The sequence below is a fragment of the Limanda limanda genome, chromosome 12 (assembly GCF_963576545.1).
Source record: "Limanda limanda chromosome 12, fLimLim1.1, whole genome shotgun sequence".
Classification (NCBI taxonomy): Eukaryota; Metazoa; Chordata; class Actinopteri; order Pleuronectiformes; family Pleuronectidae; genus Limanda; species Limanda limanda.
Genome location: NC_083647.1, coordinates 26,099,565 through 26,171,653, shown reverse-complemented (window position 1 = coordinate 26,171,653; position 72,089 = coordinate 26,099,565). Strand labels below are relative to the sequence as shown.

The 72,089-nt window shown below is 42.5% G+C and overlaps 4 protein-coding genes across 6 annotated transcripts in view; all 4 read left to right on the top strand.

Annotated features, from left to right (window-relative positions):
* Positions 1–16, top strand: part of LOC133015128 (gastrula zinc finger protein XlCGF57.1-like) — an 8,954-nt gene extending 8,938 nt beyond the window's left edge. For all 3 annotated transcript variants that reach the window (XM_061082264.1, XM_061082263.1, XM_061082266.1), the window contains exon 2: positions 1–16. This exon is cut by the window's left edge. The gene's annotated coding sequence lies outside the window, so the exon portion shown is untranslated.
* Positions 17–23,025: 23,009 nt separating this feature from the next.
* On the top strand, positions 23,026–25,658 carry LOC133015131 (oocyte zinc finger protein XlCOF19-like). Its single transcript, XM_061082268.1, has one exon. It carries the CDS (start codon positions 23,051–23,053, stop codon positions 23,957–23,959), a length of 909 nt encoding a protein of 302 aa, XP_060938251.1. The 5' UTR covers positions 23,026–23,050; the 3' UTR covers positions 23,960–25,658.
* An 18,840-nt stretch (positions 25,659–44,498) lies between these two features.
* Positions 44,499–46,464, top strand: LOC133015136 (gastrula zinc finger protein XlCGF17.1-like). The gene has a single exon (XM_061082275.1). It carries the CDS (start codon positions 44,671–44,673, stop codon positions 45,511–45,513), a length of 843 nt encoding a protein of 280 aa, XP_060938258.1. The 5' UTR covers positions 44,499–44,670; the 3' UTR covers positions 45,514–46,464.
* A 15,890-nt stretch (positions 46,465–62,354) lies between these two features.
* LOC133015139 (gastrula zinc finger protein XlCGF49.1-like) lies at positions 62,355–63,670 on the top strand. Its single transcript, XM_061082277.1, has one exon. It carries the CDS (start codon positions 62,649–62,651, stop codon positions 63,405–63,407), a length of 759 nt encoding a protein of 252 aa, XP_060938260.1. The 5' UTR covers positions 62,355–62,648; the 3' UTR covers positions 63,408–63,670.
* Positions 63,671–72,089: the final 8,419 nt, after the last annotated feature.

Sequence of the window (72,089 nt, the reverse complement as noted above, 5' to 3'; positions counted from 1 at the left end):
CTTAGAGACACTCACACACACACACACACACACACACACACACACACATAAGGACGCAGACACACACACACACACACATAGATATACAATCAGTATTACACGTGTGTTCTAAATTGTGATAAGTGCTGCTACTGCTACTGTTGTTATCTGTGAAATAGTAAAGTTTTGTTAAATTAAGAATCATTGAATAACATTAACTTTATTTCCCCTTTTTTAATAAATCCTTTTGTAATTAAAGTATCTGTATCTTGTGATTATTTGTGCATATGTATGTGAATACAGCTGGATTATGATAGCCTGTGCTTGAACTTAAAACCCTTCATTGTTGATTATATAATCATTAATATAAAATATTGAGATTATTAATTTAACTTTTATAAACTGAGACTGATCCTTACAGATTGAATGTTGGTCCCTGTAGCCAGGGTGGTGGCCCGTCTATATTATTCTTAATTTATCATTTTATTGTTTTCATTAATGATTTAACTATTCTTAATTGATAACCCTATCATTTCTAATTGATTCTTTTATTATTCTTAATTTAAAGATTTATCATTTTTTAAATATTTTTAATACATATTTTTAATTATTTATAATAATCATATTTCATGATTATTAATAATTAGCCAACGTCAAGTCTACTACTATTGAACAAACGTTATTAACTACTTTATATGATTTAATGTTTGTTTTAAAACAATGGTTTCTTGTTACGTGAGATTCAATGACAGTGTGTGTTCTCCTTTATGTATTGAATGTGTTTCCAGGAATAAAAGTCTAATAAAAAGATATTGGCGTCGCCCTCCTCCTCTTTGTTTCTGTATGAACGGAGGCTGCACTGGCTACAGTTGAATTGTCTCATCAAGAGACAAATTAATCAGCTTCTCACAGTCAGACATGTTTGTTTACGTTTGACGTGAAGTCGGAACTGGGCAATTTCAGGTCAGAATATCTGACAAACGAGTCGTCTGGAACGCAGCAATTTTAGTTGTATAGCCCATATTCACAAATCACAATTTGTCTCATAGGGCTTTAACATGGTGTAACATCCTCTGTCCTTAACCCTCAGCAAGAGTCAGGAAAAACTACTAAAAACCCTTTTAATAGGTTAAAATACGTAGAAACCTCAGAGAGACACATGTGAGGATCCGTCTCCCAGGACGGACAGAAGTGCAGTAGATGTCAAGTGTAGGAAAGCATCAAGATAAAGGTTTTAGCAGCATTGATGAGGGTAAACATTTTGAAGGATAACTTCAATCCTTAAAAATGCATCTTAATAGGTGAAATAAGTAACTGAATGAATGAATGAATCACTCTCCCTTTTTGCTATTTGCTATTCAACCTGCTGAGTCATTTAGCTTCTCCATTCCACCTCTCCATTCCGTGACACTGGGCCTTGTTTAATATAGTTTCACACTAATTAAACAAACTCACTCAACCAGTCCAATTAAAATCCAATTGGATTTCATATCAAAATACATTTCAGCTCTTTAATTATCAGTGTGACACTCAAACCTGCTTCATGTGGGTTTTTATAAACTTTTTTAATATCGCTGCAGGTGAATAAAAACTTTATTTAAGCTTCAAGATTTTCAGGAGAAAAACTCATTCCACTTTTCTCTCATCAAGCTGCTGTTTCTGCAAATTCATATTAAAGAACTAATGAATAATGTGTGTTTGGTTAAGTGTGTGTGTGTGTGATTGGTTAAGTGTGTGTGTGTGTGTGTGTGTGTGTGTGTGTGCAACCGGCACCTGAAGCAGGAAAACACGTTGAAAACATACTTTCATGTTTATTTGTTTGTTTACGTAACACTCGTACAGATACATTACTGAGCATCGCTAACAAATTACTTCTTCAAAATCCAGAAAATATGATTTGATTATTGGTATTGATTCTGATATCTGTCAAGGCAACAAGATCCATAGAATCACTTCCTGTTTGCACAATGTCCCTTTTGTTGTTGCTTAATTTGAGGAAGTGACAGTTAAATCAAACTGAAAAGGATAATTTCTCAGGACTGTATATTTTGGAAACTTCGTGGATACTTTATTATGTAAGTTGATGTTGAAGTTTATTCTGGTCAGCCAAGATGTCAATGTTGTTGTAGAAGTTGATGATGAAGGAAAGGAACGCGGACCCAGTACTTACAAGTATAATAATGTTTATTTCACAGGTCAGGACGAGCTCTAGAACTCAGAGAAATCACCCAGGCCAAATAGTGAAATCTGACCAGCCGTGGTCTCACACACATTATATAGAGAGGTTAGTTCCGCCCACGACTTCGGGTAACATGTCATCCCACCTAGGGCCTTCTGCCTAATAAGGACGTTTGTACACGAAGATGAAAACACAGCGGTCAAGGATCTTCCCTTTACCCCCATCCATTTGCTGGTCAGAGGTCATTCCCTAGGTCAAAGGTCCTTCCAAAGAGGGAGAGACCTCCTTGAATAAACACCTGAAGGACTCTCTGGGAATGTCCGAGAGTCACGAAAATAAGCATCATAAATATAAACCTGTCATTATAGTTAAACACATGCTAAAATCATTAACTCTAGTGAATAGATGACAACGTCTTCCTGTCAAGTTCAAAGAACAGAGAGAGAGACAACAAGAGGCTTCTCTGTTGAGGTTGGGTGTGTTGATGTGATCTCAACACTAGAGGTCAGTGTGTCAGATCAGAGTCCAAGCCTGAACAGCTCTATGTGTCAATATTTCCTCAGGGTCATAGCGCCACCTACTGATCAGTGTGAAAATTAAGTTGTTGTAACATTGTCCAATTGACCCAAAGTTGCTCACGCTACATCAGAGCCCCTACTTGAACAGATATTTTAGTCTGTATCTAATAATACTGATGGCGCCACCTACTGGTAACCAGAAATAAGCTTTGTTTAAGAACTATCATTCAATTTACATAAAGTTCACAGTGTGATGTGCTTTTTGATAGTGTTGACCGTAATGAGCAATGAGCAGGCAAGGATCAACGTCACGTGACGGACGCAGGAAGTGAAGCGTTTATCTTTGCCGCAGTTCGCAAAACGCAACCATTTCCGTTCAGTGCTGCCTTGCAGGGCTAGAAATTGTTGTTCATTTTTGGTTTTACTGTCGGAGTTTGTTTAATTTAATTATTGAGTATTTCTACTTCACTGTCTTAGTACTTTTACTTGTAATGGAATATTACTTTAGTCTCATGGTACTTTTACCTCAGTGAATGATCCGAATTCTATTTCCACCATTGGTTAAGTTTATTTTGTTGCTTACACTTAAGTACTTAACCAGTACCTGTAACAGAGTATTTCTACTGTGCAGTATTAGTACTTTTGTTTCCTCTTCGTCCTCCAGTCCAGCAGGGGTCGCTGCAGGCTCGGACCTCGGAGTCTCTGCTTCCTGTCTTTGTCCCCTCAGAGCCTCAGAGAGGAGCAACATGGCCGCCATGCAGCTGCTGCGGGTGTTGGTACATGAGCGGATCCTCGCTGCCGCTGAAGACTTCCTGCTGCAGGTGGAGGAAGGAGGAGGAAAGGCTCGAGTCCCGGAGCTGAGAGCGATGCTCACCGAGCGGCTCGCGGCGGCGGGAGAGCAGATCCTCGCGGGTCTGGAGGAAACCTTGTTCGAGTCCGAGGAGCGAGTGGAGCGGACAGAGCGGTCCCAGCGGGAGGTCTGCCGCCGGAGGAGGCTGCTGGAGGCCGCGATGCAGCCCGTAGTCCGGCTGCACAGAGCAGGTCAGTCCCGGGAGTGGGGGGGGGGATCCATGTTCCCAAGGGCCACATGAGAACAGGGACAGTTGTGGAGGGCCGCACCAACAACCCAGAGCTGGGACCAGGAAGCAGAGCTGCAGTGCTACACACTTCTCTGCTCCCTCTGGATCAGTCACACAACCACATAGAGATTGTGTCTGTCCACCATTAGATTAAATTATTTAAATTAAACAAAAACAGAGCGAGAACTCCACACAGAAATCTAATACAAATTAACACAACCTCTGAAACAACGCAGGAAACTAAGACTTTTAAATGTGGTCTTTTAAACATTAGATCACTGTCATCAAAGGCTATTTTAGTTAATGAACTAGTCTCAGATTACAACATAGATTCATTGTCCCTCACTGAGACGTGGCTGCATCCTGATGAATATGTCAGTCTAAATTAATCTACTCCCCCCCCCCCACCCCCCCCAGTCATTTAAATTCACACGTTCCCAGAGAACTCGGACGAGGAGGTGGAGTTGCTGCTATTTTTAACTCCAGTCTATCAATTAATCCTAAACCTGAACTCAGCTACCACTCATTTGAATGTCTTGTTCTTAGTCTTCTACACCAATCCAGGAAACACCAACAGCCAATCATATCTGCTGTAGTTTATCGTGCTCCTGAGGCTTATGCTGAATTTTTAGCAGAATTCCCTGAGTTTTTATCAAACCTAGTCCTAAAGACCGATCAAATTATTATTGTTGGTGACTTTAATATTCATGTTGACAATAATAAAGATAGCCTTAGCGTAGGGGATGTGCAATTAATCAAATCACGTTTGAAACATTTTTTCAAACTAAAAAATAATCGTTTGAATAATCGTGATTTCAATATTGTCCAAAATAATCGTGATGATTTTTTCCCGTAATCGAGGAGGAACCGCTCAAACACTAACGTTAATACGTCACTTCCTGTCTCTGTCTGCTGCACCTCTGAGAATAATGAGGAGGATTTGATGATGTTGTGACGAGTCTGTGCAGAAAACCTGCTGCTGTGTTGCTCATGTCTGAAACAGAAAGTCTGGACATATTTCTCTAAGTTTTAGCCACAAGTCTTGTCTGAAAGCAGCTTAACCAACTAACTAACATCCCCTCGCCCTGTTCTCCTCTGTGACCTAATTGGTTTATTATCCTCAAAATGAAAAACGTTTTACCAGAAACCCTTTGTGTTATGCTGCTTCCTTTACGATCTGCGTCGAGTCGTTGCGTTTTCGTTTATCCTAAATGTGAGAAGAGCCGGTCTCGCTTTGGTTCAATCAAGTATTTATTAAGAAGCAATGAAAAGGTATAAAAATTTACTGCTAAGCAATGGGCACCCAAAGCACACCCCCGGCCCTCTAGCGGCACCGGACGGCGGTTGTAATATTTTATAACAGTTGGTATAACAGGAATGGTCAATAACGAGGGGAAGTCTTCCTCGGTTCTTCCTCGATGGTGCTCAGGCGTAGTACCTCCCTCTTGGTACTGGAATAAGGATATGACGAGCAGCCGCTCCCAATCTCGCTCCTCCTCTGATAGTGGCTGGGCAAAATCTTCAGTTCATGACAGTTTATAAAAAAAGGTACAAACAAGCCTTGACTCAGCTGACTCCTTGTGGGTTATTGTTGTTGTTCATTGGAGTCAGAATATTGTTCTTTTTGTGTTAACATTTGCATCCTCCAAACCAAAACAACGCCACTCTCTCTTCCCCCCAGAACCTGGGGCAGCTGCTTGAACTCTGTGATGTTGATTAAATCTAATGGAGTTATGCTTTAATATAAAAAGCTAGAAATGAGAACAAGTTAAAGTACAGTGTATTGTATGCCACAGATTTATCCCACAACAGGCAGCAGCTCTTATCAGACCTTTTATCAAAACAGGTGTGAGACTGACCAGTGATGTGAGGCACACACATTCTAAACGAACCTCAAGATTAACACTAAGCAGCAACGGTTATTAGAAGTCACTATTTGAAGGCCATATATCTATATCTAGGCTATATATATGTCTGGCCCAAACTGCTCCTGCCCCGAACCTCCTGCTTTATTGTTTAGAGTACAGTTCCATAAATATCTTCACAGACACAAAGAAGCTAAAATTTAAAATACCAACAGTCTTAACACCAACTGTAAACGACCTCAACATCTCTACTTCCTGAATGTGATCGTTCAAACATCACAACAGTCGACATTAAACGTCAAAACACAAGCTTTTCAAAACACTTCAGGAAACTCTGAAATGATAAACGTGTGTATTTGTGTATTTGTGTTTCAGTGTGTCCTGCAGACGTCCAGCAACTGATGTTGATTAAAGAAGAGGTTCCCTCTGAGCAGCAGCAGTGGAGCCCCCTTGTGGAACAGGAGGATCCAGAGCCCCCCCACATTAAAGAGAAGGAACCGTGGACCAATCAGGATGGACAGCAGCTTCAAGGACTGGAGGAGGCTGATATCAAGTTCACATTGACGCCTGTCGCTGTGAAGAGTGAAGAAGATGAAGAGAAACTTAAATCTTCAATGCGTCATCCAAGTGAGCGGAAGGAGAACAGAGCGGACTGCGGTGGACCAGAACCAGCCAGGAACTCACGACCTGATGGACGTTTACAACCAGGTCCTGAGGACAAGGCTCAAGACTCTTCTGAGACTGAAGTCAGTGAGGATGATTGGATGGAGACCAGGGAAACTCAGACTGGTTTAAATACAACAAATAATAAACAGCCTCTAAGTGATATGGGATGTGAGACAGAAAAAAAAACGTTTAGTTGCTCTGAGTGTGGTAAAAGATTTAGTCAAAGACACCATCTAAATACACATATGAGGATTCATACAGGAGAGCAACCGTTTAGTTGCTCTGAGTGTGGTAAAAGATTTAGCCTAAGATGCAATCTAAATTCACATATGAGGATTCATACAGGAGAGAAACCGTTTAGTTGCTCTCAGTGTGGTAAAAAATTTATCCGAAGGAGCACTCTAAATGAACATATGATGATTCATACAGAAGAGAAACCGTTTAGTTGCTCTAAGTGTGGTAAACGATTTAACAATAGGAGCATTCTAAATAGACATAAGAGGCTTCATACAAGAGAGAAACAGTTTAGTTGCTCTGATTGTGGGAAAAGATTTAGTCGAAGGGACTGTCTAAATATACATATGAGGAGTCATACAGGACAGAACCCGTTTAGTTGCTCTGAGTGTGGTAAAAGATTTAGCCGTAAATCCGTTCTAAATAGACATAAGATGAGTCATACAGGAGAGAAACCGTTTAAATGCTCTGAGTGTGGTAAAAGATTTAGCCGTAAGTCCCATCTGAATAGACATGAGAGGAGTCATAACGGAGAGTAACCGTTCAGTTGATGAGTGGTAAAAGATTTAAGATCCAGTCCTAGTGTACGAGACGTGATGATTCATAAAGGAGAGAAGTGAATCAGTTTCCACCCTTGCAACAAAGTTTTGTAAGGACATATCAGCAGTTACTTGTATTATATTTTTTCAATGTTCACTGTTTTAAATAGACTAACAGTTTTTATGTCCCTAGAAAACATAACTCATTGAATAACACAAAAGATTGTGTTTATATATCTTGTTTCTACTGATTTCTATATAATGTATCTATTTTTCATAATGTCCTTCATGTCATTTTAAGGTTAAAGTGTGTTCCTTGCACAGAATGAATGTGTTTTCTGTTGGGGAAGAGTCCAGAGCGCTGGCCGAAGTTTAGACCAAGGGTCGTAAAACGAGGCCTACACGCGATGCTGAGACCAGCTCTAGAGTTTTCCTGGTGGTTGGAGAGCCCCAGCAGGCCCAGGAGAAACCCCACTGTGTTCGTAGACGCCCACTGAGGGCTAAACCCCACCCCCTGAGAGTTGAACACTGACATTCCATTGGCTGAACCCCATAGCCCACTCCTCGAGGAGGCTGGAACCTCTCAGGTCGATAAAACTGCTGAACCGCTGCTTTTTCCCTGCTCTGACGACTTCAACAAGACCTGTCCAGGTCCCTCCATACGACCCAGTAGCTAACGGGAGCAATTATACAGACGTTTTTTTTTTTCATCTTTCTTTTCTGTTTCTATTTTAAGTCGACGTTTATTTTTTGTAACTTTAACTTGAAAAGATCGGCACAGGAAGTTCACTCGCAGGCCGAGCTCACAGACTTTCTTTTCCACACGATCTACAAACGGCTCCAAACAGCCGTTCATCCCTGCAGAAGAACGAAGTTCATTCCGTTGAGGAGCAAGAAGAATCCGCTCTTGTTCGGCCCAGAGCTGATCTCCGTTGTCCACAGACGAACCAGTGAAACAGAGCTTGAGAGGCCACGCATCATTCACTGGACTTCCGGGAAAATCCCGCCAAACGCGCATGCAACGCTGCGAGGGTTACAGTAAGAGGCTTTATTGTCTGGGGAGAGACTAGTTTTAATACCTAGTGTGTATTTATTTGAGTGTATGTTTATTTAAGACCTCAGCGCCTATTTTTAGCCCGTGTAAGCGCGCGGTAAGAAACTGTCACTTCCTGTTTCTCTGTCACGACCCTGTCGACTGTCTTGACGTACCTTCGCACCGCGACGAAGCGTCTCCGGCCGCATTGTTATCGACGACCAAGTTTGCAGAGACTTTAACGATCAAAAGATCAGTACACAACGTCCGCTTGGGTACTGAGAGGTAAAGTCAATGTAAAATTGTCTCTGGCGTGTTTTCTGATAATTCCTTGCATGTTTCTATCTCTCTCACTCTCTCTCTCTCTTTTCTCCTTAACCTGCTTACACACACGTTCCAATCTGCATTCACACATTTCACGTTACATAGATAAATCTAGACTTATCGAAGCCATTCGGCGCCAAAACCACGCAGAGATAAGAATGTCTTTGTCTGAAAATTCCTTTGTGTAACTCACGTGGCCTACGGCCATTTTGACTTTGGCCTCATGTTGTCATTAACATAGGCCTCCATTTTGAATAACGTGAATGTACAACCATCTTGATTTCGACCAGATTACGTCACCACGTGACTGCGTCATTACCTCATTGCCGCTCCCCCCCTCTCACACACACACACACACACACATAGACACACACACACACATAGATATACAATCACTATTACATGTGTGTTCTAAATTGTAATAAGTGCTGCTACTGCTACTGTTGTTATCTGTGAAATAGTAAAGAATTTTGTTAAATGAAGAATCATTGAATAACATTAACTTTATTTCCCTTTTTAATAAATCCTTTTGTAATTAAAGTATCTGTATCTTGTGATTATTTGTGCATATGTATGTGAATACAGCTGGATTATGATAGCCTGTGCTTGAACTTAAAACCCTCCATTGTTTATTATTTAATCATTAATACTAAATATTGAGATTATTAATTTAACTTTTATAAACTGAGACTGATCCTTACAGATTGAATGTTGGTCCCTGTAGCCAGGGTGGTCACCCGTCGATAAATAATAATTACAGCTTATATTATTCTTAATTGATAATTTTATTGTTTTCATTAATGATTTAACTATTCTTAATTGATAACCCTATCATTTCTAATTGATTATTTTCATTATTCTTAATTCATTGATTTATCATTTTCAAAATTAGTAATAAATAAGTTTCATTATTTTTAATAATCATATTTCTTGATTATTCATAATTAGAAAGGCTGTTAACGCCTGGAAACCTTAACGCGTTAATTTTTTTTAAACGCAAATTAATCACATCACCAAGTTTGATAACAGTGTCCTGCGCTAGTCCTCCAGGGCGGATGTTTACCTGCCTGTGGGTGAAGAAGTAGCGAAGTGATGAGTAAGGAGACGGACCCCGGTGGGCTTAACGACTAAGCTAACTACTGCTATCGCTAAATGGGTCGCAACAGACTGCAGACCCATCAACATCGTTGAAGACAAGGGGCTTCGAGACATTATCCAGATCGCCTCCGGGGACTCATCCTACAAAACGCCTTTGAGGGGAACTATTGTCACAAAAATCCATGAACTCTATGGAAGTGAAAAGGAAACGAAAGTGGAGCAGCTGGCACGAGCTTCATTTATTGCACTGACAGGAGACCACTGGACATCAGTAAGCAACCATAACTACCTCGGCATAACAGCTCATCTATTAGATGATAATTGGCAGCTGCACTCGTTTGCGTAAGGTGTAGTGAAAACAGAGGAGAGGCATTTCGCCGAAACATGCGCTCGCCAGTTTCTTGACGTTGCTAAAGAGTGGGGGATAACGGACAGGGTCATCACAATTGGAACAGATAGTGCTCGTAATATGGTAGCGGCAGCCAGGAGTCTACCAGTCGAGCATATGCCTTGTGTAGCGCACATTATACAGCGGACGATCACAGTGTCTCTCCGTGACAGCGGGTTTGATGGTGCATTAGCCAAGTGCCGTAAAATAGTCTGACATTTTAAACACAGTCCTGCAAACACAGCAGAGCTGAAAGTTCAGCAAGCTTCCCATGGACAGACAGAGGAGTCACTCATCCAGGATGTAGAATTCATCCAGAATTCAACACTGGAGATGATAAAGCGTATCCAGCACAACAAAGCGCCACTGAAGGCAACACTTGCCCAGCAGAAGCACAACTTGGCCACGCTAACCTCAGCTGAATATGACAGGCTAGCAAATTTGGAGACACTGCTGGAGTCATGCAGGTAAAGTGATTTTCCTAGTCTCAACTCATATATTTTCTCCAATATATTTTCTTTTAGAAATAATTTTAGGCCTGTCCACCATATGGGTGTTATGAATGAAAAAAGTAGTCTATAATTCTGTCTTGTTTGTGTGTTTGAAGGTATGTTACTGAGCTCTTGGGGGGGGGTGACAAATATGTGTCCTGCTCTGTGGTCCTGCCTGCACTCTGCCCCCTTCTGCGTACAATGGAGATTTCAGATGTTGACCCTGCCTACATGGTGCGCTTCAGGGCTGCATTCAAAGGGGACCTGAACACACGAAAGGAGAACACAAACCTGTCATGGTTAAAGGTAGCAACAGCTCTAGATCCCAGATTCAAGGACCTCAGGTGCCTGCCCAAAGCAGAGAGGGGAGAGGTGTGGCAAAAGCTGAGTCAGATGCTGAAGGACAGAGAAACTGAATCACAGCCCTGCAGCGATGAAATGGAACCAGAACCACCAGAGAAGAAAGTGGCTCTCCTACTGTTGGGGTCAGATTCAGAGTCTGATGAGGATGCAAATTTTAATGACAAAACTCTGGACAGGTATAGGGCAGAGCCCAGTGTCAGCATAGACACATGTCCACTTCAGTGGTGGTCAGCGCACACTGGTGCCCATGGTAGGCTGGCACATCTTGCACTAAAGTACTTGGCCACACCTGCCTCAACAGTGCCATGTGAGAGACTATTTTCTTTGGCAGGCCACATTGTACAGAAGAAGAGGTCAGCTTTGTCATCTGAAAATGTCAACAAGCTAGTTTGCCCGAGTAACTGGTTAAAAGAAAAGTAGACGATGAATTGGTTGACTGAGGTTATGTCACACAACACCTTTGCACACAGTTATTGTTATTGAATTAAGTGTGTGAGAAGGACTGTTCACTTTGTTTCTTTTAAGACACTCATGACATTCAGTTTATAATTCAGCTTTCAGCCCACTCAATGTAATGTTGACTTTATTTGGGTGAAATGTTACCTCACAGTTTACAGACAAGCTGTTTATATTTACTTTGTAGCAGAAGAGAACAGTTTCTCATATGCTTGTCTTCTATTTAAGTTGGCAGCTCGTTATGGATGTTGTTGGCAATGCCAAGCACTCCATGAGACTTTGTATTCATTCTAATGATGAGGCACTTCAATCAGTTAAACCTCTGTGCAGTCATAGAGTAGAGCCCAATTTCAGAGGCGTGTTTACTACAGTGGCACACAGGTGCCCGTGATGAGCAGGTTAAAAAAAAGACTGTTTGCATTTTATGGGTGTTGCTGCTCTGTGAATTAAAATAAATTCTAATTGGCTGAAATGTAAAATAAAGTTTTAAAAAGCCCTAACCACTTTGTCATACATTTCTTTATTTAAACACCGTAATTGTAAATAGTAGTATTTTAATTGTGTGATTAATCATGATTAATCACAATCTATTGACGTGATTAACTTGATTCATTTTATTAATCGATTGACAGCACTAATAATTAGCCAACGTCAAGTCTACTACTATTGCACAACAGTTCTTAACTAGTTTATATGATTTAATGTTTGTTTTAAAACAATGGTTTCTTGGTTCGTGAGATTCAATGACAGTGTGTTTTCTCCTTTATGTGTTGAATGTGTTTCCAAGAATAAAAGTCTAATAAAAACATAATGGCGTCTTCGCCCTCCTCCTCTTTGTTTCTGTACGAACGGAGGCTGCACTGGCTACAGTTGAATTGTCTCTTCACGAGACAAATTAATCAGCTTCTCACAGTCAGACATGTTTGTTTACGTTTGACGTGAAGTCAGAACTGGGCAATTTCAGGTCAGAATCTCTGACATACGAGTCGTCTGGAACGCAGCATTACACTCACACCCATGGACAGCGGAGCAATTTTATTTGTATAGCCCATATTCACAAATCACAATTTGTCTCATAGGGCTTTAACATGGTGAGACATCCTCTGTCCTTAACCCTCAGCAAGTTAGGAAAAACTACTAAAAACCCTTAAAATACGTAGAAACCTCAGAGAGACACATGTGAGGATCCGTCTCCCAGGACGGACAGAAGTGCAATAGATGTCAAGTGTAGGAAAACATCATCAAGATAAAGGTTTTAGCAGCATTGATGAGGGTTAACATTTTGAAGGATAACTTCAATCCTTAAAAATGAATCTTAATAGGAGAAATAAGTCACTGAATGAATTAATGAATCACTCTCCCTTTTTCCTATTTGCTATTCAACCTGCTGAGTCATTTAGCTTCTCCATTCCGTGACACTGGGCCTTTTTTAATATAGTATCACACTAATTAAACAAACTCACTCAACCGGTCCAATTAAAATCCAACTGGATTTCATATCAAAACACATTTCAGCTCTTTAATTATCAGTGTGACACTCAAACCTGCTTCATGTGGGTTTTAATAAACTTTTTTAATATCGCTGCTTCAAGATTCAGGAGAAAAACTCATTAGACTTTTCTCTCATCAAGCTGCTGTTTCTGCAAATTCATATTAAAGAAGTAATGAATAATGTGTGTTTGGTTTAGAGTGTCTGTGTGTGTGTTTGGTTAAGTGTGTGTGTGTGTGTGTGTGTGTGTGTGTGTGTGTGTGTGTGTGTGTGTGTGTGTGTGTGTGTGTGTGTGTGTGTGCAACCAGCACCTGAAGCAGGAAAACATGTTGAAAACATATGTTCATGTTTATTTGTTTATTGACGTAACACTCGTACAGATACATTACTGAGCATCGTTAACAAGTTACTTCTTAAAAATCCAGAAAATATTATTTGATTATTGTTATTGGTTCTGTGTCTGTCGAGGCAACAAGATCCATAGAATCACTTCCTGTTTGTCTTCAGAGCAAAAGCACAATGTCCCTTTTGTTGTTGCTTCCTTTGAGGAAGGGACAGTTAAATCAAACTGAAAAGGATAATTTCTCAGGACTGAATATTTTTGAAACTTCGTGGATACTTTACTGTGGAAGTGGACTGAGTTGTCCAGGAGGTTGTTGGTTCAATCCCCAGCTCCTCCCACCTGAGGGCTGAAGTGTCCACGGGCAAAACAGTTGAGTTAAAGGTCTGGAACATGAAGAGAATTCTTCTTCACGTCTTCCTGTCGAGGTCAAAGAACAGAGAGAGACAACAAGAGGCTTCTCTGTTGAGGTTGGGTGTGTTGATGTGATCTCAACACTAGAGGTCAGTGTGCCATAACAAATGTCCTCATGATGTCCTCATGAGTCTCTCCAGCTGCAGGGTTCAGATCCACAGAGAGTTGGGATTTCTTTTATTGATAAAATACAGATTATATGGGGAAACAAACACTGATGCCTTTACTGAACCTATTGTGTGGGAATGGATCCAACGCGTGAAAAAAATGTGATTTACATCCGATCAACTTCAAATTGAGATGAGTGTCATCTCAACAAGATGGAGATACAAACTCACTCAAAGATCGATATTTCGTCACATGCTGTGACCGTAACGTGGCGTCAAAGTTTGATTACACGCCATTAAAACACGATGTTCTGTATCGCGGACATACAACATGAATCCTTTGATGCTGCGATGTAAACAAACAACTCCACTCCACTGTTCATTGTCCATAAAGTTCACAGTGTGATGTGCTATTTGTGTGTTGACTGTAATGAGCAATGAGCAGGCAAGGATCAACGTCACGTGACGGACGCAGGAAGTGAAGCGTTTATCTTTGCCGCAGTTTGCAAAACGCAACCAACAATTCAAAGTGCATGTGCTCGGCCCGTTCAGTGCTGCTTTGCAGTCCTAGAAATTGTTGTTCATTTTTGGTTTTACTGTCAGAGTTTGTTTAATTTAATTGTCGAGTATTTCTACTTCACTGTCTTAGTACTTTAACTTGAAATGGAATATTACTTTACTGTCCTGGTACTTTTACCACAGTGAATGAACCGATTTCTGCATTCACCATTGGTTAAGTTTATTTTGTTGCTTATACTTTACTACTTGTTTAACAAGTACTTGTAACAGAGTATTTCTTCTTCCTCTTCGTCCTCTAGTCCAGCAGGGGTCGCTGCAGGCTCGGAGCTCGGAGTCTCTGCTTCCTGTCTTTGTCCCCTCAGAGCCTCAGAGAGGAGCAACATGGCCGCCATGCAGCTGCTGCGGGTGTTGGTACATGAGCGGATCCGCGCTGCCGCTGAAGACTTCCTGCTGCAGGTGGAGGAAGGAGGAGGAAAGGCTCGAGTCCCGGAGCTGAGAGCGATGCTCACCGAGCGGCTCGCGGCGGCGGGAGAGCAGATCCTCGCGGGGCTGGAGGAAACCTTGTTCGAGTCCGAGGAGCGAGTGGAGCGGACAGAGCGGTCCCAGCGGGAGGTCTGCCGCCGGAGGAGGCTGCTGGAGGCCGCGATGCAGCCCGTAGTCCGGCTGCACAGAGCAGGTCAGTCCCGGGAGCAGGGGGGGGGGATTCATGTTGTGGAGGGCCGCACCAACAGGCTGAACTCAATTCTACTCGTATTCATTTGATAAGCTTCCACTGGTCAGAGTAAACGTTATGATTACGTCATTACGGTAAGCGTGCTGCGTCATTTCCTGTTTACCAGCCGCTGGTCGCTCTGTGAACTAGCTCCTCTGCTAACAGCTGTTTCTCTGCATCACTCCGGCTACAATCACCGGTCTGTAGTTAAACAGCCACACAGACCAGCCCCTCCTCTCTGGTGCTCCGTGACTCTGTGTTCTGTGTGAGCTCAGCCTCGTAGTCTAACAGGCTGAGACAGCAGCGATGGCTTCTCTCTCTCCCTCTTGCTCCGAGTGGCTCATGTTCACTGACTCCTCCGCCTCCATTAACAGTAGAGCTACATGTGATAAATGTGGTGTGTTGGTAGCGATGGAGGCGAGAGGCTCAGCGACTTAGAAGCTCCGTTAGCTGTAGTTAGCTTAGCCGCGGAGCCACCTAGCTTAGCACGTAGCTTAGCCTCAGATAGTTGTCCCGAGCAGCCGGGAGCCCAGGGCGGTGGGTGACGGTCCGGAGGGGGCACAGTGCTCCCCTTAAAGAGCCCACGATTAAAGAGCCACCAGCTCACGGTTCAAACAGATTCTCCAGCGACCACAGTCAGCTGCATCCCAGGGACCAGAGCCGGGGCATCGAACCCAAACTGAAGCTGCTGGCTGGAACTAAACGTAAATACAGTAAAATCATAATTCACGTCAGCAGCAACGACCCCTGGCTTCGCGTGTCGGAGGTCACTGAAGGTCATGTTGAGTCCTTGTGTGCTTTTGCAGAAACGATGTTGGACACAGTAGTTTCCTCTGGCCCTCTCCCTAACACAGGGGTAGGAAACCTTTACTATCGAAGGAGCCATTTTGGCTCCTCTTCCCCCAAATTAAATCTGTCTGGAGCCGCAAAACATATTTGATATCACAGGTTATAAAGTTAAATATAGTTATTAAATATTTATAAAAACTATAGTTTGTTGCATTTATAAAATTATAGAACGACAATAAAAAAAACTGTTGACATTAAACTGCTATTTTAACCTGTTACAAAAAAGGAAAACACCAAACTTTTATGAAGAGAACAAATGACATGTGTAGGCCTACTTATAAATAAATGAAACACAGAACTATGCTTTTTTTGCCCATCTCCAGCTTGGTACTTTACAGCAGATGCTGTGTGCTTGCTCTGGAACTGACTTTAAACGTTTCCTTTTTTTTGTTTGAACACCAGCATCGTTGGCAGTGAAAGAAAATGAATCTGTCCACGCAGAATTAAACTCCCTACTTCCCTCCCAGACTTTTCTTTTTGGGGATTTATCCCTGCTTAGTTTACAGAGGCCGGGGTCGGAATCTCTAGATTAGCGACCTGCAGGGACGAGCACCGGGACGTAATAGGATGTGACGCATACAATAAAACAAAACGTGAGAGCAGGTCAGACCGGAGGCGGACACAGAAACCGAAGCTCGGTACAAACCAAATGCAGCTTCTGCTCTGATCCAGAAGCTGCGGCGCTGATTCTCTGTCACCAGAGAAACTCTGTGTTTTCACTGTTTCCATTGTTAAGAAGCAGCCGGTGAGTCAGTGACCGGTTGCTTCACGTGAACGAGCTCTGATCTCACTGTCTCTCTGACGCCGGGACCTGGAAGCGACGCCGTGCAGCAATCGTTTCGGCGTAGAGTATTTTTTTCCACTTATCGCCCCAGGAAACACACTGAAAAATGATTTTAAACGATATTGATGACATATTTTATACGATATAAATTATCAAATATGCATCCCATAGTGTGTATTCCCCCTCTGTTGTCCTGGAGTTTTAATTTTACCAATCACATTATTAAATGTCCCCCTCTGCCCATCCACTACAGCCACACAAGCAGTTATATAGATAAAAAGAGGGTGGGGGGCGGGGGGGCTACGTATTCTCCACATAGGCTTTTGGAGAATACGTAATTTGAACGGAGCAAACAGCGGAGAAGTTCTTCAACATGGATGACATTAAATTAATAATTGGAGTGGAGAAGTACAGTGAGTTGTATGATCCTCAGCACATGATGGCTGCTGTTGCAGTTAATGAGGGAGCAACAAGTAAGTATATGCTTGAAAAAAATGATTTAATGCCGTTTTTACTGTAGGCTGATAACAGCAAAAGTATGTGATATTATTAACGCTGAACCCGGCGTGAGAGAGTGAGCGGAACGGGGAGGCGGAGCCCCTAGGCCGGTGTGTGTGTCCGCTATCTGGGAGCTCGCACACACACACAGGCACACACATTCATCCGCTCCTGGTATTTCAGGACGGCCTGATACAACGATGTTTTAAAAAATGAACATGAACGTGACGTTGACTCACATTCATATGAAAACTGATTTGTTAAGTTCACCGTTCACGAAAAAAATGCGCAACGTGCACTGTACAGGGAGCGACTGCAGAGGGGCTGAAGAGCTGCATGTGGCTCCGGAGCCGCAGGTTGCCGACCCCTACCCTAACACAACAGGTGAGGACATGTTGAGCCGCATGTTGTCTTTACCCGCTGCCTGTCCAGGTGCTGTCCTGTAAACGGTTCCGTGCTTTGTAGATAATTGGCAAACTTTTTGTAGGAAACCTGGTCTTGTTGGGAGAGACGCGTTCATCCCACTTGGGATGGAGCAGCTCTCTTATCTAGGAATATTACCCAGTCTATCACATGACAACCCAGAGCTGGGACCAGGAAGCAGAGCTGCAGTGCTACACACTTCTCTGCTCCCTCTGGATCAGTCACACAACCACATAGAGACTGTGTCTGTCCACCGTCAGATTAAATTATTCAAATTAAACAATAACAGAGCGAGAATTCCACACAATAATCTAATACAAATTAACACAACCTCTGATACAACGCAGGAAACTAAGACTTTTAAATGTGGTCTTTTAAACATTAGATCACTGTCATCAAAGGCTATTTTAGTTAATGAACTAGTCTCAGATTACAACATAGATTCATTGTCCCTCACTGAGACGTGGCTGCATCCTGATGAATATGTCAGTCTAAATTAATCTACTCCCCCCCCCAGTCATTTAAATTCACACGTTCCCAGGGAATTCGGACGAGGAGGTGGAGTTGCTGCTATTTTTAACTCCAGTTTATCAATTAATCCTAAACCTGAACTCAGCTACAACTCATTTGAATGTCTTGTTCTTAGTCTTCTACACCAATCCAGGAAACACCAACAGCCAATCATATCTGCTGTAGTTTACCGTGCTCCTGAGGCTTATACTGAGTTTTTACCAAACCTAGTCCTAAAGATCGAGCAAATTATTATTGTTGGTGACTTTAATATTCATGTTGACAATAATAAAGATAGCCTTAGCGTAGGGCTGTGCAATTAATCAATTTTTAATCGTGATTTCGATTTTTGGGCCAAACGATCTCCAAACTAATATAATCGAGTTGAAACAATTTTTCTGAAATTGCATGCGCAATTCAGTCCTTCCCCCAAAGCATTCAACGCGGCCCAGCTGACTGGCACTCACTCTCAAGCAGCTGTAACGTGAAGGAGACGAGTTGTGTGTGTGGTGACCGACGGTATTTAAAAAACAGCACGAGTGGAAAATGGCAGAGGGAGGGCCGCCCCGTCTGATCCACAACAAGGGCAGAAAAACTTCTCTTGTATGGGAACACTTCAGATTAAAAGTATCCGACGAGGAGCAGATAACCATAACTTGCTCAATTTTCAACGGTTTAGTTTGTTATAAACGTCAGAGATGTAGTTCTGACACTGCATACTTATGAATAATTATGTTTTTTTCTAAAAAATAGAATAATGTTCTAAATTAGTACACGATTTCCCTTTACAATTATACATAAAAAATTATTTTATTTAATTATATTTAAAAAGTACATGTACCACTACCAACACAATGTTATCGGTGAGCGAGTCGCCTGTGGCAAGATGGCCGCCATGTGCGGACGTTCGTCTCAGTTCACCGGCGACGCGGATGAGACATCTAGCCTGTGTGTGTATATATATATCTATGGCTGCACCCGGCTGCTACTGCAGTAAAATGAGCCGTCATATGGGAAGCCAGCCGCCACTCAGGGTTTTGTTGCGCGTCTACTCGTGCCTTATACGGTAAAGTGGTATAGATAGTCGGAGTGCCTAAAAAGTACAAAAACACAACTATATTTTAGTTATAGTCTCTCATTTGATTATTTATTTTGTTATCTTCATGGCGTATCTGTTCATTTAAATTATATATTTTTACTGCAAATTGAAGGGCAAGTCTGTAAAAAAGGACCATGTATTCATATTAGGGGTGTAACGATTCATTTTAACTTTGATTCGAATCACGATTCATGGTTGCTAATTCGATTCAAGGACGATATTGGTTAATTTAGAACGATTCGATTCAGTGACTTGAAATCTATTCAGTAACTTTACTGGACAGTGCAAAGTTTCCGGGATCCCTTTTGTTTCTTGTAAGGTAATCAGGTTTAAATTAACTATGGATATTATAAACAGGCAAACAACAATTAATGGCAAATGTATTAACCATTTATTTGAATCAAGTGCAACCATTTTCAATGTAAACATTACACAATAAAGTGCAACCACCTGCTACTTCTGCTGTTGTTTTCAACATAAAAAGAGTACAATAGTAACACCAAAAATAAAGTGCAACCAACATTCTTCAGGTTTAATTAACAGTAGGTTTACCTGCTACTTCTGCTGTTGCAGAGGTTTTCAACATAAAAAGAGTACAATAATAAAGTGCAACCAACTTCTTTTCAGGTTAAATGAGCAGTGGTTGAACCTGCTACTACTCTGATTTTAATAAACAAACAGCAGTGCACTAATATTCAACAAAAGATCAGGTGTAACTAACTACTCTTCAATGACTCTACAGATTTTTTTTCAAAAATATCAGCTGATCCACATGATCTGGTCGCAGAACACTTCTCTGTGCTTTTACTATATCCCCAGCAGTACTAAAAACTCGCTCTGCTGGCACACTGGTTCACTTTCGTACAGTTCAGGGATGATCTTTTCGGAGAAGTGTGGTCGGCTCGGTATCTGGTACCGTGGCTCCAATATTTGGATCAATTCACAGAACCCCGGATTTTCAACCACATTGTAGGGTCGCATGTCTTTACAGATAAACTTGGCAATTGTTACTGTGATGTTTTTCGCCCGCGCAGAGTTTCGTCCAAGTTTCTGACAAAACATGCTGGCGAGGCCTGAGGTTCCTGCAGAGCTGGAGTTACCTTCTGCTGCTGCTGCAGCGGTTAGGCTGCTGGAGGTGCCGGGACTGTCGGCGTTTTGTTTAATCCCATGGCGCCTTAGTAGATGGCTGGAAAGATTTGTCGTTTTTCCGTGGTTCTTTATTTGGCGTCTACATATTCTACAAACAGCGACCGACTTATTTAGAACACCTCCGTGTTTGCAAGGCCGAAATGTTTCCACACACTGGATTTATAAGTTGGCTTGTAAATTTCTTGCTCGCCGTCTCCTCCGCCATCCGCAATGCTGTGTTTTGTTGTTGTTCTGAGATTCGCTCGGCTGCCGCAGCGTACCGATGACGTCACAGACAGGCAGACTGAATCGAGTAACGTTTAACGTGTCTAAAGTGCTATAAAACAAACAAACAAACACACGTCCATACAGTTTTTGTGCTTATATCCAATGTGCAGTTTCCAAGTATCGATACAAATCGATTATGTACCATTTCAATTGATTTTTAATCGATATATGTCGTCTGGTATGCCGATTTTCTGAGCACAGATCGATTCAGTTGGATCGCGGGAATATGAATAGATTAATCGATTTAGTGGATGAATCGTTCCACCCCTAATTCATATTGTAACCATATTTGGAAATATTGTCCATCCTGATTGAATATTGAAAATATTCCTTAATAGGTTGTCAGTGACTTTGAGTATATTCCGGTTCCGCTGTCTTTGACTATGATGAGAAAAAGTTTTCGACTGTTTTTACCGCAGAATAACTGAGAAAATTAAAGAGCAAGTCTGTGAAAAAGGACCAATGAATATATAATGTCGATGACACTCAGAGGTGGTCTTCTATCATGTTGAGATGGAATGAGTCTGTGAAAACAGGAGGTTTCATCTCAATTTTAATGTGGATATTGCATAGTCAGAGACTCTACGAACAGGAATCCACTGGAAATTACTCGTAACCTAGCAAGGAATATCTTTAAAATTCATCCAAATATGTATATTGGGCCACTTTCACAGATTTGCCCTTTCATTTTCTCAGTATTCTACAGTAAAAATATACAATAATGTATCTCAGCATAGTCAGAGACACCACTAACAGGAATACATTGGAAATGACTCATAACCTCTCAAGGAATATTTTTAATCAGCTTCCAAATATGGTTACATTATGAATACATTGTTTTGTTTTTACAGACTTGCCCTTTCATTTGCAGTCTGGATACATGATAATTGACATGAGCAAATACGCCATGAAGATTTAAAAAAAATTAAATGAAATATAGTTGTGTTTTTCGTAATTTTTGGGCGTTTCAACCAAACATGCTGTTTTACCGTAAAGCCACAAGTAGACTCGCAACAAAAACCCGAGGGGCGGCTGGCTTCACACATGACGGCTCACTTTACTTCACCCGGCTGCTCCACCTCTCACCTGAATAATGTGGAGGATTTGATGATGTTGTGACGAGTCTGTGCAGAAAACCTGCTGCTGTGTTGCTCATGTCTGAAACAGAAAGTCTGGACACATTTCTGTGAGTTTTAGCCACAGGTCTTGTCTGAAAGCAGCTTAACCAACTAACTAACATCCCCTCGCCCTGTTCTCCTCTGTGAGTGACCTAATTGGTTTATTATCCTCAAAATGAAAAACTTTTTACCAGAAACCCTTTGTGTGATGCTGCTTCCTCTACGATCTGCGTCGAGTCGTTGCGTTTTCGTTTATCCTAAATGTGAGAAGAGCCGGTCTCGCTTTGGTTCAATTAAGTATTTATTAAGAAGCAATGAAAAGGTATAAAAAGTTACTGCTAAGCAATGGGCACCCAAAGCACACCCCCGGCCCTCTAGCGGCACCGGACGGTCACGAGTGGCGCCGCACGGACGGCGGTTGTAATATTTTATAACCGTAGGTATAACAGGAATGGTCAACAACGAGGGGAAGTCTTCCTCGGTTCTTCCTCGATGGTGCTCAGGCGTAGTACCTCCCTCTTGGTACTGGAATAAGGATATGACGAGCAGCCGCTCCCAATCTCCTCCTCCTCTGATAGTGGCTGGGCAAAATCTTCAGTTCATGACAGTTTATAAAAAAAGGTACAAACAAGCCTTGACTCAGCTGACTCCTTGTGGGTTGATGTTGTTGTTCATTGGAGTCAGAATATTGTTCTGTTTGTGTTGACATTTGCATCCTCCAAACCAAAACAACGCCACTCTCTCTTCCCCCCAGAACCTGGGGCAGCTGCTTGAACTCTGTGTGATGTTGATTAAATCTAATGGAGTTATGCTTTAATATAAAAAGCTAGAAATGAGAACAAGTTAAAGTACAGTGTATTGTATGCCACAGATTTATCCCACAACAGGCAGCAGCTCTTATCAGACCTCTTATCAAGACAGGTGTGAGACTGACCAGTGATGTGAGGCACACACATTCTAAACGAACCTCAAGATTAACACTAAGCAGCAATGGTTATTAGAAGTCACTATGTGAAGGCAATATATCTATATCTAGGCTTTATATATGTCTGGCCCAAACTGCTCCTGCCCCGAACCTCCTGCTTTATTGTTTAGAGTACAGTTCCATAAATATCTTCACAGACACAAAGAAGCTAAAATTTAAAATACCAACAGTCTTAACACCAACTGTAAACGACCTCAACATCTCTACTTCCTGAATGTGATCGTTCAAACATCACAACAGTCGACATTAAACGACAAAACACAAGCTTTTCAAAACACTTCAGGAAACTCTGAAATGATAAACGTGTGTATTTGTGTATTTGTGTTTCAGTGTGTCCTGCAGACGTCCAGCAACTGATGTTGATTAAAGAAGAGGTTCCCTCTGAGCAGCAGCAGTGGAGCCCCCTTGTGGAACAGGAGGATCCAGAGCCCCCTCACATTAGAGAGGAACAGGAGGAACCATGGACCAATCAGGATGGACAGCAGCTTCAAGGACTGGAGGAGGCTGATATCAAGTTCACATTGACTCCTGTCGCTGTGAAGAGTGAAGAAGATGAAGAGAAACTTAAATCTTCAATGCGTCGTCCAAGTGAGCGGAAGGAGAACAGAGCGGACTGCGGAGGACCAGAACCAGCCAGGAACTCAGGACCTGATGGACTTTTACAACCAGGTCCTGAGGACAAGGCTCAAGACTCTTCTGAGACTGAAGTCAGTGAGGATGATTGGATGGAGACCAGGGAAACTCAGACTGGTTTAAATACAACAAATAATAAACAGCCTCTAAGTGATATGGGATGTGAGACAGAAAAAAAAACGTTTAGTTGCTCTGAGTGTGGTAAAAGATTTAGTCAAAGACACCATCTAAATACACATATGAGGATTCATACAGGAGAGCAACCGTTTAGTTGCTCTGAGTGTGGTAAAAGATTTAGCCTAAGATGCAATCTAAATTCACATATGAGGATTCATACAGGAGAGAAACCGTTTAGTTGCTCTCAGTGTGGTAATAGATTTAGACGTAAGGACAGTCTAGATGCACATATGACGATTCATACAGGAGAGAAACCGTTTAGTTGCTCTGAGTGTGGTAAAAAATTTATCCGAAGGAGCACTCTAAATGAACATATGATGATTCATACAGAAGAGAAACCGTTTAGTTGCTCTAAGTGTGGTAAACGATTTAACAATAGGAGCATTCTAAATAGACATAAGAGGCTTCATACAAGAGAGAAACAGTTTAGTTGCTCTGAGTGTGGGAAAAGATTTAGTCGAAGGGACTGTCTAAATATACATATGAGGAGTCATACAGGACAGAACCCGTTTAGTTGCTCTGAGTGTGGTAAAAGATTTAGCCGTAAATCCGTTCTAAATAGACATAAGATGAGTCATACAGGAGAGAAACCGTTTAAATGCTCTGAGTGCGGTAAAAGATTTAGCCGTAAGTCCCATCTGAATAGACATGAGAGGAGTCATAACGGAGAGTAACCGTTCAGTTGATGAGTGGTAAAAGATTTAAGATCCAGTCCTAGTGTACGAGACGTGATGATTCATAAAGGAGAGAAGTGATTCAGTTTCCACCCTTGCAACAAAATTTTGTTAGGACATATCAGCAGTTACTTGTATTATATTTTTTCAATGTTCACTGTTTTAAATAGACTATTAACAGTTTTTATGTCCCTAGAAAACATAACTCATTGAATAACACAAAAGATTGTGTTTATATATCTTGTTTCTACTGATTTCTATATAATGTATCTATTTTTCATAATGTCCTTCATGTCATTTTAAGGTTAAAGTGTGTTCCTTGCACAGAATGAATGTGTTTTCTGTTGGGGAAGAGTCCAGAGCGCTGGCCGAAGTTTAGACCAAGGGTCGTAAAACGAGGCCTACACGCGATGCTGAGACCAGCTCTAGAGTTTTCCTGGTGGTTGGAGAGCCCCAGCAGGCCCAGGAGAAACCCCACTGTGTTCGTAGACGCCCACTGAGGGCTAAACCCCGCCCCCTGAGAGTTGAACACTGACATTCCATTGGCTGAACCCCATAGCCCACTCCTCGAGGAGGCTGGAACCTCTCAGGTCGATAAAACTGCTGAACCGCTGCTTTTTCCCTGCTCTGACGACTTCAACAAGACCTGTCCAGGTCCCTCCATACGACCCAGTAGCTAACGGGAGCAATTATACAGACGTTTTTTTTTTTCATCTTTCTTTTCTGTTTCTATTTTAAGTCGACGTTTTATTTTGGTATAGACCATTTTTTTTGTAACTTTAACTTGAAAAGATCGGCACAGGAAGTTCACTCGCAGGCCGAGCTCACAGACTTTCTTTTCCACACGATCTACAAACGGCTCCAAACAGCCGTTCATCCCTGCAGAAGAACGAAGTTCATTCCGTTGAGGAGCAAGAAGAATCCGCTCTTGTTCGGCCCAGCGCTGATCTCCGTTGTCCACAGACGAACCAGTGAAACAGAGCTTGAGAGGCCACGCATCATTCACTGGACTTCCGGGAAAATCCCGCCAAACGAGAATGCAACGCTGCGAGGGTTACAGTAAGAGTCTTTATTGTCTGGGGAGAGACTAGTTTTAATACCTAGTGTGTATTTATTTGAGTATGTTTATTTAAGACCTCAGCGCCTATTTTTAGCCCGTGTAAGCGCGCGGTAAGAAACTGTCACTTCCTGTTTCTCTGTCACGACCCTGTCGACTGTATTGACGTACCTTCGCACCGCGACGAAGCGTCTCCGGCCGCACTGTTATCGACGATCAAGTTTGCAGAGACTTTAACGATCAAAAGATCAGTACACAACGTCCGCTTGGATACTGAGAGGTAAAGTCAATGTAAAATTGTCTCTGGCGTGTTTTCTGATAATTCCTTGCATGTTTCTATCTCTCTCACTCTCTCTCTCTCTTTTCTCCTAAACCTGCTTACACACACGTTCCAATCTGCATTCACACATTTCACGTTACATAGATAAATCTAGACTTATCGAAGCCATTCGGCGCCAAAACCACGCAGAGATAAGAATGTCTTTGTCTGAAAATTCCTTTGTGTAACTCACGTGGCCTACGGCCATTTTGACTTTGGCCTCATGTTGTCATTAACATAGGCCTCCATTTTGAATAACGTGAATGTACAACCATCTTGATTTCGACCAGATTACGTCACCACGTGACTGCGTCATTACCTCATTGCCGATCCCCCCCTCTCACACACACACACACACACACACACACACACATAGACACACACACACACACATAGACACACACACACACAAATAAATTTACAATCACTATTACATGTGTGTTCTAAATTGTAATAAGTGCTGCTTCTGCTACTGTTGTTATCTGTGAAATAGTAAAGAATTTTGTTAAATGAAGAATCATTGAATAACATTAACTTTATTTCCCTTTTTAATAAATCCTTTTGTAATTAAAGTATCTGTATCTTGTGGTTATTTGTGCATATGTATGTGAATACAGCTGGATTATGATAGCCTGTGCTTGAACTTAAAACCCTCCATTGTTTATTATTTAATCATTAATACTAAATATTGAGATTATTAATTTAACTTTTATAAACTGAGACTGATCCTTACAGATTGAATGTTGGTCCCTGTAGCCAGGGTGGTCACCCGTCGATAAATAATAATTACAGCTTATATTATTCTTAATTGATAATTTTATTGTTTTCATTAATGATTTAACTATTCTTAATTGATAACCCTATCATTTCTAATTGATTATTTTCATTATTCTTAATTCATATATTTATCATTTTCAAAATTAGTAATAAATAAGTTTCATTATTTTTAATAATCATATTTCTTGATTATTCATAATTAGAAAGGCTGTTAACGCCTGGAAACCTTAACGCGTTAATTTTTTTTAAACGCAAATTAATCACATCACCAAGTTTGATAACAGTGTCCTACGCTAGTCCTCCAGGGCGGATGTTTACCTGCCTGTGGGTGAAGAAGTAGCGAAGTGATGAGTAAGGAGACGGACCCCGGTGGGCTTAACGACTAAGCTAACTACTGCTATCGCTAAATGGGTCGCAACAGACTGCAGACCCATCAACATCGTTGAAGACAAGGGGCTTCGAGACATTATCCAGATCGCCTCCGGGGACTCATCCTACAAAACGCCTTTGAGGGGAACTATTGTCACAAAAATCCATGAACTCTATGGAAGTGAAAAGGAAACGAAAGTGGAGCAGCTGGCACGAGCTTCATTTATTGCACTGACAGGAGACCACTGGACATCAGTAAGCAACCATAACTACCTCGGCATAACAGCTCATCTATTAGATGATAATTGGCAGCTGCACTCGTTTGCGTTAGGTGTAGTGAAAACAGAGGAGAGGCATTTCGCCGAAACATGCGCTCGCCAGTTTCTTGACGTTGCTTAAGAGTGGGGGATAACGGACAGGGTCATCACTATCGGAACAGATAGTGCTCGTAATATGGTAGCGGCAGCCAGGAGTCTACCAGTCGAGCATATGCCTTGTGTAGCGCACATTATACAGCGGACGATCACAGTGTCTCTCCGTGACAGCGGGTTTGATGGTGCATTAGCCAAGTGCCGTAAAATAGTCTGACATTTTAAACACAGTCCTGCAAACACAGCAGAGCTGAAAGTTCAGCAAGCTTCCCATGGACAGACAGAGGAGTCACTCATCCAGGATGTAGAATTCATCCAGAATTCAACACTGGAGATGATAAAGCGTATCCAGCACAACAAAGCGCCACTGAAGGCAACACTTGCCCAGCAGAAGCACAACTTGGCCACGCTAACCTCAGCTGAATATGACAGGCTAGCAAATTTGAAAACACTGCTGGAGCCATGCAGGTAAAGTGATTTTCCTAGTCTCAACTCATTTATTTTCTCCAATATATTTTCTTTTAGAATTTTTTTTAGGCCTGTCCACTATATGGGTGTTATGAATGAAAAAAGTAGTCTATAATTCTGTCTTGTTTGTGTGTTTGAAGGTATGTTACTGAGCTCTTGGGGGGGGTGACAAATATGTGTCCTGCTCTGTGGTCCTGCCTGCACTCTGCCCCCTTCTGCGTACAATGGAGATTTCAGATGTTGACCCTGCCTACATGGTGCACTTCAGGGCTGCATTCAAAGGGGACCTGAACACACGAAAGGAGAACACAAACCTGTCATGGTTAAAGGTAGCAACAGCTCTAGATCCCAGATTCAAGGACCTCAGGTGCCTGCCCAAAGCAGAGAGGGAAGAGGTGTGGCAAAAGCTGAGTCAGATGCTGAAGGACAGAGAGACTGAATCACAGCCCTGCAGCGATGAAATGGAACCAGAACCACCAGAGAAGAAAGTGTCTCTCCTACTGTTGGGGTCAGATTCAGAGTCTGATGAGGATGCAAATTTTAATGACAAAACTCTGGACAGGTATAGGGCAGAGCCCAGTGTCAGCATAGACACATGTCCACTTCAGTGGTGGTCAGCGCACACTGGTGCCCATGGTAGGCTGGCACATCTTGCACTAAAGTACTTGGCCACACCTGCCTCAACAGTGCCATGTGAGAGACTATTTTCTTTGGCAGGCCACATTGTACAGAAGAAGAGGTCAGCTTTGTCATCTGAAAATGTCAACAAGCTAGTTTGCCCGAGTAACTGGTTAAAAGAAAAGTAGACGATGAATTGGTTGACTGAGGTTATGTCACACAACACCTTTGCACACAGTTATTGTTATTGAATTAAGTGTGTGAAAAGGACTGTTCACTTTGTTTCTTTTAAGACACTTATGACATTCAGTTTATAATTCAGCTTTCAGCCCACTCAATGTAATGTTGACTTTATTTGGGTGAAATGTTACCTCACAGTTTACAGACAAGCTGTTTATATTTACTTTGTAGCAGAAGATAACAGTTTCTCATATGCTTGTCTTCTATTTAAGTTGGCAGCTCGTTATGGATGTTGTTGGCAATGCCAAGCACTCCATGAGACTTTGTATTCATTCTAATGATGAGGCACTTTAATCAGTTAAACCTCTGTGCAGTCATAGAGTAGAGCCCAATTTCAGAGGCGTGTTTACTACAGTGGCACACAGGTGCCCGTGATGAGCAGGTTAAAAAAAAGACTGCTTGCATTTTATGGGTGTTGTTGCTCTGTGAATTAAGATAAATTCTAATTGGCTGAGATGTAAAATAAAGTTTTAAAAAGCCCTAACCACTTTGTCATACAGTTCTTTATTCAAACACCGTAATTGTAAATAGTAGTATTTTAATTGTGTGATTAATCATGATTAATCACAATCTATTGACGTGATTAACTTGATTCATTTTTTTAATCGATTGACAGCACTAATAATTAGCCAACGTCAAGTCTACTACTATTGCACACAGTTCTTAACTAGTTTATATGATTTAATGTTTGTTTTAAAACAATGGTTTCTTGGTTCGTGAGATTCAATGACAGTGTGTGTTCTCCTATATGTGTTGAATGTGTTTCCAGGAATAAAAGTCTAATAAAAAGATAATGGCGTCGTCGCCCTCCTCCTCTTTTTCTCTGTATGAACGGAGGCTGCACTGGCTACAGTTGAATTGTCTCATCACAAGACAAATTTATCAGCTTCTCACAGTCAGACATGTTTGTTTACGTTTAACGTGAAGTCAGAACTGGGCAATTTCAGGTCAGAATCTCTGACATACGAGTCGTCTGGAACGCAGCATTACACTCACACCCACGGACAGCGGAGCAATTTTATTTGTATAGCCCATATTCACAAATCAAAATTTGTCTCATAGGGCTTTAACATGGTGAGACAACCTCTGTCCTTAACCCTCAGCAAGAGTCAGGAAAAACTACTAAAAACCCTTTTGACAGGTAAAAATATGTAGAAACCTCAGAGAGACACATGTGAGGATCCGTCTCCCAGGACGGACAGAAGTGCAGTAGATGTCAAGTGTAGGAAAGCATCAAGATTAAAGTTTTTACCAGCATTGATGAGGGTAAACATTTTGAAGGATAACTTCAATCCTTATGTGAACTTGAGGGAACACTGAGGCTCAAGGTAAATCTGACTGGCTACTGGTTTGTATGGCAGTACGATGAAAACCATGTGGCCCATTCAGTAGATCAGACATCAATACCTCTATGCCTTTTTAAACTAAACACTTCCTATTTTAGAACATTGGACAAGTTACTTTCTGCCGTACTAATAAATGCAAACCGCCAGTTGATGTTAACGACCTTCTAAACCTATAGCAGCATAACTAAGAGCAGGTCTAAGACAAGCCTGGACCAGCTCTAACTATAAGCTTTATCAAAAAGGAAGGTTTTAAGCCTACTCTTAAACGTACAGTTGGTGTCTGCTTCCCGAACTGAAAGTGAGAGATGATTCCACAGTAGAGGGGCTTGATGGCTGAAAGCTCAGGGGTCTCATTTATAACCGTTGCGTACGCACAAAACGGGCCTGAAACGTGCGTACGCCACTTCTCACGCAAACGTTGGGATTTATAAAAACAAACTTGACGGGAAAATGTGCGTATTTCTACGCAAACTTAGACCCATGCTTACGACCGTTTTGGAGACGGGAAAACGGCGACACAGACGTGAGCTGGTGAACTGCTGCAGATTATTGATCCATTTCATAATTTGCATTGAAACTTACAGCTTAGTTTTGCTTGCGCGACGTATCTGCTCCACACGAACCTTTTAATTTAAAAAATATAAAACAACTTAAAGCAAATTAGGTTCAGATTTGATTTAAGAGCCGAGTTACGGAGCCGAGTCATTAATAGGTTTTAATAATATCTTCTAACACTGTGCGTGTATCATCAGATCACTGCAGTGAACGGGACTGTGCCGTCAGGCGCACAGAGCATCCAGAGCACCCAGAGCATCCAGAGCATCCAGAGCACCCAGTGCAACCAGTGCACAGAGCCCACTGGAGATTACTTATAAGACATGAAGAAACTTTCCAAATAATATCCCAGAGTCAGCCTCAGAAAGTTTCACTTCCTCTTCACATGGCTTGATGTGGTGACTCCGTCAGGACTCACGGTGGAAACCCATTGGTCAGCAGCATTATTTAATATTCGCGCCGTGCTTTGCGTTCAGGGGCGGTTCTGGCTAATTGGAGGCCCTGGGCAAAGAACAATTTTGAGGCCCCCCCCCCAAAAAAAACAAAACAAAACAATCCCACCCACCAAAGCACCAATCCCCTCCAACCCCACACCCATCCAGACACACACACACTTAATGAGCCATGTTATGTGAAACTGACATTTATTGTGAATAGAAACAACTAAACAATTATTTACTTCATAATGATTAACTTTACAGCAAAACGGCTGACTTTAACATCTATTTTGACTATGTGTGTGTGTGAGAGAGAGAGTGAGTGAGTGAGTGTTTCAGTGAGTGTGTGAGTGAGTGAGTGAGAGAAAGGGAGACATGCGAGTGAATGAGTTTGTGTGTGTGTGTCTGTATGTGTGAGAGTGAGTGTGTGTGTGTGTTTGTGTGTGTCTGTATGTGTGAGAGTGAGTGTGTGTGTGTGAGTGAAAGGGAGACGTGTGTGTTTGTGTGTGTATGTGTGAGAAAAACGGAGACGAATGAGTGAGTGAGTGAGTTAGGGAAAGGGAGACAAGTGGATGTGAATGAGTGAGTCCATGTGTGTGAGTGTCTGTACACATGTGTTTCAGTCTTTGTATTTGGGGTTTGGTGAAAAGAGTGGGCCAAGGTGGGGATGGAGTCGGAGGGCAAAGGAGATGCAGCTCCCCATTCTTCAATCTGCACAGGAGGCGAGCAAATACCTGAAAAAGCAGACTAAAAGAGAGAAGGAGCATATAAGTTAGCATTCAGTATAGCATTTTAATGAAAATGGCATGAATTGAAAGGAGTTATAACTGCCACTTACTGTGTGTGAGTGTTGAGTGCAGGATTAAATCCTGATTCTTCGTGCTTTAGCATTGGCAAATGCAGTGATGACATCTTCCATGTCTAGCTTTCTCCTCACATCTTGCTCAATGGATATTACTGCCAGATCTGACAGTCGCTCCTGAGCCATGGTGGACCTCAGATATGTCTTGATTAACTTCAAGGCAGAAAAACTCCTCTCCCCAGAAGCAACAGTGACAGGCAGTGTGAGAAGTAATCGGAGTGCAATGCTTAGGTTGGGGTAACAATCCAGTAAGTTCTCCTTGTAAATGTAATCAAGCATTTCTGAAGGGGAGGAGATGCAGTCTGGAAAAGCTTTAACTGCAGCCCTTATCTCCAGTTCCAAATCCGCACCATCAACATCCTCTGTTTCCACCTCCATCTTCTGGCAGCTAATGCCCAGTGTTCTTTCACGCACTGCTTTTTTCATGTTCTCCAATGAATAAAGAAACCCATAAAGACCGAAACATGTCTCTGTCTGAGCAAATCGAGTTCTGATGCTACAAAGGGCTGTATCAATGAGAGGTAAAAAGAACTCCCTGTTGAAACGCTCTTCAGGGGTGAACTTTGTCTCCTCTCTTCCTTCATACAGGCATCTTTGGGTAGTTATTCGCTGTCTCTGTTCAGGGAGTGTCATCTCAATTTTTAATTCCTCTGCCATCTCCCTGGCATCTGTCTGCGCTGATTTAAGACCACTTTCTCTGTACTCTTGCAGACTTTCTCCAAGTCCATCCATCTCTCTTTTCAGGGTCTCTATTGAGATTTTGGGACTCTGAAAGAGTTTGCTGATGTGATTTATTTGGTACAGAATGTTATACCAAACAATGACACTCACAAGGAAACTCCAGGTCTGGATGTCTTTCAAAAGTGCTTCACACTTGGACACAGTCTCAGAATCTGTAGGTCTTTTGGCCATGGCATGGTCAATGAGTGCCTCCAAGGCGTCCACAAACTGAGGCATTTGGTACCGGAGAGCTTTTACACTGTCCACTCTGCACTCCCATCTGGTTGAAGACAGACTTTTGACAGTCATCATCAGTACATGTTCCTGCATAATCTCCCACCGTTGCACAGAGGAGCTGAACAAGTTGTACAATCTCTGGAGGACACCAAAGAAGTTCACAGACTGTCTAGATGACTGTGCCGCATCACAAATAACCAAATTTAAACTGTGACTCCCACATGGCACATACAGGGCCTTCTTGTTTGTGTCTAGCACTCTCCTCTGTACACCCTGGTGCTTACCCTGCATGTTGCTCCCATTGTCATATGCCTGCCCACGACAGTCACAGATGTCAAGATCAAATTTGGTCAGTTGGTCCATGAAAGTTTCGTATAGTCCTTTCCCAGTTGTGTCATGGACATCAACAAATCCAAGAAAATGCTCCTCAATGGAAATACCCACATTTTCTGCACAGTTAACAATGCGCATTACAAGGGTTAGCTGTTCAGTATGGCTATTGTCTGGTGTACAGTCCATTATGACAGCAAAGTACTTGGCTCTCTTTATCAGAGATACAACAGCATCTGTGGTCTTTTGTGCTATTACAGATATTATCTCATTCTGTATCTGTTTGCTGAGGTAATGATCTCTGCATTCCTGGTTTTGGATTCTCCTCAAGTGTTCATTCATCACTGGGTCGAATTGGGCCATTAATTCAACCTGACCCAGGAAGTTCCCATTTCTGGTTTGGTACAGGTGTTCAGTGTGGCCTCGAAATGCTAAATTCCGTTCAGCCAAATGGCATACAATGGCAAAGAGTCTCCTCAGCACCATTTTCCAGTGGGCAATATCCTTATTGATCAGCTCTTGGTTCACAGAGTCAATTGTGGTGTTAAGTTTCAATCTTGCCACAAGTTGGCGCCAATTTTCCATATTATCTACGTGCTCCCTGCTGCGCTCATGAGTTCTGAGATGTTCTCCGATATGTTTCCATGCACGAAATCCATTGGTGCTGAGTGAGATTTTGTTTTTCCCGAAGATGCGACATGCAAAACAATAAACTGCATCAGCACTGGTCGAGTAGACTAGCCACTTCCTTGTAATTTGTTCCCCGTTTTTCATTTTCATTTCAAAGTTTTCAATCGTGAATCTCCTTGGCGGGTTATCTGTGTTTTGGGGGTAATTCAAGTTTCGAATTTGTACTGGTCCTGTTCTAACAATTTCAATTCTCTCACTATCTGTAATTATTTCAGGCCATAATGCTGGGTCTTCACTGATCACTGTAGCATTGGTGTTACTCACATTGCTGACTTCACTGCTCTCCCTATCATCCAGCTGTGCTTGAGCAGGGATGATGACCATGTCCTCAGTGCAGGTGTCAGTGTCAGGTATATGGGCAGCTGTGGTACACGATGATGGCTCATCGTTTTCAAAAGCAAGGCAGGCAGGGCTAGTTGGTGCTGAAGTGGCTGTGTGTCTGTTGCTCCCAGCGGCACTTGAAACATTATCAGATATGTCTTCATTTTCCACAGACAAATTCTTTGATTGGAAAAACTGTGTTAGCTTAGGTAATTTCTCCCTTGACTTCTCCTCCTCCCTTTTCTTCTTTCTTTTGTCACTGCCACTTTGAAATCGTTTCATGTTTCCTTGAACACATACACCACACCAGGGGCCCCGGCTTGATGCTCTGTAAGAAGGGGGGGGGGGGGGGGGGGCGCGAGGACAGTTCACCTCTCGGTCTCCCAAATCTGCAGTGATTCTCAAACTGTGTTGGTCGCGAGCCCCACCTGTGGGCGGGAGGGGAAATGTGAAGCGGAAGTTCCGCCTCACATTTCCGGGTCCGGCCACCGGAAATGTGACGCCACTGCGCGCCGCCGCGCGCAGTGGCAGGTTTTTGTGAGATGCGGGACCAATGTTTTGACGTCCGCATCTCTTTAACGGTGGAACTGTAAACAAATCGTTCTTTCGCCGTAGCCAGGGGTCGGCAACCCGCGGCTCTGCAGCGGCTTCCTCTAGTGTTGTGCGGGCGATTGTGTGTGTGTGTGTGTGTGTGTGTGTGCTGTCTTGACACAGTGTGTGTGTGTGTGTGTGCTGTGTGTGCTGTCTTGACACACACACACACACACACACACTCGCCGGGGCTCCACCCGCTCTCATTCGCTCAGAGAGGGAGATCAGAGCTCGTTCCTGTGGCAACTCTGGCAGCTGACAGTATGAGACCCAACAAATTAAGAACACCCTTAGAAACATTACATTCCAGTCACATGCATGTGCAATGACAAGTGATTTATTTGAATTATTAAAAAAAAAAAAAAAAAAAAAAAATTGTCAAAACGACGAGGCCCCCTGGCGGCCGAGGCCCTGGGCAACTGCCCGACTTGCCCAATGGGACGCGCCGCCCCTGTTTGCGTTGACCATTTATGGTTGAAAGTGAGCGTGTGGAGGGCGGATTTGGATGCAGATCCACGTACGAACGTTTCCAGGTGGACGGTGAACTGTTGCGTTCAGGTGAGCCTGCGCACGGTTTTATAAATTGGAATTATCTTTTGAGTACGTCATTTCCGGCTTTTGTAGGTACGTACACTTTTAGTATGAATCCTACGCACTCTTTTATAAATGAGACCCCTGGCCCCTACTCTACTTTTAGAAACTTTAGGGAGCGGAGTGCTCTAGTGGGTTGATAAGGTTCTAACAGCTGAATGAATGACGGTAGATGTCAAACAGCAGGATTGTTAAATTCAGAGACAGCTGTGATGTCCCCAATCTATAAAATTTGAAGATAATTATTTTATATGTTTGTACTGGGATGGTTTGGTTCAGTCGGTCAATCTGTGTGATACTGGACTCAGTAGATCACAGATCTATATAAAACAACATAGATCATTTTAATGTTTAATTGTGTTTGTTTTCATCTCAGTTTGAAGTTGATCTGATGTAAGCCCTGGTACAAGTACTTCAAAGTAAAAATGTGGAATATGGCCAAAATGGCCACTAAATGCAAAATTTTTATTTTTCTGGGATTAATTAAAAAACATAAATGATTCCTTTAATATGTTCTCCGAGTCAACGGAACGCCAATGAGCTGTCTAACTCCACTGCCCCATAGTCCTATTGCCCTTCTCCCTTATCTTCTTTATTATTAATTTATATTCTAGTGGGTGGGGGAGGGGGGGACCTGAAAATGCATCTTAATAGGAGGAATAAGTAACTGAATGAATTAATGAATCACTCTCCCTTTTTCCTTTTTGCTATTGAACCTGCTGAGTCATTTAGCTTCTCCATTCCGTGACACTGGGCCTTGTTTAATACAGTTTCACACTAATTAAACAAACTCACTCAACCGGTCCAATTAAAATCCAACTGGATTTCAAATCAAAACACATTTCAGCTCTTTAATTATCAGTGTGACACTCAAACCTGCTTCATGTGGGTTTTAATAAACTTTTTTAATATCGCTGCAGGTGAACAAAAACTTTATTTAAGCTTCAAGATTTTCAGGAGAAAAACTCATTAGACTTTTCTCTCATCAAGCTGCTGTTTCTGCAAATTTATATTAAAGAAGTAATGAATAATGTGTGTTTGGTTAAGAGTGTGTGTGTATGATTGGTTAAGTGTGTGTGTGTGTGTGTGTGTGTGTGTGTGTGTGTGTGTGTGTGTGTGTGTGTGTGTGTGTGTGTGTGTGTGTGTGTGTGTGTGTGTGTGTGTGTGTGTGTGTGTGTGCAACCGGCACCTGAAGCAGGAAAACACGTTGAAAACATACGTTCATGTTTATTTGTTTATTGACGTAACACTCGTACAGATACATTACTGAGCATCGTTAACAAGTTACTTCTTCAAAATCCAGAAAATATGATTTGATTATTGTTATTGGTTCTGATATCTGTCAAGGCAACAAGATCCATAGAATCACTTCCTGTTTGTCTTCAGAGTAAAAGCACAATGTCCCTTTTGTTGTTGCTTCCTTTGAGGAAGGGACAGTTAAATCAAACTGAAAAGGATAATTTCTCAGGACTGAATATTTTTGAAACTTCGTGGATACTTTACTGTGGAAGTGGACTGAGTTGTCCAGGAGGTTGTTGGTTCAATCCCCAGCTCCTCCCACCTGAGGGCTGAAGTGTCCACGGGCAAAACATTTGAGTTAAAGGTCTGGAACATAAACAGAATTCTCCTTCACGTCTTCCTGTCGAGGTCAAAGAACAGAGAGAGACAACAAGAGGCTTCTCTGTTGAGGTTGGGTGTGTTGATGTGATCTCAACACTAGAGGTCAGTGTGTCCTCACAAATGTCCTCATGATGTCCTCATGAGTCTCTCCAGCTGCAGGGTTCAGATCCACAGAGAGTTGGGATTTCTTTTATTGATAAAATACAGATTATATGGGGAAACAAACACTGATGCCTTTACTGAATCTATTGTGTGGGAATGGATCCAACGCGTGAAAAAAATGTGATTTACATCCGATCAACTTCAAATTGAGATGAGTGTCATCTCAACAAGATGGAGATACAAACTCACTCAAAGATCGATATTTCGTCACACGCTGTGACCGTAACGTGGCGTCAAAGTTTGATTACACGCCATTAAAACACGATGTTCTGTATCGCGGACATACACCATGAATCCTTTGATGCTGTGATGTAAACAAACAACTCCACTCCACTGTGCATTGTCCATAAAGTTCACAGTGTGATGTGCTATTTGTGTGTTGACTGTAATGAGCAATTAGCAGGCAAGGATCAACGTCACGTGACGGACGCAGGAAGTGAAGCGTTTATCTTTGCCGCAGTTCGCAAAACGCAACCAACAATTCAAAGTGCATGTGCTCGGCCCGTTCAGTGCTGCTTTGCAGTCCTAGAAATTGTTGTTCATTTTTGGTTTTACTGTCAGAGTTTGTTTAATTTAATTGTCGAGTATTTCTACTTCACTGTCTTAGTACTTTTACTTGAAATGGAATATTACTTTACTGTCCTGGTACTTTTACCTCAGTGAATGATCCGAATTATTCTTCCACCATTGGTTAAGTTCATTTTGTTGCTTATACTTTACTACTTGTTTAACAAGTACTTGTAACAGAGTATTTCTTCTTCCTCTTCGTCCTCCAGTCCAGCAGGGGTCGCTGCAGGCTCGGAGCTCGGAGTCTCTGCTTCCTGTCTTTGTCCCCTCAGAGCCTCAGAGAGGAGCAACATGGCCGCCATGCAGCTGCTGCGGGTGTTGGTACATGAGCGGATCCGCGCTGCCGCTGAAGACTTCCTGCTGCAGGTGGAGGAAGGAGGAGGAAAGGCTCGAGTCCCGGAGCTGAGAGCGATGCTCACCGAGCGGCTCGCGGCGGCGGGAGAGCAGATCCTCGCGGGTCTGGAGGAAACCTTGTTCGAGTCCGAGGAGCGAGTGGAGCGGACAGAGCGGTCCCAGCGGGAGGTCTGCCGCCGGAGGAGGCTGCTGGAGGCCGCGATGCAGCCCGTAGTCCGGCTGCACAGAGCAGGTCAGTCCCGGGAGCAGGGGGGGGGGATTCATGTTGTGGAGGGCCGCACCAACAGGCTGAACTCAATTCTACTCGTATTCATTTGATAAGCTTCTCCTGGTCAAAGTAAACGTTATGATTACGTCATTACGGTAAGCGTGCTGCGTCATTTCCTGTTTACCAGCCGCTGGTCGCTCTGTGAACTAGCTCCTCTGCTAACAGCTGTTTCTCTGCATCACTCCGGCTACAATCACCGGTCTGTAGTTAAACAGCCACACAGACCAGCCCCTCCTCTCTGGTGCTCCGTGACTCTGTGTTCTGTGTGAGCTCAGCCTCGTAGTCTAACAGGCTGAGACAGCAGCGATGGCTTCTCTCTCTCCCTCTTGCTCCGAGTGGCTCATGTTCACTGACTCCTCCGCCTCCATTAACAGTAGAGCTACATGTGATAAATGTGGTGTGTTGGTAGCGATGGAGGCGAGAGGCTCAGCGACCTAGAAGCTCCGTTAGCTGTAGTTAGCTTAGCCGCGGAGCCACCTAGCTTAGCTATGATGGTCGGCTGCAGAGCTGGTCGCAGATTCGTCATTTTCACAAAGCGCCTGTGTGTGAAGTGCGGTGATCTACTGAAGGTTTCGCTGACATAAAAATCATACAGAAACCCTTCACGAGTTCATGTGTCCGTGTCAGCATCACGTTGAGACAGCAATATATATTAAATGGTAAAAAAAAAAAAAAAAAAAACAGTACAAAAATCTAGACCGGTATTCGAAACAGCGACCAGGAGCACTATTAGCTTCTGGCCTGATGACGAACTCATGACGTCACCGAGCCGCTGAAATCTTTGCGCACGATAGATAAATGTCTCGTTCTTTGCTTTGTCAGCTGTATGTCACCAGATGTGCTTTCAGGTAACGCCCATGTCATCTGGTGAGAGTCCCAACACAGAATAAACGCATGTTTACTTAATACCAGGCTTCACAATCTGAGGCTCCTCTTCATAGGAGACACAGGGAGTTCTGAAGAACACACACGTGTGACCAGCTCCAAGCAAAGTGCTTGTGTTTGACGCTGGTGATCATTACAACGCGCACACACCACACAAGTGTCACATGTAAACATCCCTCACAACAACAAGAAGGAAGCTCGAGCAGTGTTTTTATGAGTAAAGTTGGTGAACGTGCTTCTAATGGACGTGTGAAGCTTCACGTGTCCTCCTGTCGCTGCTGGTTAAAGTCAGCAGACGTGATTTTAAAACACATGTGTAACGAGGCAAATCTGAAAAACGAATTTAACGTCTTCATTGTCGAACAACGTGTTGTGTATTTCTTCTCTTTAATCAGATGGCTGCGTGCTTTGTTGGTGCTGTGTCAGTCAAACGAGTAAATAAAGTTCCCTGTGTAACTATGGCAACACTGACAAATTATAATCGTGATAAATAATAATAATAAAACTATTTATATTTTGTTGTATTTTCACAAACAATGTGGTGTGTGATACAAGCCATTGAGGACTAGGGCTGCACCTAACGACTATTCTGATAGTCGATTAGTCACCGATTATTGAAACGATTAATCGACTAATCGGATTATGAATGACACAAATTCTCAATTGCTCTTATTTAGCAAACAGCTTTTAAATTTAGCTTGAGGTTGTTCGAGGCATGTGATGACTGAAAATAAAGGCAATAAAGATCGATACTTCATTCAAAAAAAATGTATTTTAATAAACTTTGTTGCATATAAGGGTACTGTTGACCCAAAGGCAAAGACAAATCAAGTTTTTGTCCATTTAAAAGCAAGGACATGCAAAGTGCTAATAAAACAAATAAATTAAAAGTCAAGTATTCATTTTTCCTGTTAACAAAAATGACGGAAAGTAACAGCAATAAAAACATCAACAAGCAAAACTACAGTCTTCTACTGACTAAATAATTGTGATTTAAAAAAAGACGTTTGTCAGGCAATAGGATAACATAACGCTTTTAAACTCGTTAATAAAAAGTTTAAACCATATTTTTGTACTGGATTCTACAATCCTGCACACGGGTATATACGTGTATATATAACATCTGACAGAGGCGAGTCCGCATCGTCTCCGTTACGATGTCACACGTGACTCCTCCTCCTCTCATGGGCGTGTCCTGCTTCCATGGAGAGCAGGTCCTCTGCACAGATACTGCAGGTAGTTTTTTTTTCGGGCTGTTACGGGTGAAGTTCTCGCGAACTTTTTACTTTCGGGTGCGCGATGCTGCTGCAGCGGAGGACGCCATCGGACCGTGTTTTGACGCTAATGCACATGCGTGACTTTCAGAGATAGGAAGGAAGCGAGATGGCTCACTCCTCAGCTGCTTCCATCAGCACCTCCGGTAAAACGACGTTTAGTTCAACTGCACGGCACGAAAAACACGTGCTATGACGTCACCAACGAATCATCGACGAGTAAATTCGTCGGCGACTATTCCTGTCATCGATTTTTGTCGACGACGTCGACTAATCGTTGCACCCCTATTGTGGACGCTTCATGAAACATCATTAAAAATAAAGTGCATATTTTTAATGATGTTTCATTAAGCGTCCACAATTGCTTGTTTCACCACATCACATTGACTTTAACCAGCAGCGACAGGAGGACACGTGAAGCTTCACACGTCCATTAGAAGCAGGTTCACCAACTTTACTCATAAAAACACCGCTGGAACTTCCTCCTTGTTGTTGTGAGGCGATGTTTACATGTGACACTTGTGTGGTGTGTGTGTGTTGTAATGATCACCAGCATCAAACACAAGCACTTTACGTGGAGCTGGTCACGCGTGTGTGTTCTTCAGAACTCCCTGTGTCTCCTATGAAGAGGAGCATCAGATTGTAAAGCCTGGTATTAAGTATATATACGTTTATTCTGTGTTGGGACTCTCACCAGATGACATGGGTGTTACCTGAAAGCACATCTGGTGACATACAGCTGACAAAGCAAAGAACGAGACATTTATCTATCGCGCGCAAAGATTTCCGCGGCTCGGTGACGTAATGAGTTCTTCATCAGGCCAGAAGCTAATAGTTCTTCGACTCGCTGTTTCGAGTCCCGGTCAAGGTTTCTGTACTAATTTCTTTTTTTAACAATTTAATTTATATTGCTGTCTCAACGTGATGCTGACACGGACACATGAACTCGTGAAGGGTTTCTGTATGATTTTTATTTCAGCGAGACCTTCAGTAGATCACCGCGCTTCACACACAGGCGCTTTGTGAAAATTATGAATCTGCGACCAGCTCTGCAGCCGACCATCAACATCTGGAAAAAGGTAAACATATCGCCAGTTGATATGGCCGCCAGTTAAACTGGAACACCGGGGCATCGAATCCAAACTGAAGCTGCTGGCTGAAACTAAACGTAAATACAGTAAAATCATAATTCATGTCAGCAGCAACGACTCCTGGCTTCGCATGTCGGAGGTCACTGAAGTTCATGTTGAGTCCTTGTGTGCTTTTGCAGAACTGATGTCGGACACAGTAGTTTCCTCTGGCCCTCTCCCTAACACAACAGGTGAGGACATGTTGAGCCGCATGTTGTCTTTTACCCGCTGCCTGTCCAGGTGCTGTCCTGTAAACGGTTCCGGGGTTTGTAGATAATTTGCAAACTTTTTGTAGGAAACCTGGTCTTGTTAGGAGAGACGCGTTCATCCCACTTGGGATGGAGCAGCTCTGTTATCTAGGAATATTACTAAGTCTATCACATGACAACCCAGAGCTGGGACCAGGAAGCAGAGCTGCAGTGCTACACACTTCTCTGCTCCCTCTGGATCAGTCACACAACCACATAGAGATTGTGTCTGTCCACCATTAGATTCAATTATTTAAATTAAACAATAACAGAGCGAGAACTCCACACAGAAATCTAATACAAATTAACACAACCTCTGGAACAACGCAGGAAACTAAGACTTTTAAATGTGGTCTTTTTAAAAATTAGATCACTGTCATCAAAAGCTATTTTAGTTAAGGAACTAGTCTCAGATTACAACATAGATTTATTGTCCCTCACTGAGACGTGGCTGCATCCTGATGAATATGTCAGTCTAAATTAATCTACTCCCCCCCCCAGTCATATAAACTCACACGTTCCCAGAGAATTCGGCCGAGGAGGTGGAGTTGCTGCTATTTTTAACTCCAGTTTATCAATTAATCCTAAACCTGAACTCAGCTACAACTCATTTGAATGTCTTGTTCTTAGTCTTCTACACCAATCCAGGAAACACCAACAGCCAATCATATCTGCTGTAGTTTACCGTGCTCCTGAGGCTTATACTGAATTTTTAACAGAATTCCCTGAGTTTTTATCAAACCTAGTCCGGGGGTTTCCGGTTTGGTCTCATTTGATTATTTATTTTGTTATCTTCATGGCGTATTTGTTCATTTAAATTATATGTTTTTACTGCAAATTGAAGGGCAAGTCTGTCAAAAAAGACCAATGTATTCATATTGTAACCATATTTGGAAGCTGATTGAAAATATTCCTTAATAGGTTGTAAGTGACTTTGAGTATATTCCTGTTTGTGCTGTCTCTGACTATGATGAGAAAAAGTTTGAGTGTTTTTACCGCAGAATAACTGAGAAAATTAAAGAGCAAGTCTGTGAAAAAGGACCAATGTATATATAATGTCGATGACACTCACAGGTGGTCTTCTATCATGTTGAGGTGGAATGAGTCTGTGAAAACAGGAGGTTTCTTCTCAATTTTAATATGGATATTGCATAGTCAGAGACTCTACGAACAGGAATCCACTGGAAATTACTCGTAACCTAGCAAGGAATATCTATAAAATTCATCCAAACATGTATATTGGGCCACTTTCACAGATTTGCCCTTTCATTTCCTCAGTTATTCTACAGTAAAAATATACAATAATGTATCTCAGCATAGTCAGAGACACCACTAACAGGAATACATTGGAAATGACTCATAACCTCTCAAGGAATATTTTTAATCAGCTTCCAAATATGGTTACATTATGAATACATTGTTTTGTTTTTACAGACTTGCCCTTTAATTTGCAGTCTGGATACATGATAATTGACATGAGCAAATACGCCATGAAGATTTTAAAAAAAAATTCAATGAAATATAGTTGTGTTTTTCGTAATGTTTGGGCGTTTCAACTAAACATGCTGTTTTACCGTAAAGCCACAAGGAGACTCGCAACAAAAACCCGAGGGGCGGCTGGCTTCACACATGACAGCTCACTTTACTGCAGTCGGCTGCTCCACCTCTCACCTGAATAATGAGGAGGATTTGATGATGTTGTGACGAGTCTGTGCAGAAAACCTGCTGCTGTGTTGCTCATGTCTGAAACAGAAAGTCTGGACACATTTCTCTAAGTTTTAGCCACAGGTCTTGTCTGAAAGCAGCTTAACCAACTAACTAACATCCCCTCGCCCTGTTCTCCTCTGTTAGTGACCTAATTGGTTTATTATCCTCAAAATGAAAAACTTTTTACCAGAAACCCTTTGTGTGATGCTGCTTCCTCTACGATCTGCGTCGTGTCGTTGCATTTTTGTTTTTGTTTGTCCTAAATGTGAGAACATCCGGTCTCGCTTTGGTTCAATCAAGTATTTATTAAGAAGCAATGAAAAGGTATAAAAAGTTACTGCTAAGCAATGGGCACCCAAAGCACACCCCCGGCCCTCTAGCGGCACTGGACGGTCACGAGTGGCGCCGCACGGACGGCGGTTGATATATCTTATAACAGAAGTTATAACAGAATTGGTCAACAACGAGGGGAAGTCTTCCACGGTTCTTCCTCGATGGTGCTCAGGCGTAGTACCTCCCTCTTGGTACTGGAATAAGGATATGACGAGCAGCCGCTCCCAATCTCGCTCCTCCTCTGATAGTGGCTGGGCAAAATCTTCAGTTCATGACAGTTTATAAAAAAAGGTACAAACAAGCCTTGACTCAGCTGACTCCTTGTGGGTTGATGTTGTTGTTCATTGGAGTCAGAATATTGTTCTGTTTGTGTTGACATTTGCATCCTCCAAACCAAAACAACGCCTGCCCCCAAACTCCTGCTTTATTGTTAAGAGTACAGTTCCATAAATATCTTCACAGACACAAAGAAGATACAATTTAAAATACCAACAGTCTTAACACCAACTGTAAACGACCTCAACATCTCTACTTCCTGAATGTGATCGTTCAAACATCACAACAGTCGACATTAAACGACAAAACACAAGTTTTTCAAAACACTTCAGGAAACTGAAATGATAAACGTGTGTATTTGTGTATTTGTGTTTCAGTGTGTCCTGCAGACGTCCAGCAACTGATGTTGATTAAAGAAGAGGTTCCCTCTGAGCAGCAGCAGTGGAGCCCCCTTGTGGACAAGGAGGACCCAGAGCCCCCCCACATTAAAGAGGAACAGGAGGATCCAGAGCCCCCCCACATTAAAGAGGAACAGGAGGATCCAGAGCCCCCCCACATTAAAGAGGAACAGGAGGATCCAGAGCCCCCCCACATTAAAGAGGAACAGGAGGATCCAGAGCCCCCCCACATTAAAGAGGTACAGGAGGACCCAGAGCCCCCCCACATTAAAGAGGAACAGGAGGAGACAGAGCCCCCCCACATTAAAGAGGAACAGGAGGAACCGTGGACCAATCAGGATGGACAGCAGCTTCAAGGACTGGAGGAGGCTGATATCAAGTTCACATTGACTCCTGTCGCTGTAAAGAGTGAAGAAGATGAAGAGAAACTTAAATCGTCAACACTTCATCCGAGTGAGAGGAAGGAGAACAGAGCGGACTGTGGAGGACCAGAACCAGCCAGGACCTCAGGACCTGATGGACGTTTACAACCAGGTCCTGAGGACAAGGCTGAAGACTCTTCTGAGACTGAAGTCAGTGAGGATGATTGGATGGAGACCAGGGAAACTCAAACTGGTTTAAATACGAGAAATAACAAACAGCCTCTAAGTGAAATGGGATGTGAGACAGAAAAAAAAACGTTTAGTTGTTCTGAGTGTGGTAAAAGATTTAGCAAAAGGAGCGAACTTAACAGACATACTAGGAGTCATACAGGAGAGAAACCGTTCAGTTGCTCTGAGTGTGGTAAAAGATTTAGTGAAAGGGCGAATCTAAATATACATATGAGGATTCATACAGGAGAGAAACCGTTTAGTTGCTCTGAGTGTGGTAAAAGATTTAGCAAAGGGAGCGATCTTAACAGACATATGATGATTCATACAGGAGAGAAACCGTTCAGTTGCTCTGAGTGTGGTAAAAGATTTAGTGAAAGGGCGAATCTAGATATGCATACGAGGATTCATACAGGAGAGAAACCGTTTAGTTGCTCTGAGTGTGGCAAAAGATTTAGTCGAATGGGCAGTCTAAATACACATAAGAAGACTCATACAGGAGAGAAACCGTTTAGTTGCTCTGAGTGTGGTAAAAGATTTAGCAAAAGGAGTGATCTTAACAGACATATGATGATTCATACAGGAGAGAAACCGTTCAGTTGCTCTGAGTGTGGTAAAAGATTTATTGAAAGGGCGAGTTTAAATACACATATGAGGATTCATACAGGAGAGAAACCGTTTAGTTGCTCTGAGTGTGGGAAAAGATTTTGTCAAAGTTGCGGTCTAAATAGACATAAGAAGACTCATACAGGAGAGAAACCGTTTAGTTGCTCTGAGTGTGGTAACAGATTTAGCCGTAAGTCCCATCTAAATACACATATGAGGAGTCATACAGGAGAGTAACCGTTCAGTTGATCTGAGTGGTAAAAGATTTAAGATCCAGTCCTAGTGTACAAGACGTGAGGATTCATAAAGGAGAGAAGTGAATCAGTTTCCACCCTTGCAACAAAGTTTTGTAAGGACATATCAGCAGTTACTTATATATATTTTTTCAATGTTCACTGTTTTAAATAGACTATTAACAGTTTTTATGTCCCTAGAAAACATAACTCATGAATAACACGAAAGATTGTGTTTATATATCTTGTTTCTACTGATTTCTACATAATGTATCTATTTTTCATAATGTCCTTCATGTCATTTTAAGGTTAAAGTGTGTTCCTTGCACAGAATGAATGTGTTTTCTGTTGGGGAAGAGTCCAGAGCGCTGGCCGAAGTTTAGACCAAGGGTCGTAAAACGAGGCCTACACGCGATGCTGAGACCAGCTCTAGAGTTTTCCTGGTGGTTGGAGAGCCCCAGCAGGCCCAGGAGAAACCCCACTGTGTTCGTAGACGCCCACTGAGGGCTAAACCCCACCCCCTGAGAGTTGAACACTGACATTCCATTGGCTGAACCCCATAGCCCACTCCTCGAGGAGGCTGGAACCTCTCAGGTCGATAAAACTGCTGAACCGCTGCTTTTTCCCTGCTCTGACGACTTCAACAAGACCTGTCCAGGTCCCTCCATACGACCCAGTAGCTAACGGGAGCAATTATACAGACGTTTTTTTTTTTCATCTTTCTTTTCTGTTTCTATTTTAAGTCGACGTTTTATTTTGGTATAGACCATTTTTTTTGTAACTTTAACTTGAAAAGATCGGCACAGGAAGTTCACTCGCAGGCCGAGCTCACAGACTTTCTTTTCCACACGATCTACAAACGGCTCCAAACAGCCGTTCATCCCTGCAGAAGAACGAAGTTCATTCCGTTGAGGAGCAAGAAGAATCCGCTCTTGTTCGGCCCAGCGCTGATCTCCGTTGTCCAGAGACGAACCAGCGAAACAGAGCTTGAGAGGCCACGCATCATTCACTGGACTTCCGGGAAAATCCCGCCAAACGAGAATGCAACGCTGCGAGGGTTACAGTAAGAGGCTTTATTGTCTGGGGAGAGACTAGTTTTAATACCTAGTGTGTATTTATTTGAGTATGTTTATTTAAGACCTCAGCGCCTATTTTTAGCCCGTGTAAGCGCGCGGTAAGAAACTGTCACTTCCTGTTTCTGTGTCACGACCCTGTCGACTTTCTTGACGTACCTTCGCACCGCGACGAAGCGTCTCCGGCCGCATTGTTATCGACGACCAAGTTTGCAGAGACTTTAACGATCAAAAGATCAGTACACAACGTCCGCTTGGGAACTGAGAGGTAAAGTCGATGTAAAATTGTCTCTGGCGTGTTTTCTGATAATTCCTTGCATGTTTCTATCTCTCTCACTCTCTCTCTCTCTTTTCTCCTAAACCTGCTTACACACACGTTCCAATCTGCATTCACACATTTCACGTTACATAGATAAATCTAGACTTATCGACGCCATTCGGCGCCAAAACCACGCAGAGATAAGAATGTCTTTGTCTGAAAATTCCTTTGTGTAACTCACGTGGCCTACGGCCATTTTGACTTTGGCCTCATGTTGTCATTAACATAGGCCTCCATTTTGAATAACGTGAATGTACCAACATCTTGATTTCGACCAGATTACGTCACCACGTGACTGCGTCATTACCTCATTGCCGCTCCCCCCCTCTCACACACACACACACACACACACATAGACACACACACACACAAATAGATATACAATCACTATTACATGTGTGTTCTAAATTGTAATAAGTGCTGCTACTGCTACTGTTGTTATCTGTGAAATAGTAAAGAATTTTGTTAAATGAAGAATCATTGAATAACATTAACTTTATTTCCCTTTTTAATAAATCCTTTTGTAATTAAAGTATCTGTATCTTGTGATTATTTGTGCATATGTATGTGAATACAGCTGGATTATGATAGCCTGTGCTTGAACTTAAAACCCTCCATTGTTTATTATTTAATCATTAATACTAAATATTGAGATTATTAATTTAACTTTTATAAACTGAGACTGATCCTTACAGATTGAATGTTGGTCCCTGTAGCCAGGGTGGTCACCCGTCGATAAATAATAATTACAGCTTATATTATTCTTAATTGATAATTTTATTGTTTTCATTAATGATTTAACTATTCTTAATTGATAACCCTATCATTTCTAATTGATTATTTTCATTATTCTTAATTCATTGATTTATCATTTTCAAAATTAGTAATAAATAAGTTTCATTATTTTTAATAATCATATTTCTTGATTATTCATAATTAGAAAGGCTGTTAACGCCTGGAAACCTTAACGCGTTAATTTTTTTTAAACGCAAATTAATCACATCACCAAGTTTGATAACAGTGTCCTACGCTAGTCCTCCAGGGCGGATGTTTACCTGCCTGTGGGTGAAGAAGTAGCGAAGTGATGAGTAAGGAGACGGACCCCGGTGGGCTTAACGACTAAGCTAACTACTGCTATCGCTAAATGGGTCGCAACAGACTGCAGACCCATCAACATCGTTGAAGACAAGGGGCTTCGAGACATTATCCAGATCGCCTCCGGGGACTCATCCTACAAAACGCCTTTGAGGGGAACTATTGTCACAAGAATCCATGAACTGGAAGTGAAAAGGAAAACGAAAGTGGAGCAGCTGGCACGAGCTTCATTTATTGCACTGACAGGAGACCACTGGACATCAGTAAGCAACCATAACTACCTCGGCATAACAGCTCATCTATTAGATGATAATTGGCAGCTGCACTCGTTTGCGTTAGGTGTAGTGAAAACAGAGGAGAGGCATTTCGCCGAAACATGCGCTCGCCAGTTTCTTGACGTTGCTAAAGAGTGGGGGATAACGGACAGGGTCATCACTATTGGAACAGATAGTGCTCGTAATATGGTAGCGGCAGCCAGGAGTCTACCAGTCGAGCATATGCCTTGTGTAGCGCACATTATACAGCGGACGATCACAGTGTCTCTCCGTGACAGCGGGTTTGATGGTGCATTAGCCAAGTGCCGTAAAATAGTCTGACATTTTAAACACAGTCCTGCAAACACAGCAGAGCTGAAAGTTCAGCAAGCTTCCCATGGACAGACAGAGGAGTCACTCATCCAGGATGTAGAATTCATCCAGAATTCAACACTGGAGATGATAAAGCGTATCCAGCACAACAAAGCCACTGAAGGCAACACTTGCCCAGCAGAAGCACAACTTGGCCACGATAACCTCAGCTGAATATGACAGGCTAGCAAATTTGGAAACACTGCTGAAGCCATGCAGGTAAAGTGATTTTCCTAGTCTCAACTCATATATTTTCTCCAATATATTTTCTTTTAGAAATAATTTTAGGCCTGTCCACCATATGGGTGCTATGAATGAAAAAAGTAGTTTATAATTCTGTCTTGTTTGTGTGTTTGAAGGTATGTTACTGAGCTCTTGGGGGGGGGGTGACAAATATGTGTCCTGCTCTGTGGTCCTGCCTGCACTCTGCCCCCTTCTGCGTACAATGGAGATTTCAGATGTTGACCCTGCCTACATAGTGGGCTTCAGGGCTGCATTCAAAGGGGACCTGAACACACGAAAGGAGAACACAAACCTGTCATGGTTAAAGGTAGCAACCGCTCTAGATCCCAGATTCAAGGACCTCAGGTGCCTGCCCAAAGCAGAGAGGGAAGAGGTGTGGCAAAAGCTGAGTCAGATGCTGAAGGACAGAGAAACTGAATCTCAGCCCTGCAGCGATGAAATGGAACCAGAACCACCAGAGAAGAAAGTGGCTCTCCTACTGTTGGGGTCAGATTCAGAGTCTGATGAGGATGCAAATTTGAATGACAAAACTCTGGACAGGTATAGGGCAGATCCCAGTGTCAGCATAGACACATGTCCACTTCAGTGGTGGTCAGCGCACACTGGTGCCCATGGTAGGCTGGCACATCTTGCACTAAAGTACTTGGCCACACCTGCCTCAACAGTGCCATGTGAGAGACTATTTTCTTTGGCAGGCCACATTGTACAGAAGAAGAGGTCAGCTTTGTCATCTGAAAATGTCAACAAGCTAGTTTGCCCGAGTAACTGGTTAAAAGAAAAGTAGACGATGAATTGGTTGACTGAGGTTATGTCACACAACACCTTTGCACACAGTTATTGTTATTGAATTAAGTGTGTGAAAAGGACTGTTCACTTTGTTTCTTTTAAGACACTCATGACATTCAGTTTATAATTCAGCTTTCAGCCCACTCAATGTAATGTTGACTTTATTTGGGTGAAATGTTACCTCACAGTTTACAGACAAGCTGTTTATATTTACTTTGTAGCAGAAGATAACAGTTTCTCATATGCTTGTCTTCTATTTAAGTTGGCAGCTCGTTATGGATGTTGTTGGCAATGCCAAGCACTCCATGAGACTTTGTATTCATTCTAATGATGAGGCACTTTAATCAGTTAAACCTCTGTGCAGTCATAGAGTAGAGCCCAATTTCAGAGGCGTGTTTACTACAGTGGCACACAGGTGCCCGTGATGAGCAGGTTAAAAAAAAGACTGTTTGCATTTTATGGGTGTTGTTGCTCTGTGAATTAAGATATATTCTAATTGGCTGAAATGTAAAATAAAGTTTTAAAAAGCCCTAACCACTTTGTCATACATTTCTTTATTGAAACACCGTAATTGTAAATAGCAGTATTTTAATTGTGTGATTAATCATGATTAATCACAATCTATTGACGTGATTAACTTGATTCATTTTTTTAATCGATTGACAGCACTAATAATTAGCCAACGTCAAGTCTACTACTATTGCACAACAGTTCTTAACTAGTTTATATGATTTAATGTTTGTTTTAAAACAATGGTTTCTTGTTTCGTGAGATTCAATGACAGTGTGTGTTCTCCTTTATGTGTTGAATGTGTTTCCAGGAATAAAAGTCTAATAAAAAGATAATGGCGTCGTCGCCCTCCTCCTCTTTGTTCCTGTACGAACGGAGGCTGCACTGGCTACAGTTGGATTGTCTCATCACAAGACAAATTTATCAGCTTCTCACAGTCAGACATGTTTGTTTACGTTTAACGTGAAGTCAGAACTGGGCAATTTCAGGTCAGAATCTCTGACATACGAGTCGTCTGGAACGCAGCATTACACTCACACCCACGGACAGCGGAGCAATTTTATTTGTATAGCCCATATTCACAAATCACAATTTGTCTCATAGGGCTTTAACATGGTGAGACATCCTCTGTCCTTAACCCTCAGCAAGAGTCAGGAAAAAATACTAAAAACCCTTTTAACAGGTAAAAATATGTAGAAACCTCAGAGAGACACACGTGAGGATCCGTCTCCCAGAACGGACAGAAGTGCAGTAGATGTCAAGTGTAGGAAAGCATCAAGATTAAAGTTTTTACCAGCATTGATGAGGGTTAACATTTTGAAGGATAACTTCAATCCTTATGTGAACTTGAGGGAACACTGAGGCTCAAGGTAAATCTGACTGGCTACTGGTTTGTATGGCAGTACGATGAAAACCATGTGGCCCATTCAGTAGATCAGACATCAATACCTCTATGCCTTTTTAAACTAAACACTTCCTATTTTAGAACATAGGACATGTTACTTTCTGCCGTACTAATAAATGCAAACCGCCAGTTGATGTTATCGACCTTCTAAACCTATAGCAGCATAACTAAGAGCAGGTTTAAGACAAGCCTGGACCAGCTCTAACTATAAGCTTTATCAAAAAGGAAGGTTTTAAGCCTACTCTTAAACGTACAGTTGGTGTCTGCTTCCCGAACTGAAAGTGAGAGATGATTCCACAGTAGAGGGGCTTGATGGCTGAAAGCTCAGGGGTCTCATTTATAACCGTTGCGTACGCACAAAACGGGCCTGAAACGTGCGTACGCCACTTCTCACGCAAACGTTGGGATTTATAAAAACAAACTTGACGGGAAAATGTGCGTATTTCTACGCAAACTTAGACCCATGCTTACGACCGTTTTGGAGACGGGAAAACGGCGACACAGACGTGAGCTGGTGAACTGCTGCAGATTATTGATCCATTTCATAATTTGCATTGAAACTTACAGCTTAGTTTTGCTTGCGCGACGTATCTGCTCCACACGAGCCTTTTAATTTAAAAAATATAAAACAACTTAATGCAAATTAGGTTCAGATTTGATTTAACAGCCGAGTTACGGAGCCGAGTCCTTAATAGGTTTTAATAATATCTTCTAACACTGTGCGTGTATCATCAGATCACTGCAGTGAACGGGACTGTGCCGTCAGGCGCACAGAGCATCCAGAGCACCCAGTGCAACCAGTGCACAGAGCCCACTGGAGATTACTTATAAGAAATGAAGAAACTTTCCAAATAATATCCCAGAGGAGCTGAGGATCCACTGATGTGAGGGAATCCGTCCGATGCTCAAATAAATAAATACTGCTGTGACTGTGGAGCGGGGATCTGCTCGATGTGTGCACGTGAATGGAAGGACGAGGAGGAAGCGAGGGTTCAGCGATGTCTGATCTCACACATTGTGTTATGTGATCTCTGATATCACACAGTGTGTTATCCACAGCAGCAGCCGCAGAGTATCAGTGTATTTTCTTTATTAGTGACATCACTGCTGTCCCATAAAGTCGCTCTCCACCTCCACCTCACTAACAAACACCTCCAAGTCAGCCTCAGAAAGTTTCACTTCCTCTTCACATGGCTTGATGCGGTGACTCCGTCAGGACTCACGGTGGAAACCCATTGGTCAGCAGCATTATTTAATATTCGCACCGTGCTTTGCATTGACCATTTATGGTTGAAAGTGGGCGTGTGGAGGGCGGATTTGGAGGCAGATCCACGTACGAACGTTTCCAGGTGGACGGTGAACTGTTGCGTTCAGGTGAGCCTGCGCACGGTTTTATAAATTGGAATTATCTTTTGAGTACGTCATTTCCGGCTTTTGTAGGTACGTACACTTTTAGTATGAATCCTACGCACTCTTTATAAATGAGACCCCTGGCCCCTACTCTACTTTTAGAAACTTTAGGGAGCGGAGTGCTCTAGTGGGTTGATAAGGTTCTAACAGCTGAATGAATGACGGTAGATGTCAAACAGCAGGATTGTTAAATTCAGAGACAGCTGTGATGTCCCCAATCTATAAAATTTGAAGATAATTATTTTATATGTTTGTACTGGGATGGTTTGGTTCAGTCGGTCAATCTGTGTGATACTGGACTCAGTAGATCACAGATCTATATAAAACAACATAGACCATAGGGCAGTGATTCAAAACAAACATTTTTAATCTAATGAGCAATTAGCAGGTAAGGATCAACATCACGTGACGGACACAGGAAGTGAAGCGTTTGTCTTTGACGCAGTTCGCAAAATGCAACCATCACTTCAAAATGCATGTGCTCGGGCCTGTTCACTGCTGCTTTGCAGTCCTAGAAATTGTAGAAATGTAATTTAAATGTTTAATTGTGTTTGTTTTCATCTCAGTTTGAAGTTGATCTGATGTAATCCCTGGTACAAGTACCTCAAAGTAAAAATGTGGAATATGGCCAAAATGGCCACTAAATGCAAAAATTTTATTTTTCTGGGATTAATTAAAAAACATAAATGCTTCCTTTAATATGTTCTCCGAGTCAACGGAACGCCAATGAGCTGTCTAACTCCACTGCCCCATAGTCCTATTGCCCTTCTCACTTATCTTCTTTGTTATTAATTTATATTCTAGTGGGTGGGGGAGGGGGGGACCTGAAAATGCATCTTAATAGGAGGAATAAGTAACTGAATGAATTAATGAATCACTCTCCCTTTTTCCTATTTGCTATTCAACCTGATGAGTCATTTAGCTTCTCCATTCCGTGACACTGGGCCTTGTTTAATATAACACATTTCAGCTCTTTAATTATCAGTGTGACACTCAAACCTGCTTCATGTGGGTTTTTATAAACTTTTTTAATATCGCTGCAGGTGAATGAAAACTTTATTTAAGCTTCAAGATTTTCAGGAGAAAAACTCATTCGACTTTTCTCTCATCAAGCTGCTGTTTCTGCAAATTCATATTAAAGAACTAATCAATAATGTGTGTTCGGTTAAGAGTTTGTGTGTGTGTATGGTTAAGAGTGTGTGTGTGTGTGTGTGTGTGTGTGTGTGTGTGTGTGTGTGTGTGTGTGTGTGTGTGTGTGTGCGTGCGTGTGTGTGTGTGTGTGTGCAACCGGCACCTGAAGCAAGAAAACCCGTTGAAAACATACGTTTAAGTTTATTTGTTTATTTACGTAACACTCGTACAGATACATTACTGAGCATCGTTAACAAGTTACTTCTTCAAAATCCAGATTATTGTTATTGGTTCTGATATCTGTCAAGGCAACAAGATCCATAGAATCACTTCCTGTTTGTCTTCAGAGCAAAAGCATAATGTCCCTTTTGTTGTTGCTTCCTTTGAGGAAGGGACAGTTAAATCAAACTGAAAAGGATAATTTCTCAGGACTGAATATTTTGGAAACTTCGTGGATACTTTACTGTGGAAGTGGACTGAGTTGTCCAGGAGGTTGTTGGTTCAATCCCCAGCTCCTCCCACCTGAGGGCTGAAGTGTCCACGGGCAAAACAGTTGAGTTAAAGGTCTGGAACATAAACAGAATTCTCCTTCACGTCTTCCTGTCGAGGTGAAAGAACAGAGAGAGACAACAAGAGGCTTCTCTGTTGAGGTTGGGTGTTTTGATGTGATCTCAACACTAGAGGTCAGTGTGTCCTCACAAATGTCCTCATGATGTCCTCATGAGTCTCTCCAGCTGCAGTGTTCAGATCCACAGAGAGTGGGGATTTCTTATATTGATAAAGTACAGATTATATGGGGAAATAAACACTGATGCCTTTACTGAACCTATTGTGTGGGAATGGATCCAATGCGTGAAAAAATGTGATTTACATCAGATCAACTTCAAACTTCAAATTGAGATGAGTGTCATCTGTGAATGATCCGAATTATTCTTCCACCATTGGTTAAGTTCATTTTGTTGCTTATACTTTACTACTTGTTTAACAAGTACTTGTAACAGAGTATTTCTTCTTCCTCTTCGTCCTCCAGTCCAGCAGGGGTCGCTGCAGGCTCCGAGCTAGGAGTCTCTGCTTCCTGTCTTTGTCCCCTCAGAGCCTCAGAGAGGAGCAACATGGCCGCCATGCAGCTGCTGCGGGTGTTGGTACATGAGCGGATCCGCGCTGCCGCTGAAGACTTCCTGCTGCAGGTGGAGGAAGGAGGAGGAAAGCGGCTCGCGGCGGCGGGAGAGCAGATCCTCGCGGGGCTGGAGGAAACCTTGTTCGAGTCCGAGGAGCGAGTGGAGCGGACAGAGCGGTCCCAGCGGGAGGTCTGCCGCCGGAGGAGGCTGCTGGAGGCCGCGATGCAGCCCGTAGTCCGGCTGCACAGAGCAGGTCAGTCCCGGGAGCAGGGGGGGGGATTCATGTTGTGGAGGGCCGCACCAACAGGCTGAACTCAATTCTACTCGTATTCATTTGATAAGCTTCTCCTGGTCAAAGTAAACGTTATGATTACGTCATTACGGTAAGCGTGCTGCGTCATTTCCTGTTTACCAGCCGCTGCCGCTGGTCGCTCTGTGAACTAGCTCCTCTGCTAACAGCTGTTTCTCTGCATCACTCCGGCTACAATCACCGGTCTGTAGTTAAACAGCCACACAGACCAGCCCCTCCTCTCTGGTGCTCCGTGACTCTGTGTTCTGTGTGAGCTCAGCCTCGTAGTCTAACAGGCTGAGACAGCAGCGATGGCTTCTCTCTCTCCCTCTTGCTCCGAGTGGCTCATGTTCACTGACTCCTCCGCCTCCATTAACAGTAGAGCTACATGTGATAAATGTGGTGTGTTGGTAGCGATGGAGGCGAGAGGCTCAGCGACCTAGAAGCTCCGTTAGCTGTAGTTAGCTTAGCCGCGGAGCCACCTAGCTTAGCACGTAGCTTAGCTAGCAGTCCCTCGACCTGTCCCGTGCAGCCGGGAGCCCAGGGCGGTGGGTGACGTTCCGGAGGGGGCACAGTGCTCCCCTTAAAGAGCCCACGATTAAAGAGCCACCAGCTCACGGTTCAGACAGATTCTCCAGCGACCACAGTCAGCTGCATCCCAGGGACCAGAGCCGGTGTTCCAGTTTAACTGGCGGCCAAATCAACTGGCGATATGTTTACCTTTTTCCAGATGTTGACGGTCGGCTGCAGAGCTGGTCGCAGATTCGTCATTTTCACAAAGCGCCTGTGTGTGAAGTGCGGTGATCTACTGAAGGTCTCTCTGAAATTAAAATCCTACAGAAACCCTTCACGAGTTCATGTGTCCGTGTCAGCATCACGTTGAGACAGCAATATAAATTAAATGGTTAAAAAAAAAGAAATTAGTACAGAAACCTTGAACGGGATTCGAAACAGCGAGTCGCAGCACTATTAGCTTCTGGTCTAATGAAGAACTCATTACGTCACCGAGCCGCTGGAATCTCTGCGCACGATAGATAAATGTCTCGTTCTTTGCTTTGTCAGCTGTATGTCACCAGATGTGCTTTCAGGTAACGCCCATGTCATCTGGTGAGAGTCCCAACACAGAATAAACGCATGTTTACTTAATACCAGGCTTTACAATCTGAGGCTCCTCTTCATAGGAGACACAGGGAGTTCTGAAGAACACACACGTGTGACCAGCTCCACGTAAAGTGCTTGTGTTTGACGCTGGTGATCATTACAACGCACACACACCACACAAGTGTCACATGTAAACATCGCCTCACAACAACAAGGAGGAAGCTCCAGCAGTGTTTTTATGAGTAAAGTTGGTGAACGTGCTTCTAATGGACGTGTGAAGCTTCACGTGTCCTCCTGTCGCTGCTGGTTAAAGTCAGCAGACGTGGTTTTAAAAGATGTTCTCGATGATCAGGTTCAATCATCGGAGAATGAAAACAACTCAAACGCTCATCATCTGTTTTTCGTAGTTTCTGTGATGCAAGTGTTGTTTATCTGTTTGGAATCAACTGATCTGTCGAGTGTGTTGTCAACATGACACATGTGTGACGCGGCAAATCTGGAAAATGAACTTAACGTCTTCATTGTTGAACAAAGTGTTGTGTATTTCTTCTCTTCTGTCAGATGGCTGCGTGCTTTGTTGGTGCTGTGTCGGTCGAACGAGTAAATAAAGTTCCCAGTGTAATTGTGACAATTCTGGCAAATTATAATGGTGAAACATCATCATTAAAAATAAAGAACCTTTTGTGTCAGTATCATCTTCAGACTAAATATAAATGTGAAAGAAATCCCACCACGGGAATCGATGCTCTCGGTTCCACATTCAAATTAACGTAGTGACTTTGGCACTGCCCACTGCTCGGGAGATTTGCTGAGTCACCTTTATGTTGCACAATTTCCCCGAAAACTCTGAGTAATCATTCATACTTCACACATTTGGACACCGCTGCGCCCGTGTGCCGACCACACGCACGTCATCATGAAAAACTGCTACATCCTGCACACAGACAAAGAAAAAGCCACAAATAGTTCGCCTGCTTACTATGAGTGGGCGCTTCATGTGCTCGTTGATATCATGGTTGGTGTGGACTAGGGATGGGCATTCGATTAAATTGTCTTCATCGATCGTCGGGAGAGTTAATGACGAATTTTCGATTAATCATTAATATTTTTATATTAAAATTCACTATTTATGGGCTGTTAAAATGCAGTGAAAATAGAAAAAACACAGCGTGTTTCCTCATTGAGATCTTTATTACAAGATGAACAACTCTTGTGGCAGTTAAACGAGATCGTTCAATGGTTACACTTGAAAATATGCGCTGCTGTACTCTTCAGCCCCGCTGAGAGAGCAGCTAGCCGCTGAGAGCTAGCTCGATCTGACCGTTCTCGACCTCCTACTCCGGCCGTTGTCACGTCCTCACTCCCGGAACCCCTCCACCAGACCCGGCCCTGTCCGGGTCCGAAGGGGCTAGCTTTCGAGCTAGCCTCCGCTAGCTCCGGTCGATAGCTGCGGAGCTCGGCTTAATGTCCGCACACGGACCCTCAGTCTACAGGGAAGGGAACCCGGAGAGACCCGGGTCTGGGTGAGGTTCCGGGATTGATGACTTGACAACAACCGGACTGAGAGGTCGAGAACCGTCAAATCCATCTAGCTCCCAGCGGCTAGCCACCGGTCCCCCAGCGGGGCTTGTCGAGTCCTCCGGACTCCGGACTGCTTCCTACAGCTGCTAACGTCGTCACTGTGCTGCGTTCAGGCAAATCTGATATTCTGCCCTCCTACTCATGCGCTCATGGAGACGTATAGCTTCGCAGTGTTGGCAGTGAACGCAACAGAATTTCCTCGACGAAATTCTTTATGATCAATTAATCGATCGTCGATTAATTATGCCCATCCCTAGTGTGGACCACAGAGATGATGATACTGATACAAAAGGCAGTTTATTTTTAATGATGTTTCATGAAGCGTCCTCAATTGCTTTTATCACGACACCACATTGTTTGTGAAAATACAACAAAAAATAAATAGTTTTATTATTATTATTTATCACTATTATAATTTGCCAGAGTTGTCACAATTACACTGGGAACTTTATTTACTCCTTCGACTGACACGGCACCAACAAAGCACGCAGCCATCTGACAGAAGAGAAGAAATACACAACACGTTGTTCAACAATGAAGACGTTAAGTTCATTTTCCAGATTTGCCGCGTCACACATGTGTCATGTTGACAACACACTCGACACACTTCGGACAGATCTGTTAATTCCAAACAGATAAACAACACTTGCATAACAGAAACTACGAAAAACAAACACACCCGAGTGTTTGAGTTGTTTTCATTCTCCGATGATTGAACCTGATCATCGAGAACATCTTTTAAAATCACGTCTGCTGACTTTAACCAGCAGCGACAGGAGGACACGTGAAGCTTCACACGTCCATTAGAAGCACGTTCACCAACTTTAGTCACAACAACACTGCTGGAGCTTCCTCCTTGTTGTTGTTAGGCGATGTTTACATGTGACACTTGTGTGGTGTGTGTGTGTTGTAATGATCACCAGCGTCAAACACAAGCACTTTGCGTGGAGCTGGTCACACGTGTGTGTTCTTCAGAACTCCCTGTGTCTCCTATGAAGAGGAGCATCAGATTGTAAAGCCTAGTATTAAGTAAACATGCGTTTATTCTGTGTTGGGACTCTCACCAGATGACATGGGCGTTACCTGAAAGCACATCTGGTGACATACAGCTGACAAAGCAAAGAACGAGACATTTATCTATCGCGTGCAAAGATTTCAGCGACTCGGTGACGTAATGAGTTCTTCATTAGACCAGAAGCTAATAGTGCTTCGACTCGCTGTTTCGAATCCCATTCAAGGTTTCTGTACTAATTTCTTTTTTTTAACCATTTAATTTATATTGCTGTCTCAACGTGATGCTGACACGGACACATGAACTCATGAAGGGTTTCTGTAGGATTTTAATTTCAGCGAGACCTTCAGTAGATCACCGCACTTCACACACAGGCGCTTTGTGAAAATTATGAATCTGCGACCAGCTCTGCAGCCGACCATCAACATCTGGAAAAAGGTAAACATATCGCCAGTTGATATGGCCGCCAGTTAAACTGGAACACCGGGGCATCGAATCCAAACTGAAGCTGCTGGCTGAAACTCAACGTAAATACAGTAAAATCATAATTCATGTCAGCAGCAACAACTCCCGGCTTCGCATGTCGGAGGTCACTGAAGGTCATGTTGAGTCGGTGCTTTTGCAGAACCGATGTCGGACACAGTAGTTTCCTCTGGCCCTCTCCCTAACACAACAGGTGAGGACATGTTGAGCCTGTAAACGGTTCCGGGGTTTGTAGATAATTTGCAAACTTTTTGGAGGAAACCTGGTCTTGTTGGGAGAGACGCGTTCATCCCACTTGGGATGGAGCAGCTCTGTTATCTAGGAATATTACCCAGTCTATCACATGACAACCCAGAGCTGGGACCAGGAAGCAGAGCTGCAGTGCTACACACTTCTCTGCTCCCTCTGGATCAGTCACACAACCACATAGAGATTGTGTCTGTCCACCGTCAGATTAAATTATTTAAATTAAACAAAAACAGAGCGAGAACTCCACACAGAAATCTAATACAAATTAACACAACCTCTGGAACAACGCAGGAAACTAAGACTTTTAAATGTGGTCTTTTAAACATTAGATCACTGTCATCAAAAGCTATTTTAGTTAATGAACTAGTCTCAGATTACAACATAGATTTATTGTCCCTCACTGAGACGTGGCTGCATCCTGATGAATATGTCAGTCTAAATTAATCTACTCCCCCCCCCGTCATATAAATTCACACGTTCCCAGAGAATTTGGCCGAGGAGGTGGAGTTGCTGCTATTTTTAACTCCAGTCTATCAATTAATCCTAAACCTGAACTCAGCTACAACTCATTTGAATGTCTTGTTCTTAGTCTTCTACACCAATCCAGGAAACACCAACAGCCAATCATATCTGCTGTAGTTTACCGTGCTCCTGAGGCTTATACTGAATTTTTAACAGAATTCCCTGAGTTTTTATCAAACCTAGTCCGGGGGTTTCCGGTTTGGTCTCATTTGATTATTTATTTTGTTATCTTCATGGCGTATCTGTTCATTTAAATTATATATTTTTACTGCAAATTGAAGGGCAAGTCTGTCAAAAAAGACCAATGTATTCATATTGTAACCATATTTGGAAGCTGATTGAAAATATTCCTTAATAGGTTGTAAGTGACTTTGAGTATATTCCTGTTTGTGCTGTCTCTGACTATGATGAGAAAAAGTTTGAGTGTTTTTACCGCAGAATTACTGAGAAAATTAAAGAGCAAGTCTGTGAAAAAGGACCAATGTATATATAATGTCGATGACACTCACAGGTGGTCTTCTATCATGTTGAGGTGGAATGAGTGTGAAAACAGGAGGTTTCATCTCAATTTTAATATGGATATTGCATAGTCAGAGACTCTACAAACAGGAATCCACTGGAAATTACTCGTAACCTAGCAAGGAATATCTTTAAAATTCATCCAAACATGTATATTGGGCCACTTTCACAGATTTGCCCTTTCATTTCCTCAGTTATTCTACAGTAAAAATATACAATAATGTATCTCAGCATAGTCAGAGACACCACTAACAGGAATACATTGGAAATGACTCATAACCTCTCAAGGAATATTTTTAATCAGCTTCCAAATATGGTTACATTATGAATACATTGTTTTGTTTTTACAGACTTGCCCTTTAATTTGCAGTCTGGATACATGATAATTGACATGAGCAAATACGCCATGAAGATTTAAAAAAAAAATTCAATGAAATATAGTTGTGTTTTTCGTAATGTTTGGGCGTTTCAACTAAACATGCTGTTTTACCGTAAAGCCACAAGGAGACTCGCAACAAAAACCCGAGGGGCGGCTGGCTTCACACATGACAGCTCACTTTACTTCACCTGGCTGCTCCACCTCTCACCTGAATAATGAGGAGGATTTGATGATGTTGTGACGAGTCTGTGCAGAAAACCTGCTGCTGTGTTGCTCATGTCTGAAACAGAAAGTCTGGACACATTTCTCTGAGTTTTAGCCACAGGTCTTGTCTGAAAGCAGCTTAACCAACCAACTAACATCCCCTCGCCCTGTTCTCCTCTGTGACCTAATTGGTTTATTATCCTCAAAATGAAAAACTTTTTACCAGAAACCCTTTGTGTGATGCTGCTTCCTCTACGATCTGCGTCGAGTCGTTGCGTTTTCGTTTATCCTAAATGTGAGAACATCCGGTCTCGCTTTGGTTCAATCAAGTATTTATTAAGAAGCAATGAAAAGGTATAAAAAGTTACTGCTAAGCAATGGGCACCCAAAGCACACCCCCGGCCCTCTAGCGGCACTGGACGGTCACGAGTGGCGCCGCACGGACGGCGGTTGATATATCTTATAACAGAAGTTATAACAGAATTGGTCAACAACGAGGGGAAGTCTTCCACGGTTCTTCCTCGATGGTGCTCAGGCGTAGTACCTCCCTCTTGGTACTGGAATAAGGATATGACGAGCAGCCGCTCCCAATCTCGCTCCTCCTCTGATAGTGGCTGGGCAAAATCTTCAGTTCATGACAGTTTATAAAAAAAGGTACAAACAAGCCTTGACTCAGCTGACTCCTTGTGGGTTGATGTTGTTGTTCATTGGAGTCAGAATATTGTTCTGTTTGTGTTGACATTTGCATCCTCCAAACCAAAACAACGCCTGCCCCCAAACTCCTGCTTTATTGTTAAGAGTACAGTTCCATAAATATCTTCACAGACACAAAGAAGCTACAATTTAAAATACCAACAGTCTTAACACCAACTGTAAACGACCTCAACATCTCTACTTCCTTAATGTGATCGTTCAAACATCACAACAGTCGACATTAAACTCTGAAATGAAAGACGTGTGTATTTGTGTTTCAGTGTGTCCTGCAGACGTCCAGCAACTGATGGTGATTAAGGAAGAGGTTCCCTCTGAGCAGCAGCAGTGGAGCCCCCTTGTGGACCAGGAGGACCCAGAGCCCTCCCACATTAAAGAGGAACAGGAGGATCCAGAGCCCCCCCACATTAAAGAGGTACAGGAGGACCCAGAGCCCTCCCACATTAAAGAGGAACAGGAGGATCCAGAGCCCCCCCACATTAAAGAGGAACAGGAGGATCCAGAGCCCCCCCACATTAAAGAGGTACAGGAGGACCCAGAGCCCCCCCACATTAAAGAGGAACAGGAGGAGACAGAGCCCCCCCACATTAAAGAGGAACAGGAGGAACCGTGGACCAATCAGGATGGACAGCAGCTTCAAGGACTGGAGGAGGCTGATATCAAGTTCACATTGACTCCTGTCGCTGTGAAGAGTGAAGAAGATGAAGAGAAACTTATATCGTCAACGCTTCATCCGAGTGAGAGGAAGGAGAACAGAGAAGACTGTGGAGGACCAGAACCAGCCAGGAACTCAGGACCTGATGGACGTTTACAACCAGGTCCTGAGGACAAGGCTGAAGACTCTTCTGAGACTGAAGTCAGTGAGGATGATTGGATGGAGACCAGGGAAACTCAGACTGGTTTAAATACAAGAAATAACAAACAGCCTCTAAGTGAAATGGGATGTGAGACAGAAAAAAAAACGTTTAGTTGTTCTGAGTGTGGTAACAGATTTAGCAAAAGGAGCGATCTTAACAGACATACTAGGAGTCATACAGGAGAGAAACCGTTCAGTTGCTCTGAGTGTGGTAAAAGATTTAACCAAGGGGGCAATCTAAATACACATATGAGGCTTCATACAGGAGAGAAACCGTTTAGTTGCTCTGAGTGTGGTAAAAGATTTAGCAAAAGGAGCAATCTAAATACACATATGAGGCTTCATACAGGAGAGAAACCGTTTAGTTGCTCTGAGTGTGGTAACAGATTTAGCCGTAAGGACAGTCTAAATGCACATATGACGATTCATACAGGAGAGAAACCGTTAAGTTGCTCTGAGTGTGGTAAAAGATTTATCCAAAGCGGTACTCTAAATATACATATGAGGATTCATACAGGAGAGAAACCGTTTAGTTGCCCAGAGTGTGGTAAAAGATTTATTGAAAGGGCGAATCTAAATATACATATGAGGATTCATACAGGAGAGAAACCGTTTAGTTGCTCTGAGTGTGGTAAAAGATTTAGCCGAAGAGGCAGTCTAAATACACATAAGAAGACTCATACAGGAGAGAAACCGTTTAGTTGCTCTGAGTGTGGTAAAAGATTTAGCAAAAGGAGCGATCTTAACAGACATATGATGATTCATACACGCATCTGAACGCATCTCGACGCCAAAACCACGCAGAGATAAGAATCTTTGTCTGAAAATTCCTTTGTGTAACTCACGTGGCTTACGGCCATTTTTTACTTCGACCTCATGTTGTCATTAACAAAGGCGTCCATTTTGAGTAACGTGAATGTACCACCATCTTGATTTCGAACAGATTACGTCACCACGTGACTGTGTCATTACCTCATTGCCACTCCCCCTCTCTCTCTCTCTCACACACACACACACACTTAGAGACACTCACACACACACACACACACACAAGGACGCAGACACACACACACACACACACATAGATATACAATCAGTATTACACGTGTGTTCTAAATTGTGATAAGTGCTGCTACTGCTACTGTTGTTATCTGTGAAATAGTAAAGTTTTGTTAAATTAAGAATCATTGAATAACATTAACTTTATTTCCCCTTTTTTAATAAATCCTTTTGTAATTAAAGTATCTGTATCTTGTGATTATTTGTGCATATGTATGTGAATACAGCTGGATTATGATAGCCTGTGCTTGAACTTAAAACCCTTCATTGTTGATTATATAATCATTAATATAAAATATTGAGATTATTAATTTAACTTTTATAAACTGAGACTGATCCTTACAGATTGAATGTTGGTCCCTGTAGCCAGGGTGGTGGCCCGTCTATATTATTCTTAATTTATCATTTTATTGTTTTCATTAATGATTTAACTATTCTTAATTGATAACCCTATCATTTCTAATTGATTCTTTTATTATTCTTAATTTAAAGATTTACCATTTTTTAAATATTTTTAATACATATTTTTAATTATTTATAATAATCATATTTCATGATTATTAATAATTAGCCAACGTCAAGTCTACTACTATTGAACAAACGTTATTAACTAGTTTATATGATTTAATGTTTGTTTTAAAACAATGGTTTCTTGTTACGTGAGATTCAATGACAGTGTGTTTTCTCCTTTATGTATTGAATGTGTTTCCAGGAATAAAAGTCTAATAAAAAGATATTGGCGTCGTCGCCCTCCTCTTTGTTTCTGTATGAACGGAGGCTGCACTGGCTACAGTTGAATTATCTCATCACGAGACAAATTAATCAGCTTCTCACAGTCAGACATGTTTGTTTACGTTTGACGTGAAGTCAGAACTGAGCAATTTCAGGTCAGAATATCTGACAAACGAGTCGTCTGGAACGCAGCAATTTTATTTGTATAGCCCATATTCACAAATCACAATTTGTCTCATAGGGCTTTAACATGGTGTAACATCCTCTGTCCTTAACCCTCAGCAAGAGTCAGGAAAAACTACTAAAAACCCTTTTAATAGGTTAAAATACGTAGAAACCTCAGAGAGACACATGTGAGGATCCGTCTCCCAGAACGGACAGAAGTGCAATGCATGTCAAGTGTAGGAAAACATCAAGATAAAGGTTTTAGCAGCGTTGATGAGGGTTAACATTTTGAAGGATAACTTCAATCCTTAAAAATGCATCTTAATAGGTGAAATAAGTCACTGAATGAATGAATGAATCACTCTCCCTTTTTGCTATTTGCTATTCAACCTGCTGAGTCATTTAGCTTCTCCATTCTGTGACACTGGGCCTTGTTTAATATAGTATCACACTAATTAAACAAACTCACTCAACCAGTCCAATTAAAATCCAACTGGATTTCATATCAAAACACATTTCAGCTCTTTAATTATCAGTGTGACACTCAAACCTGCTTCATGTGGGTTTTTATAAACTTTTTTAATATCGCTGCAGGTGAATAAAAACTTTATTTAAGCTTCAAGATTTTCAGGAGAAAAACTCATTCGACTTTTCTCTCATCAAGCTGCTGTTTCTGCAAATTCATATTAAAGAACTAATGAATAATGTGTGTTTGGTTAAGTGTGTGTGTGTGTGTGTGCAACCGGCACCTGAAGCAGGAAAACACATTGAAAACATACTTTCATGTTTATTTGTTTGTTTACGTAACACTCTTACAGATACATTACTGAGCATCGCTAACAAATTACTTCTTCAAAATCCAGAAAATATGATTTGATTATTGGTATTGGTTCTGATATCTGTCAAGGCAACAAGATCCATAGAATCACTTCCTGTTTGCACAATGTCCCTTTTGTTGTTGCTTAATTTGAGGAAGTGACAGTTAAATCAAACTGAAAAGGATCATTTCTCAGGACTGTATATTTTGGAAACTTCGTGGATACTTTATTATGTAAGTTGATGTTGAAGTTTATTCTGGTCAGCCAAGATGTCAATGTTGTTGTAGAAGTTGATGATGAAGGAAAGGAACGCGGACCCAGTACTTACAAGTATAATAATGTTTATTTCACAGGTCAGGACGAGCTCTAGAACTCAGAGAAATCACCCAGGCCAAATAGTGAAATCTGACCAGCCGTGGTCTCACACACATTATATAGAGAGGTTAGTTCCGCCCACGACTTCGGGTAACATGTCATCCCACCTAGGGCCTTCTGCCTAATAAGGACGTTTGTACACGAAGATGAAAACACAGCGGTCAAGGATCTTCCCTTTACCCCCATCCATTTGCTGGTCAGAGGTCATTCCCTAGGTCAAAGGTCCTTCCAAAGAGGGAGAGACCTCCTTGAATAAACACCTGAAGGACTCTCTGGGAATGTCCGAGAGTCACGAAAATAAGCATCATAAATATAAACCTGTCATTATAGTTAAACACATGCTAAAATCATTAACTCTAGTGAATAGATGACAACGTCTTCCTGTCAAGTTCAAAGAACAGAGAGAGAGACAACAAGAGGCTTCTCTGTTGAGGTTGGGTGTGTTGATGTGATCTCAACACTAGAGGTCAGTGTGTCAGATCAGAGTCCAAGCCTGAACAGCTCTATGTGTCAATATTTCCTCAGGGTCATAGCGCCACCTACTGATCAGTGTGAAAATTAAGTTGTTGTAACATTGTCCAATTGACCCAAAGTTGCTCACGCTACATCAGAGCCCCTACTTGAACAGATATTTTAGTCTGTATCTAATAATACTGATGGCGCCACCTACTGGTAACCAGAAATAAGCTTTGTTTAAGAACTATCATTCAATTTACATAAAGTTCACAGTGTGATGTGCTATTTGATAGTGTTGACTGTAATGAGCAATGAGCAGGCAAGGATCAACGTCACGTGACGGACGCAGGAAGTGAAGCGTTTATCTTTGCCGCAGTTCGCAAAACGCAACCATTCCCGTTCAGTGCTGCCTTGCAGGGCTAGAAATTGTTGTTCAGTTTTGGTTTTACTGTCGGAGTTTGTTTAATTTAATTATTGAGTATTTCTACTTCACTGTCTTAGTACTTTTACTTGTAATGGAATATTACTTTAGTCTCATGGTACTTTTACCTCAGTGAATGATCCGAATTCTATTTCCATCATTGGTTAAGTTTGTTTTGTTGCTTACACTTTAGTACTTAACCAGTACTTGTAACAGAGTATTTCTACTGTGCAGTATTAGTACTCTCGTTTCCTCTTCGTCCTCCAGTCCAACAGGGGTCGCTGCAGGCTCGGAGCTCGGAGTCTCTGCTTCCTGTCTTTGTCCCCTCAGAGCCTCTGAGAGGAGGACCTGCTGCAGGTGGAGGAAGGAGGAGGAAAGGCTCGAGTCCCGGAGCTGAGAGCGATGCTCACCGAGCGGCTCGCGGCGGCGGGAGAGCAGATCCTCGCGGGTCTGGAGGAAACCTTGTTCGAGTCCGAGGAGCGAGTGGAGCGGACAGAGCGGTCCCAGCGGGAGGTCTGCCGCCGGAGGAGGCTGCTGGAGGCCGCGATGCAGCCCGTAGTCCGGCTGCACAGAGCAGGTCAGTCCCGGGAGCAGGGGGGGGGGGGGGGGATCCATGTTCCCAAGGGCCACATGAGAACAGGGACAGTTGTGGAGGGCCGCACCAACAACCCAGAGCTGGGACCAGGAAGCAGAGCTGCAGTGCTACACACTTCTCTGCTCCCTCTGGATCAGTCACACAACCCCATAGAGATTGTGTCTGTCCACCGTCAGATTAAATTATTTAAATTAAACAATAACACAGCGAGAACTCCACACAGAAATCTAATACAAATTAACACAACCTCTGAAACAACGCAGGAAACTAATCAAAGGCTATTTTAGTTAATGAACTAGTCTCAGATTACAACATAGATTCATTGTCCCTCACTGAGACGTGGCTGCATCCTGATGAATATGTCAGTCTAAATGAATCTACTCCCCCCCCCAGCCATTTAAATTCACACGTTCCCAGAGAATTCGGGCGAGGAGGTGGTGTTGCTGCTATTTTTAACTCCAGTTTATCAATTAATCCTAAACCTGAACTCAGCTACAACTCATTTGAATGTCTTGTTCTTAGTCTTCTACACCAATCCAGGAAACACCAACAGCCAATCATATCTGCTGTAGTTTACCGTGCTCCTGAGGCTTATACTGAATTTTTAACAGAATTCCCTGAGTTTTTATCAAACCTAGTCCTAAAGATCGAGCAAATTATTATTGTTGGTCATATTCATGTTGACAATAATAAAGATAGCCTTAGCGTAGGGCTGTGCAATTAATCAAATCACGTTTGAATCATTTTTTCAAACTAAAAAATAATCGTGATTTCAATATTGTCCAAAATAATCGTGATGATTTTTTCCCGTAATCGAGGAGGAACCGCTCAAACACTAACGTTAATACGTCACTTCCTGTCTCTGTCTGCTGCACCTCTGAGAATAATGAGGAGGATTTGATGATGTTGTGAACGAGTCTGTGCAGAAAACCTGCTGCTGTGTTGCTCATGTCTGAAACAGAAAGTCTGGACACATTTCTGTGAGTTTTAGCCACAGGTCTTGTCTGAAAGCAGCTTAACCAACTAACTAACATCCCCTCGCCCTGTTCTCCTCTGTGAGTGACCTAATTGGTTTATTATCCTCAAAATGAAAAACTTTTTTACCAGAAACCCTTTGTGTGATGCTGCTTCCTTTACGATCTGCGTCGAGTCGTTGCGTTTTCGTTTATCCTAAATGTGAGAACATCCGGTCTCGCTTTGGTTCAATCAAGTATTTATTAAGAAGCAATGAAAAGGTATAAAAAGTTACTGCTAAGCAATGGGAACCCAAAGCACACCCCCGGTCCTCTAGCGGCACCGGACAGTCACGAGTGGCGCCGCACGGACGGCGGTTGTAATATTTTATAACAGAAGTTATAACAGGATTGGTCTATAACGAGGGGAAGTCTTCCTCGGTTCTTCCTCGATGGTGCTCAGGCGTAGTACCTCCCTCTTGGTACTGGAATAAGGATATGACGAGCAGCCGCTCCCAATCTCGCTCCTCCTCTGATAGTGGCTGGGCAAAATCTTCAGTTCATGACAGTTTATAAAAAAAGGTACAAACAAGCCTTGACTCAGCTGACGCCTTGTGGGTTGATGTTGTTGTTCATTGGAGTCAGAATATTGTTCTGTTTGTGTTGACATTTGCATCCTCCAAACCAAAACAACGCCACTCTCTTCCCCCCAGAACCTGGGGCAGCTGCTTGAACTCTGTGTGATGTTGATTAAATCTAATGGAGTTATGCTTTAATATAAAAAGCTAAAAATGAGAACAAGTTAAAGTACAGTGTATTGTATGCCACAGATTTATCCCACAACAGGCAGCAGCTCTTATCAGACCTCTTATCAAGACAGGTGTGAGACTGACCAGTGATGTGAGGCACACACATTCTAAACGAACCTCAAGATTAACACTAAGCAGCAACGGTTATTAGAAGTCACTATGTGAAGGCCATGTATCTATATCTAGGCTATATATTATAAACGTTTTATATACCGCTGCATGTGAATGAAAACTTTATTTAAGCTTCGAGATTTTCAGGAGAAAAACTCATTCGACTTTTCTCTCATCAAGCTGCTGTTTCTGCAAATTGATATTAAAGAAGTAATGAATACAGTGTGTTTGGTTAAGAGTGTGTGTGTGTGTGTGTGTGTGTGTGTGTGTGTGTGTGTGTGTGTGTGTGTGTGTGTGTGTGTGTGCATGTTTGTGTGCAACCGGCACCTGAAGCAGGAAAACACATTGAAAACATACGTTCATGTTTATTTGTTTATTTACGTAACACTCTTACAGATACATTAATGAGCATCTTTAACAAGTTACTTCTTCAAAATCCAGATTATTGTTATTAGTTCTGTGTCTGTCGAGGCAACAAGATCCATAGAATCACTTCCTGTTTGTCTTCAGAGTAAAAGCTCAATGTCCCTTTTGTTGTTGCTTCCTTTGAGGAAGGGACAGTTAAATCAAACTGAAAAGGATCATTTCTCTGGACTTAATATTTTGGAAACTTCGTGGATACTTTACTGTGGAAGTGGACTGAGTTGTCCAGGAGGTTGTTGGTTCAATCCCCAGCTCCTCCCACCTGAGGGCTGAAGTGTCCACGGGCAAAACAGTTGAGTTAAAGGTCTGGAACATAAACAGTCTTCCTGTCAAGGTCAAAGAACAGAGAGAGACAAGAGGCTTTTCTATTGAGGTTGGGTGTGTTGATGTGATCTCAACACTAGAGGTCAGTGTGTCCTCACAAATGTCCTCATGACGTCCTCATGAGTCTCTCCAGCTGCAGTGTTCAGATCCACAGAGAGTTGGGATTTCTTTTATTGATAAAATACAGATTATATGGGGAAACAAACACTGATGCCTTTACTGAACCTATTGTGTGGGAATGGATCCAACGCGTGAAAAAATGTTGTTTGATCAAATTTACAAGATGTTCGTTGTCATTATGAAAAGTGAATCATGTAGAATAACAACAGATACGTATGTAAACTCCATAAAAAGTCCCCAGTTCCCTTTGAACTGCTCCCTGATAATATTTAAAATGGCTGAAAACTTGTCAGTGCATGTATTTGATCTGCTCAACAACATTTGTAAGGTTTGTAAGATATTTTGGTAAACAGACGGAGGTGTAGCTGTTCCCTAACGGAACTCATTGAGTGGAGCGATGGGAATCGACCGTCTCGTGAGCAGCTCGACCGCGGACGAGATCCCAAACGTGCTCAGGACAAGAGTTTGGCCTCAGAGAGTCGGTTACAACACCAGCGTTTGCTCAAAAGCAGCAGCAGCAGCAGCAGCAGCAGCAGCAGCAGCCAGCAGCAGCAGCAGCAGCAGCAGCAGCAGCGGTGGGGAAACTGGAGGCGTCGTACATGTGCAACATGCTGATCGGCCACTTTCACAATCCAGTGTGTTTCTCCTCCTCCTGCAGGAAATGTAGGAGTTTGGATCCTGATGCAACAGACGAGGATCCGGAGACTGCTTGAGTATCGGCTGTGTGCCGACCTGCTGCATGTGAAGGTTATCGGATCTATTTCAGTTTGTCACATTAATTCGAATTTGACATCAGCAAAAATAGCTTTTGGCTGTGAATCCTGAAATGTGCCACAAATAATAATCACACACCCACAGCAACTAATTATGATAATCATGATAATAATAAAGGCTATTAGACGATGAAATAATTCCTGTTCCTTTCACTAAGTGATGGAAGAGGTGAGGAGGAGATGCAGATAATCCTGCATTATCGTTTTTGTAGAAATTATTATATTATACAAGATTGGATGGTTTTATTCTTGTTTTGTTGTTCTCATTTTCAGATGCATCACTTAAAGTGTCTTTTTTATTTATTGATAGGTCATTTGTCTTGAATGTATTGTGTTACTACAGCTGTGAAATGATTTTACTAATATTCTTCGCAACAGGATCTAAACGAAGAAAAATCTGAGACAACCAGTCAGATTTACACACGTTAGCTCCGGGGGGGGAACATCTGGATCTATTCAGTTTTTTGAATCTATATATTCTAAAATAAGAACTGCTTTGTTTTTCAACGAGCAGCCGTGACTCCACAGGTCAACGGACTCTGCTCATATGTCATAACGGAGCGTATCAGGAGGATTAGATTAGATTAGATTTCTTTATTTATCCACACAACGGGGAAATTCACTTGTTACAGCAGAAAAGAGAAAAACAGAATTTAAATAACAGTGCCGAAGCAACAATAAAAAAGAAAGATCAAAATATATACACTACTAAACTACACCTAAACAACAACAAAAATACACTAAAAACACTATTTACACACTAAAAGAGGTACGAAAAGTGAGAGCTGCTGTAACAGGCTGCCACTCACGCAGCGCCATCTTGGATCATTGATGAGAGAAGAGGAAAAATAAAGTGTCCATCATGTGCTGGAGTGAGTGACACCCTCGTCCAGACCCGTAATGTGCGGCCGGGCCCGGGAGCTCCATTAGCCTAATTGCCTCTGCAGCTGGGAGGTGTGGGGGGGGGGGTGGGAGGGTGGTGGCACTCTACCCAACACCAGATCCAGGACCAGATCTGGCACTTATCAACCCGGCGTCCCTCGAGTGGCTCCCGTCCACCACCCAGGCCTCTCAAATCCACTAAGTGGCTCCTCCCCGCTCGCTAATTGCGCGGCTCGTTGTGGCAGAAACCGCTCGCGCTCACATTGTTTTCACATTTCCGTGTTTTGTTGCCATGGCAGTGGGGGGGGGGGGGGAGCGGGGGGGGGGGGGGGCATGGAAACGTTGACCCATGTATTTTCAATGGGAAGCTTGGCACCGGCCCTGCTGAAATGAAACCACGCTTCTCATTCCTATTGGCCCGTCCCGCCCTCCACTCTTCTCAA

What these genes read in the sequence shown, in the direction of transcription:
- LOC133015136 (XM_061082275.1), top strand. Translation starts at nt 44,671, where the DNA reads ATGGAGACCAGGGAAACTCAAACTGGTTTAAATACGAGAAATAACAAA.
- LOC133015139 (XM_061082277.1), top strand. Translation starts at nt 62,649, where the DNA reads ATGGAGACCAGGGAAACTCAGACTGGTTTAAATACAAGAAATAACAAA.
- LOC133015131 (XM_061082268.1), top strand. Translation starts at nt 23,051, where the DNA reads ATGCGTCGTCCAAGTGAGCGGAAGGAGAACAGAGCGGACTGCGGAGGA.